Source organism: Camellia sinensis, chromosome 8 (genome assembly GCF_055761805.1).
Source record: "Camellia sinensis isolate YWXY chromosome 8, ASM5576180v1, whole genome shotgun sequence".
Taxonomy (NCBI): domain Eukaryota; kingdom Viridiplantae; phylum Streptophyta; class Magnoliopsida; order Ericales; family Theaceae; genus Camellia; species Camellia sinensis.
This window is the reverse complement of record NC_138968.1, coordinates 19,762,008-19,834,096: the sequence shown is the minus strand read 5'-3', so window position 1 is coordinate 19,834,096 and position 72,089 is coordinate 19,762,008. Positions and strand designations below refer to the sequence as shown.

General features: G+C 37.0%; 2 protein-coding genes across 3 annotated transcripts; one reads left to right on the top strand and one right to left on the bottom strand.

The window, feature by feature from the left end:
• Positions 1 to 31,825: 31,825 nt before the first annotated feature.
• Positions 31,826 to 38,712, bottom strand: LOC145797609 (uncharacterized). The gene is made up of 4 exons (XM_082884987.1): positions 38,323 to 38,712; positions 38,097 to 38,266; positions 34,712 to 38,013; positions 31,826 to 32,211 (listed from the first exon to the last, which is right to left on the bottom strand). The coding sequence occupies exons 1-4, from the start codon at positions 38,710 to 38,712 to the stop codon at positions 31,826 to 31,828; spliced, it is 4,248 nt and encodes a 1,415-aa protein (XP_082741113.1).
• Positions 38,713 to 50,444: 11,732 nt separating this feature from the next.
• LOC114295886 (S-type anion channel SLAH2) lies at positions 50,445 to 57,170 on the top strand. Of its 2 annotated transcripts, XM_028240180.2 has the most exons (6): positions 50,448 to 50,641; positions 50,715 to 50,913; positions 53,778 to 54,263; positions 54,882 to 55,652; positions 56,486 to 56,517; positions 56,604 to 57,170. In XM_028240180.2, the coding sequence occupies exons 1-6, from the start codon at positions 50,601 to 50,603 to the stop codon at positions 56,896 to 56,898; spliced, it is 1,824 nt and encodes a 607-aa protein (XP_028095981.2). In that variant the 5' UTR covers positions 50,448 to 50,600; the 3' UTR covers positions 56,899 to 57,170. The 2 variants fall into 2 exon arrangements, with proteins under 2 accessions (XP_082738325.1, XP_028095981.2); XM_082882199.1 differs by lacking the exons at positions 56,486 to 56,517; positions 56,604 to 57,170 and adding an exon at positions 55,818 to 55,990 and having other exon boundaries at positions 50,445 to 50,641.
• Positions 57,171 to 72,089: the final 14,919 nt, after the last annotated feature.

Here is a 72,089-nt window from a genome sequence, read left to right as displayed (position 1 = left end):
AAATTTTAATCATTTTTTTTTTTACTTTTTTAGATGCACCTTACTTATATATATCTAAAAAGTAAAAAAAATTGTGAAAAAATATTTTAAAAAATTAATAAATACATAAAAATATAAAAAATATACTGAATTTTGGTTTTTTTTTTTATATATTTTTTGGTATTTAGTGAATTTTAAAAGGTTTTTTTTACAATTTTTTTACTTTTTAGATATATTTGTGTTAGGTATGTCTAAAAATTAAAAAAAAATGCTTAAAATATTTAAAAAAAATTTTAAAAAAAAATAAAAAAGTAGAATTTTCTAAAAAGTGTTTTTGAAAAATTTTAACTAAGCAAAATAATACTTTTAAGGAATAATAATTATACTATCAAAAAAAAATTAAATTCTCTGAAAAAAAGATTATTATTTTAAGACGGAATAGCAAATTTAGATCTGACCTAACAAGTACAACTGATTGAGTTGTACATTTTTTGTAAGATGATGATTGAGTTGTACATTAGGCATCCAATCCATGACAACAATTGTGTGGATAGAAAATTATTATTCAGAGTAGTTTTTAAGAAAATCATTACATATTAGTGAAAATTTTTATAATATTAATTATTAATATTTCTAATATATTTTATTTTTTTGTAAATATTATTTACTGACATCATGTGAGTGTAATTTTTCCATATTAATTTGGGACTTAGTTTTTAATGTTTAATTTTAATTTGTGGAATAAAAAAATGTTGGCAAACATTTTTTTGAGAATCATTATGGTTCGTTTGGAAAGTGGATTGATTTTTTGAATTTTTTAGATTATGACTTATTAGGCTAAAAAGTTTATTTATTTATTTTTTTGTGACTATTTTAACCAAAAAATTCCAAACCTCAACTTTTCAAACGAGCTCTATATATCATCTATTTACTTAATATTTTATATCATTGGATAAGATATCATTTATTTTGGTTTATTTTTTTAAAATTATTTATAAACAAGATAACTATTCATAAGTATTCATGCAGGAGGTAAGAAAAAATTGGTGAAATATAGCATTTCTTTAATCTATTTTATTCTTGAAACAATCCACACTAGTTCGCTTCTGTTCACAATACATTTGTTAAAATCATTGACATATAACATGTTTTTAATTTTTTTTATTTCTCAAACAATCCATGCTAGTCTAATGATGAAAAGAATGTGAACAAAAATATAACTTGTGATTAATTCAAAGAAATAGAACCCACAACTTTGAGTAGAATCAAATTCAACAATTTTTTAATTTGGGATTCATCGGTGGTGTTTGTTTGGGCTTTTTTGGGTCAACTTATGGTTTTTGGCTTTTGGAAAGCTATTTTGGACTGTTTAGTTAAACTTATTTCAAACAGTTTCTGATTCTAACAACTTATTTTAAGTCAAAAAAACTGATTCTGTGAAACTGCTCACCCCTTACTTCTGATTATCAGTTTCTGCTGTGGACATATTAATTTACGGTTATACTCTTAAATTTTTTTATTTTTTATTTTTTTAAAAATAGAAAAAGACCCAAATGGACTATAGAATATTATTATTATTTTTTATGAGAAATGTAGACAGGTAGTGAATAATAAAAAATAAAAATTAATTGAAAAAGCTACTTCACAGCTTATTTAACAAACACTACTCAGCAACTTAAATCTATAATCCAACAGTTACACCAAACAAATTAACAGTTTTTTATTAAAGTCATAATCTATAATCGGTTAGTTATAATGTATAATCTGTTTTAACAGATACACCAAACGTGGCTATAGTTTTAGATCAATGAGCAATGAGGGTACAAAACCACTTTCATTAATGAATGTTTACCAAAATGTAGCTATTAGATATGGTGCTATTTGATGGCCTCGTTTAGTTAGTGATGATTTTAGTCAAAAAAAATTAAAAAATTATTAAAAAAATTAAAAAGTCAAAAATTTATACAAAAAGTCAAAGATTATATTTTCTCTTTACTTTTTGCATATCTTTTCGTAAAAAATCAAAAAATCATTCTAAACATACTAATTTTTTTTACATCATATTTTAATTAAAAAATCAAAAAATTACTAAAAAAATCTGTTCCCAAACAAGGCCTTAATATAACTTATTGTAAATTAATAGTTGATAGTAGAAGAGTATATATTTAACCAGTAATTTATCCTATACAATTATTTATCTCAACTCAATTTTCCAAATCAATTGAAAAATCAAACAGCCCCTAGATAATTAGATGGGCTGGGCTTCCCTCCAATTCGTGATTGGATTGGAGGGTATTGTTGGGTCCATGATCGTTGAATATGTAGAACTCGTTGAGTACTATACGTCTATAAAAAATTACATTGATCGGATATCGATAATAACGTGATCAAACCAATTTTGTATAAAAAAAAGACGGTGAAAAAGTGTATTTGGTTTGAGTTTATTGGTTTAAGTTTTTTAAAAACTGAGTTTTTTGATTTTCGTATTTTTTTTGTTTTTGTGAATATTTTTAAAATTTTATGCATTTTTTTTACTTCTTAGATGCACCTTACTTAGATGTATCTAAAAAATAAAAAAATTGTGAAAAAATATTTTTAAAAATTAATAAATACATAAAAATACAAAAAAATGTACCAAATTCTTGTATTTTTTTTATATTTTTGGTATTTAGTGAATTTTTTAAAGATTTTTTTCACAAATTTTTTACTTTTTAGGTATATTTATGTTAGGTATGTCTAAAAATTAAAAAAATTGCTTAAAATATTAAAAAAAAATCAGTAAAAATAAAAAATACGGAAAAAAAAATAAAATTTTATGAAAAGTGTTTTTAGAAAATTATAACGAAACAAAGTGAGGTTGACAGAAATTTAATCCGATGAGATAGCTATTGATATCCGATCAACGTGATTATTCACAGGCATATAGTACTCGACAAATTCTACATATTAAACTGTTTGAGTTATCAAAATATGATCCGTGATGAGTCCTCACGAGTCTAACAGTACTTTCTAATCTGTTGGATCAGAGGGAAGCCAACCCCAATTAGATGGTAGATAATGTACTTTATAGTACCTTAATATTAGTGATTATTGTTTTCATGACTATCATTTTTGAGTGGGTAAAACATGTCCAACTAATTAATTTGCTAATAATGAGTACTCTGACAAAAATTATGAAAATGATTATGGACATTCATGCATAAGAATTTTTTTTAAAAAAAAATTTGTATAATTCAAATTTGTTTTCTTTCTATATATGAATTTTGAATCCTCAACTTTATTAAAAAAACTATTGCTTGGTTGCCAAGGTTATAAGCAAGATCGTAAGCTTTTTTTCACTGTGCAAAACAAAAGGGGTTAGGAGCAAGAAAGGACAAAAGCTTGGCATGCTAGGAAAAGGGGACAAAAAAAAAAGCATCCATTGAGAAGTGGATGAAAGAAAATTTCTAAGCAGTTTTCTGTTTGTTGGAATCCCACAAGAAAGTCCGAGTGTTTTGATTGGATCATTTTGTGTAACACTTTCTTTTTTCAACTTTTTTCTCTTTGTTTGATGGGTGAGTGGGGGTCTATGCACTGCCCACATGTTAGAATTTGGGAGATTTTGTTGGGGCCAACATAAAAAGGCAATACTAACAGTCTAACACTTCAAAAGTTGTGGCTTTTAATAGCCCCTTACTCACATTTCACCCAAAAAGTAAAAAGGAAAGAGTTGATAGTTGAACATTGAGAGCACATATCAAGTTTTTCTTTCTAGGAAAAAGAAAGGCATTATGAAAAGAATCTAACATGGGAAGGGCTCCTAGTTTGGTCTTCTTTTTTTTTTTTTCTTTTTTTTTATATAAATTTATTAGTGATAAGTTTATTATTTATATGAGGATATGACATTAGTTCCAAAGTTTGATCTTTTATAGAGATGAGCATATGATTAATAAAATTGTTTAGTGAAAAAAATAAATTATTATTTTGAATAATTTTTTTTCTTCCTATTTTTACTCTATTGCTACTAGATCATTGTCCGCACCAAAAAAGTAAACCAAAAAAATGATAGAAAAAATTTCCAATGGCAGCGATTGGTAATGGTGGTGATATGGACAGATACAGGTTAGATGGATAGATAGGTGGCAGGTAGACAAAATATCTCATCTAAACTATAACCATTTTATTTTTTCTATTACAAAAGTAAAAAAAAATCAAAAAGTCTATTCGAAACGAGATTTTTTAGTTCCAGACTAAAATAATTAAAAAGTTAAAAAGTCATCCCACATCTCAAACGAACCTTAAGAGTATAACTATATGATTTATGAATAATATTACAATGATTATTTATTTATATTAATTTATTTAATAAATATGATAGGATATAAAAATATATTATAATAATAATAATATTGATGAGTGAAATACCAATGGGGGCATCCACGCATCATCCTCGTCCTTGCGGGCCATTTCCAGCTCAGCATCACATGGTGTGTGTATCAATGATTTGTGGGTTACACGCAATACCCACTCTACTTTCCATTTACCTTTTTATATTTCACAAAAGCCACATTTTACAAGTTTCTTTTTTCCCAATAAAGCTTTTTTTTTTTTTTGGTTAACCAGTGTCTTGGTGGGTGTTTGAAAAGTTGCTCCTTTAATAAGTTATTTTAGTTTTTATCTATTTTAGTAGATTAAAATTTTTGTATTTAAAAAAATGATTGAATTTTTTTATAATTGAATGTAATGTTTGTAAGAGAAAAACTGAAATGATTATGGATTTGATGCGATATTTTATCTTTTTGTGAATTTTAGCCTAAAAGAAGCTAAAATTTTTCTTGCTAATTTGAGCCCACATCTACTAATCTTTAAATCTCGAAAGAATAATGCTTGGGACCCCTTTTGGGGTTCACCCCCTCACCCTCCCTTTGCCACGTGGCGGGTGGTGATTGGAGGAGCAGGAAAAAAAAGAAAAAAAAAAAGAAAATGTGACCAATAAGAGAGGGGGGGTCAAAGAGGGTGGGGAAAAGGGGGATGAATCATTGTTGATCTCGAAATTAATGACCAAACAAATCTTTAATGACTTCTTGAAGCGATTAAAACTCAAAATATTTGAATCTTATTTTTAAGTTCTTACTGTTCAGCCAATCTGTTAAGGTTTTTTTTTCTTCAATAAATTATAATATTAGAAAAAGTAAAATAGTAACATATACCCCAAAAAAAAATATTTATAAAAAAAAAAAAATTATAGCACTAGGATGGTCCTTCTCAAGACAGACATTCTTTCCTTTTATTTTACTATTTAACTTTACACATCGCATCTCAGTTGGCTTTACTTGCCAACTATTCTTTTAGTCCTCATTCCCATTGTTTACATTATCAACACACACACATATATATACTCTTACTATAATTTATTCACAGTTTTTTTGTAATTTTATATGTATTTAAAGAATTTGCGGAGGTTAAGAATATGATTTCCACACTCCCATTTCTTAATATTATTGTTTTCATTTTTCGTTTTTGTCCATGCTTGTTTTCAAACCAAAAACACCATGTATCTTGTGATTTTGACTACCACTGTCTAATTTAATCAACTTGCCTAATTAAATTTATTTAAAATATGTTTAAATTCATTCAGTTGGTCACTTTTGTACACTCATGGAAATTAATCATTGTCAATGACAAATGTTTGATTATTTCCCTCTCCTATTATGAGCTATTCTTTGTGATGATCGTTGGACTTACAGATGGGAAGTTATATTGTCAATGACAAATGTTTGATTATTTCCCTCTCCTATTATGAGCTATTCTTTGTGATGATAGTTGGACTTACAGATGGGAAGTTATATGAATTTGTTACATTTTCATTGTCGTGCCACCCCCCTTCCCTCCAAAAAAAAAAATCTATAAATAGAATTAAACAAGTTGCATCTTGCAATTAAAATTAAGTTTAAATGGCTCGGAGATCATAACCATTTACCACTCTACCTCCACCACCATTACCGTTACCACTAATGTTACTCCATTTCCACCACCATCTCCATTATCTATCGAGAAAAAAAATTCACAGGTTGATCCACCACTGAAACTCATTTATTAAATAAACGAGTTTGAATTGGATTGTTTTAAATGTATAATCTGTTTTGACCTATCCAAACATGTTCATCATTTATACTTTTTAGACCATTTCACCCACAATATATTCATGCATTAAAACTATCCAGCTTCCTATTAATAATCATATTTTACTCTTTTAGAATCAGTCATCCATTAAACGTATGAATTAAAAAAAATAACATATTCATCATTTATTTTATACTAATATATATATATATATATATATATATATATATATATATATATATTTCATGTCTTCATATATCACTAAAATTAGTTTCGTTTGCATTATTCTTATTAAAAACTAGGTTAGTGTAATTACGTTAAATTTATAGGAATTATTATATTTTTCAAAAAGTTTAGGGGTGTAGTGTAATTTATCCTAATTTTAATCTTTACGAATGAACGAACAAGTCCCAACATAAACGTCTCTAAATTAATCATACAGAATTGCAATCATACTTCAGCACTTGCATTTTACACAAGTCTTGTTCTTGTCCTAATTGAGGCTCTATACATGGCATTCAAAGTCTGCCAATCACATTCAGTCCAAAGAGCAAGCAAATAAATTTCTAAAACATAAATAAACAAGTGGATTTAATTATTGCTCTTCACCACTTTCATCTTAGGCATGTTGTGCTTGTCCTTATTGAGCCAATATAATAGAATTCCACATTCAAAAAAATACATATACAATGTTAGGGATACAAATTATATCACAAAATGATTCACTAAAAATATAATAAAAAACTAAATAAAGTGGAATCTATGTTCAAAATAAATCTAAGACTATTATTATATTTTTTATGATAAATTTTATGATCCAATTATATATTTTTAATATTAGTGACATGTAAATTGGCATAAGAAGTTTTTTGACTTCATATTCATAATGATTGTTATGGAACGAAAGATCTAAACCTAATTGAGTCGATGTCAGTGGTTGTTATTGCTCCAATATCTACATCAAGATTTTACAAAGATTAGTGCCATTTAAATAAATAATACTTAATATTCTTTTTATTATAAATTAATGTAGCACTTATCGTGCAAATAAATTGAGTTTCATTTTGCATTTTAAAATATTTTACTATTGAAATATACATCAATTTATAAAAAAATAAATTATCAAAATTTATTTATGTAACTTTTTTTTTTTCCCCTTTTGCAAATAAAATTGATTTATTGTCAGCTGGTGTGACAAATATCACTATTTTAGATTCAGATCTGTTGTGCATGGATTTTTCTATATTGCACCAGTGATAGTTTTGGTGCACTATGCCCTAATCAACCCAATCCAGCTATTAATTGATAATGAGTAAAATCATATTAAAACATGAGATTTTTTTTTTCTTCTGAAAAAGAAGTGGTTTTTGTTGTCTTCCATACTATTTCAAGGAATTGATCCTACTTACCATACAATGTGATTACGGGTCAACATCGGGCAAGCCTACCCAACTTGTGAAATTAGTGCCCAAACCCGTTACAAGCTAAGCCCGACAGACTTTTTTGGGATATACTAGGTCGGGTCAGGCAGCCCAAGGCCAAAAAATCTTTGGCCCAAGCCTTATCCAATGGGGTTGGCCTATAGATGCTAGTGGGTCTGGCATCTGGCTAAGCCCAAATAGGCCAAGATTCGGGTTTACTTTTGAATTTTTTTGAGGGGTACTTACGTATACATCTTAATAAGTGAACTTATTATTTAATAGATCCTATAGAAAAAAATTATCATAAAAAAAGTCACTAATTGTAAGTTTCAGCAACAATTTATAAAAATCATGATAAAAAAAGTCACCAATTATTAATTTTTAACGACGTATGTAAAAATTTGTCACAAAAAAATTATTTTTAGTGACAATTTTACCAAGAATTATTTTCAATAGGACTTGATGAGAATCAAGTCAAACTATTAGCACCTATTGGTAGTTTACTCTTTTTTTTTTTACTTTTTTTATTTATTTATTTTCTGTTGAGCCAAGAAATGAACTGTTTGTGCATTCAACATTATATATTTATAATTATATATCAACTTTTTTGTGATTTGTTTTGTGTTTTGTATTAAGCCTAACTTTACTGATGATCTAACAACTTTTCCAGACAACCAAAAGGAAAGAAGAAAAAGAAAAAAAAAGAAAAAGAAAAAGAAGAAAAAGTTTGGTAAAGCATCTGAATTTGAGTTTTTGACCGATGAATTCATACTTTCCATTTGCAGGGTGAGGATGAACCTTTAGAGGTTTGACATAAACCAAATCCTCTAGCAACAACACCCAATAGAATTAAGTACCCTTTTATTTGTAACTGCTTGTCCCCATCCATGGCTTTCACCCAATTTGAGAAATTTCATAGCCATCAGTTTTCACCAAACTGAATTTCATATATATATATATATATATAGTTTTATAGACAATGAAATCACTTTTTAAAGATGAAATATTTTAGTTAAAAGTGTCATTATTATATTTCTAGCAATAAAATCGAAAATTTAGTGATGAATTTACTATCCTTTTGGAACTAAGTAAACCACTAAATTGTTTTTTCTCTAAAAGTATATTTGTTAGTGATATTTTAAAATTTTGTCGCTAAAGTTTTTTTTTTTTTTTAAAACTTTTTATGATGGTGTTTTAGTGACGATTCGTGACAATCCTAATATATTTTACAACAACTTTTTTTATTTTTACGAACAAAAAAATTTAACTCCTAAAACTCTTCTATATTATAATTTGGCCACAATTTTGATCACCAAAGCATGGTTGACAGTGAGCTCAATGAGACCCACCTCACTTTTTTCTTTAATTAAAAAAAATGTCTAAATATATATTCGTTGCAATATTTGAGAACACATTTTTGTGGTCAATAAAATTTTTCATTATACATATTATATGAGAAAATGTTGTGTTAACATTCATACTATTGTCTTATTGATCCCATTCGAAAGAAATTATTTAAGAGATCTAACCTATCACGTGATGCGATTATTTTAAAGTACAACTGTCTTATTGATCCCATTCGAAAGAAATTATTTAAGAGATCTAACCTATCCCGTGATGCAATTATTTTAAAGTACAACGTAAAGTGATTTTGTATTTTTCTATTATCAAACATATATATAAATCGAACTTATTCGATAAATTTTCTCCTTTCAAAATGACTGGCAGTTTTTTTTTTTTTAAAAAAAAATTTAAATAATTATATATATATATATATATATTTATAAAATTATGTGTAATTTATCCACGGGGATTACCGACGAGCAGTTTTGTTTGTTAGTGGAGCTGTGTTACATGAAAATCATAATAGAAATAATAATAATACTAACAATAAAATTAATTATTTTAAATAAATGAAAAAATGAGGTCCATTCGAGAGTCGGTCAAAAGTGAGGCAACAACAGTGTAAACAACGAAGTCACTTTATAAAAAACAGTGGCTCTATAAAGCCAATTTCACATCAAGTCCTAAATAAAGTTTTAAAAGGCACACATGAAACCCCATAATTCTTAAATAACAATAATAATAATGAATACTCATTCTTCACCACTAAGATATTTCAGAATTCTTAAATCATACACCACCAGAAATTTAACCCAAAAAAAAAAAAAAAAAAAATTTAATATATGAGGTCCTTTTTCACAGGAACTGATAAGGGGTAAGATGCATATTCACCATTTTCATGTTGTGAAAATTCATCAAATATTTGTGTTTTTGGAGGAAAATCAAATTAATGTGTGCGAGCAAAATAGATCTCATATTTAAAAGATATATTAATTCCACCCAAAATGATGGATCCACTATTTTAGATCAAAATATATTTCGCAATTGGTCTAAAATAATAGATCCTATATTTAAAAGATGTATTAATTCCATCAAAAATGATGGATCCATTAGGAGGTGACACGCTTTCAAAGTCAGACTCTCTATTAATAAATTGTTTTCAATTGCAACAGAGCTCACACTTTACAACTCCGTTTTTGGCAAATACATATCGATTTTTTATCTTTCAATACCAATGCACCTTGGTATGCTATGCAAACAGCTACCATTCACTACATTGTCTGCAACCCTCATAGTATTATTTTTGTTTTTTTGATAATCAAGAATCAATCCTAAGCAAGATCTTATAACCTATAGCAAAGATGCATACAATTATCCGGTAACTTCACATATTCTGCAAAGTAAATTTTAAAACTTGAACCTAAGATCTTAAATAAAATTGCATTTATTCTATTAATGACTTTGCAAGTGAATTGTACCAACATCCGACATGTCTCGTTTCGTTTTTACATTTTTTTTTTATTAAACTAATTTGAAGAATTGTTTCCAAAAACTATGTTAAACAAAAATTCCCAAAAAACAAATATAGGAAATACCCAAAAAAAATTATTTTAATTTTTAAAATTAGTTTCGCACAAAAATAAAAATGATATAAAATTATGAGTAGTTTTTTAACTTACATTATTTTAAGAAAATGAAAAACATATTTGAGAAGAGTAGAGGTGATTGGTGAAGGATCTTATCTCTGCCCAATGGGCTGAAAGATTACAACCGACGTCCATGGCCCAATAGACTATCAGGCTTGTGCCAGAATAGTATCTTTGGGCTAGCATGAACCAAGCCCTGTGATAAATGGCCATTGCTGTTATGTTGTGGCTTACATTCCACCACCGATTTCTTCTGCCCTAATTAGGGTATCATAATCTTAACAACAGGCTTGGGAGACTTTATTTGAACTCAAAAAATTATTCAGTATGTTTGATTTTTTAGTACATTCTATTAAATTATTTAGTGCTACGTGGGGGCCAAAAATAAAATGAGCCGTATGTAAGTCGACTCAAACTAGACTTTACCCTCGAGACAAGATTGCCGAGAAGACGAATGAAGACGAGTCGGCCTGTGACTGGATCCATTTGAACAAAGCCGTGGCCGAGTAGAACCTAGCTCAAGGGCCGAATAGGCCACATATCCTATGGGGCGTCTGGGGTCCCAGTTGTGAGGAAGGAGTGTCCACAGTAAGAGAGTGGGCCCCTGGAGAACAATATAAAAGAAGGAGCAAGGAAGTCTGTTAGGATCAGAGAGTATTTCCAAACTCTTTCACCACAATTGGCGGTGTTTGTGGGAATACTCAAACTCGTCCATGACAGACACAACAACAGACGATCCTTCGCTCGTTCTGGGCGATGTTACACCAAGAACCATGTTTAGTCCAGAAAATATCACCGCATGAAGAGCTTTGAACTTTGATTCACTAGCTCCATCCCTGCCTTCGACCTCGGTATAGGAAACCATGCAGACAATAATGGACCAAGTAAAGCGAAATGAGCAACGTCTGGAAGATATGACAGCTGATAACGAACGTCTACATAAGGAACTAGCTGCGAGTTAACAAAATCCCAACAAACCATACCACACTATGACCGGGGTCGGTCGCAAGGAAAGAAGAAAGATAATCAACGACGTCGGCATCGGAAACACGACAGTAGCAGCACTGGCTAGGAGAATGAGATGATGGCTCGGATGAAGAGGATAAACACGATCCTTTCGTACGACGCATTGCAAGGGCTGTATTGCCTAAAAAGTTTAAAGCACCGACGTTTACTCTGTATGATGGCAAATCAGATCCTACGGATCACATTCGTCATTACAAGCAAGCGATGACATTGCATGTTGATGGTGAAGCACTCATGTGCCAAATATTTTTGAGCAGCCTGGGACCATTGGTCGTTAGATGGTATTATAAATTGGAGCCTACCTCAGTGAAAAGTTTCCATTAGCTTCAAAAATCCTTCAGGGCAAGATTTATTACCAATGAAATCCAACCAAAGCAAGTCGACTCGCTCTGGGCAATGCAAATCAAACCTGAGGAGACCCTCCGTGAATACTCGGCACGCTGCTAGGAATGTTTCAACCTGGTGGATAATGCCTGCAATGATTCCATGGGCATCACCGCCTTTAAAATGGGGTTACACCCCGATAGTCCACTCAGAAGCTCGTTGACCAGACGGCCTCCCAAAACAATTTGGGCCCTAATGAAGAAAGTTGAGGAGTATTACAAAGTGGAGGATGTTGCTCTCTGCGTCAAAGCTGGGTAGAAAGTCATGGAGGCAACACCACCTAAAGTATATGGAGTTGTCGAACTAATCAGCTCGGCCAACTCCAGATCTTGCTATCGTCTAGTTGTCGATAAGATTCTGGACCTCATGACGAAGGCGGTAGCAACGATCGGAGCCATGACCACGTTGTATTTGGTGGGGTTATGTCTGACAGGGAGTGGGTCAGGCAGAGGTCAAGGATCAAGGGCTTTGAGGTAACCTCTTTCCATAAGGACTTTTAGTGTGCTGGTTAGGATCATATAGAGGGGGTGGAAGTTCTGCCTTGAGCTCGAGTTGGGCTGGTTGTTTGTGGGTTGGTATTAGTAAAAAGGTCGGCAGTTTTTGGAGTGGCGACGGTGTTGATTTCAGTGGGTGTGGGAATAGTGCTACCGCCAATATTGGTGCTCCCAAAAATCACCCTCCTTGTTAGTTTGCTTGTTCTGGGAATAATCCCTCTGTTGAACGTACTTTCGATCTGAACCCCTAATTCATGAAAATTTTTGAAACTGAACAGTGGAGCCACTATTAACTTTTGCAACATATCAAGCTCAAGGTTCTATACCACTATCCACACTTGGCCCCTCTCAAAAGGTTAATCTGTCATCTGTGATGCCTTCGCTCTCCACCTTGCAACAAATTCGACAAATGACTCTGTAGGATTCTGGTGTGTTACTTTAAGGTCTTGAGTGGTTATTTCGAGTTGGGTATTGTAAGAGTACTACTTGACAAAGGTCTCAGCCAACTCTTCCCAGTTCTGCTTCACTTTATCCTTCAATTTGGCGTACCAAGTGGCTGCTACACCCGACAGGGTTCTTCCATACAGAGAGAGTTTTGAGGCTTAGTCAAACCCATCGGTTTCAGAACGTCCAAGAAAATTCGGATATGTACCATAGGATCTCCAAACTCGTCGAAACGGTCAATATATGGCATTTTGAATCTATTTGGGAGCCTTACAGCAACCTCGGTGTACCCATCCTCAAAGTCAGGAATAGAGTTAAGGGCCTTTGTCTTTTTGAATTGCTTCTCAAGGTTAGCAATTTTTACCAAGGTCGGTTCGAGATCATTAGTATCAAGGGGATAAAACCTCTCATTAGGTTGTACTAGAGGTCTGAAAACTCGAGCTTGAGCCAACCCTTCTCAGGGATTCGGACCTTGCAAATCTTTAGTTGGCGAAGGTAGATCAAACTGTGGCTGGGGTCCCAAGACTATATGTATGGTAGCTGCCCCAGATGGGCGTTGCATTTCAGCATTGGTCTCATCCTGCATGGCGATTCCCTAGTTTAATGTTACTATCATGGCTGTAACTTCTTCTGGACTTTGAACCATCACGGGTCTGTTGAGTTTAAACAAAGGTGATCTAACTGGTGACTATTGAATCAGTTGAACCAATGAGCCCTGTCTGGCCCTTCTTTGCCCTCCCACCGGCGAAGGAAACACTAGTTGCCCTTGAACTAAATCTCCGACCTGACAAAGTCTATCAACACCAATCTAGAGTACCTGGGGGATATCAGAGCCTTCTAAAGCTATAGTTCTAGGACTACCTTGCAAAAGAGAAAACAGACAGCCTCTCCACCCAATTTCACTAGAATAGATATGAGCACAGCTGAATGACTGTACTCTTTGCTGAATTCTGTCCCAAATTCAGATACCAAACTCGCAACTGATATACACATTTCTATACAGTTTTACTGTAAAGCACATACCAGTTAAGTGAGAACCAAAACACCCTTATGATGGGGTAGGATTACCCTGTCCTAAATTTGTTAGGAGCTAGGGATTAACTACACAAAACAAGCGGTTTCATACAATTCCTGCATTCGGGTCAGCAACATGTCCGAGTTTGGAATAGTATCTATAGCTTCCGATATGCAACTAGGTCGATTAAGTGAAATAAGGATCAAACGGTACAGCGGTAGTCCAGATCCAATGGTTGTGTTCCCATCGTGGCAGAACCCGCAATCGGTCAGCCTTTTGGTAAGCTTTTCCAAGCAAGCCTCCAACAAACCACTCAGGAATAGCAGATGACAAACACTGTGACTTAGGTGCACCGATGCAAATGCAAATGCAAATGCAAATGCAAAGAAACACTCAAGTGTAGATAAAATATCATATCATGAGTTCGAGTCAAGTTCTCTAAATCTCTAGTGGCGTTGCAAGAAACTGTGGATTCGTCTTTTTTCTACGCCCTGCCTTTCGGAAAGGTTTGAAAAGAAGGCCTTACAGTTCGGACTCCCGCGGTTCTGAATCTAGTCTCACAAGTGCAACAAGTGCAATGTGAAATTGATAAACACCAAAGAATCCAAATCCGGCAAACCATTTTGAAAAATTGATTTTGAATCAAAAGTGCCAAAATTGGACTGCTTTGCCAGATACAGAGTCGCCACCTAAATATTTTTTTGTTTTAGGAAAATTTAGAAAACCCTGACTCGTGCTGAAGGCCATGTGTCCGTCATCACCAAAGTTGCCTCGGCTCGGGAACTTAGGTACGAGAGGGGAAGGTCCTGAATTGAGCACCCCCGCTCGCCCGATCAAGGATTGGCCTCTACTAATCATGATATGATTTTTATGTACATTATGTGCTCTTGTTCCAATTATTAAACTAACTTTACTATATGATGCGCACAAGCAAGTATACACTAGTTTGTTCAATTTGGAACAATTCAACTCATGTTTGTTTGTAAAAATGATTTGAATTTGCCACCCTTAAGTGAGCTTAAAGATACGGATTTGCCACCAAACATAGTGGGCTTAAAACAGGATTTGCCACTCAACAAAGTGGGCTTAAAACATATATTTGTTGAATCGTTCCAATTCAAACAACAAGCCTTCATCCACAGGCATTCATGTAGTTTAGCAAGTAAGCACATAGCCTCATGGCAAGCATGCTAATCATGGCAACATGGCAATCACACTCATGCAAGTATGTTAAAGCATAAAAAATTACCTAGTACTCCAAGCCAAAACAAAAACTAGTTAGAAAGATGATGATCCTAACTATACAAGATGCCTAATGCAACGCATGCGAAGAATGCAATTAATAGGCTCGGCTACTAATATGGCATATGAATCGATTTGAACAACATGCAATTAAACCCGTATTCAAAGATTTATTAAAATGACAATGCAGTTTGAATGATCCGCTGAGGCTCGGTTCATGCAAGACAAGATGAATGGATGCAAGCATGCGATATGCTAATTGAAACATGTCCTTAATCTAACCATCAAAAGCGATTAAATAAAAGAGAGAAAGACGTGGGATTAGAAGACATACACACACGCACGCACACTTATTATCATGCCCTTGCAAAGGAGAGTCCGAATGAATAAGCTAACCAACTAGCTACGCTAATTAGGCTAACTAATTATTACAAACCGAAAACTATTTAACTTTTCTAGTTAACTAATTATTACAAACCGAAAATGAATAACTAGTTAAACTAACTAATTATTTACAACACTCAATTAGTTACAACTAATTAATTACAACATGCATCTAAGCTAGATATTAATTAAACTAACTAGCTAATCCCGAGAAGCAAGGAATTCATGCATGCTAGATCCTTCACCCGAAGAAGCCACTGTTTTGCTGTTGCAAACCTCTATTTGCACATATTTGATCACTGAAAATTGTACCAACTTCCAGAACACCTCTGCTTCATCTTACCAACACATTGTGCAAAAATCATTGATGGCCGACAATAGGGACAAGGGGCCGGTCGGCTACCAGTGGTGGCTGTCAGCCACTGATGAGGTGAACTTCTTTGCTGCAACAAAGAGCAAAACAGTGTATTCTCACAGGTTGTCTGTAATATTTACCTTTCTTATCATCACACAAGCTCAAAGGAGAGAAACTCTTGGCCCTCAAACTATCAATCAAGCAATTTTCATGCATGATGGCTAAGGGACCAAGTTTGTACAAGTTCAATAAATGCACAAACAAGACCAAAATGACCACCGCCCTATCATGCATGATTAAGGGCAATGGTGATCTAGGAAAATGACACATTTCATCACTTTGAGTATGAAATGTCCCACTTGCCTTGTGTTCAAATTAACGTCCGATTTGAACACATACAATGCAACACAAAAGAATGCTTATTTTGCATGCGAAAGAATTGTCAACCAAGGGGTAGTTTAAGGCATGAGGGAAGCTTTATGCTGTTGGTAATGAACCATCAAAGGAGGATTAAACCATTAAGCATGAGCCTCAACCTCAAGCTTAAACAGCCCTAAGGTTGAAACAACCCTCAAAGCAAATGAAAAAGTGAAGAAATAAGGGAGGTTGTAGAGATTGTTAAGTGCTGGAATGAGTGATAAAAGCACTAAAAACATGCAACCAACTCACACCAATGGTGTTTAAATCCTTAAAACACTAAACTAGTGAATGAATAACACTACAACCATGCCATACAAGGCTCAAATGAATTAACCAGCCAAAAATAGAGGCAAAATAGCCCTAAATATAGTCTAAAACATGCTGGACTTGAGGCACAAAAAGCTAAAACAATAAGCTAATAAATGAGGCTAACTAGGCATGTAAACAAGACACAAGGAGGGGAGGCTAACCTCTCCAATTTTGGACTTCAAAATAAGGTTTTTGCCACTAAAAAACTTCTAAAATTCAGTGGTTAAAAGGCCCAAAAAAGTTGGTTTTAAAATGATGAATAATAGCACAAAAGCTTAACAAGCAAAGGAGCAAAGAGGGTGGACCACCCCTTAATTGAAAATGGCCTCAAAACAACACTTTTATGCCACAAAAATAGAGTTTTTTACAGTTCAAAATCAGCCCAAAAACAGTTTGAAAAGATGGCAAAGCAAGTATGCAAAACAAGCTTAAAGGACAAGTATTATACCTCTTGAAGCAAAGGACAATTCTAGGCACAAATGAGGTACTAAATCAAGCCAAGACCACATTTTAGAGCTCAAAGAGGGTCCCAAGTAACCTTAGCCCAAAGATAAACAACTTTGGTTAAGAGTTGAGAGGTAAATTGGAAGTATATCTCTACTTGTATGCACAAAAGTTCAAGAGAGAGAGGATTGTAGAGAGAGAGGCTCCCAAAATTTTTTCAACCTTGAAAACAATAGAAAAGGTCCCTTATATATAGAAAAATGTGAGTTCAGGTCGAAAATATCTCAAAATGGACAGCTGGAGGAAAATATTTGCACAAAAACTGCCTTTTGACACCAGTGGCCGACAAAATCCACCTTGGACGACACATGGCCGAAAAAATCCATTCATGGCCGACACATGGCCGTCAAAACCCATTCATGGCCAGCAAACTCCACCAGTGGCCGGCCAGAAAAATCTACTCTCCAGGTCCAACTTCAAATGGGCATATCTCCTTCATCTGGACTCCTTTGCAGGTCATTCTTGAGCCTAAATTGAATCCCCGGAAGTCTTCTTTCCAATGGTGTCAGCCTCACATCAAAATTCTAAGTGTGCAAAAAGGTATGCCTATTTTAGTGAAGACTGCTCAGTTTCGGACCTAACTGGATTCATGCCTAACTCCTCCTCAGCTAGTTTTCTTCCCTCTCCTCCTATTTTCTTCAACTCCAAACCTCTAAATAAGGTGTTTTGAATTTTTTTTTTAAAGATTTCACCTTTCTTCCATTCATTTCCATTTTGTCCTTGCTCGGTTTACCGAAAAGCGGAACATTTAACGAAATGCGAGCCTCGGAACATCGTAAAAAAATTTTTTCAAAAATATTTTAAAAGAAAGGGTTTTAAGGTCTAAAATAATTTTGGTCAAAATAGTTTTGGTCCAAAAAGGGGTGTAAGGTTGGGATTTGAAGCTCCTCTTGGCAAAGAAATTGAACATTTGCACAACATAGCCTTTGTCCTCGAGTAATCAACCTAAGGCCCCCAAGTCTTAAGCGCAGTCAAAAATGGGGTGTCTACAGGGACCTCATCCTGAGGAAAGTTGTCGGCAACAAAAAGTATCCTAGGGAGGAAAAGCCTGGCTGAAACTGGGAAGAGCCTTACAGAATTATCTCGGTTGCCGGCAACGGAGCATATCGACTAGCAAACAGTGATGGCAAGGAGTTTCCACGACCCTGGAACACTTACAACCTGAAGTTTTTCTATCATTAGTAAATTTATGTACTGATTTTATTAGCCGAAGTTTTAATAAAACACTAGCTTGATTTTGTTTTTATTACTGTTGATATTTGTGCGATAGGACTGAAGTAATCTTATTGCGATGTTTCCAATTGAAACATGACGAAGAACTTAGACTTGTCATATGGTAGAGTTGAATTATACTTGCCATATGATAGAGTTGAACTAAGTTTACGATGTTTCCGATTGAAACATGATGAATAACTTAGACTTATCATATGGTAGAGTTGAATTATACTTACCATATGATAGAGTTGAACTAAGTTTGCGATGTTTCCGATTGAAACATGACGAATAACTTAGACTTGTCATATGGTAGAGTTGAATTATACTTGCCACATGATAGAGATGAACTAAGTTTACGATGTTTCCGATTAAAACATGACGGGTAACTTAGACTTGCCACTACGGCAGAGTTGAACTAAGTTTGATCTAGTCAGATTAACAGAGACACCGAGGTAGAAAACCTCGGCTAAGATTTGTTTGAATAAGACTTCAGCAAAATTAAAGATGCATGTTTAATGTAAACATAAGTGATACTTAGGTTCACATTAGGGGCAGGAAGCAGTAATAAGGAATAAGCTTGACACTTGTTGAAATTTACAAGTTGGAGTTAACCGAGGTATCCAGATAAGGGGACACTTGAGTTATTAGTTACCTGAGACCACCATCCAGGTCGTCAAACCTGGAAATGTTGGAAGGGTGGAGTCTTGATAAAAGACAACAAGTACAAGTAAGGAAGCAATACTTGTTGAATGTTATTCAAAGAATTTATATAAAGTGCCCATTAGCCGAGATCACAATAAAAAGTGAACTCCGATGTAAGTTGGTTCAAGGTGACCAACTAAGGGTGCTCCCGAGATGAAGTGGATCCGAGGTGGTACATGACAGATGTGTTCTAACCCGAAGTGATTGCATAGTTAAAGTATACTTGGAAAATTGAAAAAATATTCTAAGTGTCGAAACATGCAAGGCATAGAAGGAAAGCATTAAGCATACATGAAAGAAGCATTCAAAGAAAAAGAAATATGCATTCAAAAGTCAAATTTGTTCAGATACAAAAAGCGTATCGGCCTGGCATAAAAGACTACTTGTCCAACTATAAGAGATGACACTTCGGCCAAACAAACAAACTATTATAAAATGAAAGGAAAAAGTACTGAAAAGAGAAAAAATTCTAAGGAAAGAAGGAAAAAAAACTAAGCACTATCATCTTTGGCAATGTCTCAAATTGATCAGTCTCAGCTGTTGGCGTCGTTTCGGCCTCGGCATATAGTTGCTTTGACTTTTCAGCCTCGATCTCAGTGTCAATCTCAAGTAGAGTTTAGTCCAGGCTCCTCTTGGCAGTTGCAGCCTCGGCTTCAGATGTGGCTTTCTTAGTAGAGATATGTTTGGGGACATCATCCTCCTCTTCATCCTGAGTCAAGTCCAGGACTTGCTCATTCAAAGTTGGGGACTTGGCCCCAACTGATGTTTCAACATTGGTTTCGGCCTCAGCTTCTTCCTCTCTCTCTGCCTTATCTTCAGATTGGCTTGGAGGAGAAGGGAACAGTATGACAAGTTGGCTTGTGTCCCGAAGAGGCAAGTCGTCCAGGATGGCCAATTCCTTTAAAGCGGCTATCCGGCCAAGGATGAACCGCTTGTTGAATGTCTGGTTGACACTTCTTCTTATATGCATCACGGACGTCGGTTGCCCCTTCTTTATAGGCCTTTTCATCGGTGGCTTTGATGTTGGCCTCTTTTGTGGCGAGCGCTGTCGGAAGCTCGATTTGGGCTTGTGCCTCCTTCTCTTTTGCTTCTTTTTCTTCGGCCTTGGCGACCTTGGCAATGTTCTTGGCAGCTTCAGCACGATCTTCAGCTTTGCTTTGGGCCAGTTGGGCTGCTTTGGCCTGGTCCAACAAGCTTCGGATGTGAGCCTCGGACTGGTTTAGAGAGGAAAGGAGCTTGGCAGCATCCTTAGTTTTCTTGGTCAACTCCTTCTTAAACTCCTTGGCTTTGACCGTGAAGGAGTGACCCTGCTGAATGGCCTGCGAGAAAGAAAACAAAAAATTTGTTAAGTATAAAACTCATAAGTTGGAGAATTGAATGAGAAGGAACAAAGTATAAAGACTTACCAAAACGTAGTGCTACAACATCAAAGTATAGTTCTCATACTCTGTTAGCTTGGCCATTCGATTGAGGTCAGCTGGTAAGAGAACGACGGTAGAGAGGGCGGCGCCGACTTCTACGTTGTCAAGCGCGCTGTCCCCAGCCAACAAAGGTCGGTCTCCCCCCATGACTGTCAGAGTCCAAGGCTCGTCGGCATGAAAAATGCCTAGGTAAGCTGTGCCTTCTGACCTCAGCTTCTTCGAAGAAGGTTTCTCGGACGATCCAACCTCGGAAGCCCTATTTTCAGCAGTAGATGATTGTTTCTCGATCTCGGCCAACTTTGAGATTGACACGGCGTCCTTAGACTCGACTTCCGTGGTAGTGGCATTTGTTTTAGCCTTTTTTACCCTTTTAACTTTTGGCTTGGGTTGGGTTTGAGAATGAGAAGAGGAGTAGACAGACACCACTCTAGGGATGTTGGCAAGAAGGTCGTTGGGGACTATTTTGGCATGGCCCATTTCATCGGTTGTAGTGGCGACGGTGACTCTAGAGCCAAAATGAATTGCTGGTAAGGCAATTAGAGGGTTAGTTGGGTTAATCACCGAGGTGTCGGAACCCTGGTGCCTTCTGCTACAAGTTTTTTTGGCTAGGGCGTTAGGTGGAACACGACGTCAGCATTGGTGCTAGGATGGTGGAACCAGTTGGAGTGTAGAGGTTGATGGTTGCTTCGCTGGATCGGATGTGGATCCCTAGTCTGGCCTCGTTGATGAGGTGGCTGGCGAGGTTGTTGCAGTTGGAGGAGATTTGTTTTTTCGAGGGACATCGGGCAAAGGGCTCCAATATGTTGGTATGTAATTAAGAAGGAATGGGGCTTTGCAGTCATCAATGGGAAGGCAGAGAAGTCGGATAAGGTCCGCACTGGAATATGAGTCTAGCGGAAGTTCTTTTCAGGTTGAGGGAGAGCTGCAAAGGCAAAGGGAAAACGTTAGAACATAGTAATAAAAAGACTGCTAAATAAAGTAGTAGAGAAGGGACTTTGGGGAAGGGGAGGAAGGGACTAAGTGCTTACCCTTATTATCCCTAAAAACCTCATGGTACAAGGGGAAGAAGTGGAGCTCGTCGTTTGGCGCAAACTCCCAATTGCCCAAGACAATCAAGTAGTCATCTGCCGCGCCCTTATTTGAGTCTAGAATGTCGACTATCAATTTGTACTGGGTAGATCTCGGCTTGAGATAGTACGTGTAGCCAGAGTTGGTTTTAAGGCCATACATTATGTAGCAGTATTGGATGTCGGATAGTGTTATTCTGGTATTTTGACGGGGTGCCAACTCGGCGATGCCATTAATAATCCTAAAAGAGTTTACAGTTAGTTACATAGGGTTCAGTTTATAATAATGGAGGACCTCCCTAAAAAGGATATCTAAGGGGAACTTGACTCCACCTCAACTATGGAGACTATAGGAAAGGGCATGTAGTCCTCCCCAAGCATGATAAAGTCATCATTTCCAGCCAACCGAAGTTGAACGTCGACTGGGATGGAAAACTCTTGCCTAAAGTACTCTATTTTGGAAGGGGTGTTTACTTTCCACCTAAACATGCCTATTATCTTGGCTAAAGTGGGTTCGGCAAACAGAGTTTTGATAAAACGACTTGGCAAAGGGTTAAGGACCTCAGCTAAAACCTAAAGGCACTAGGGCAAGGATTTTGAAGATCTAAGCCGAAATTTGTTTCAATTTTTCCTAAGTGTATGGGTTCTAAAGCAAATCCCAAACCTAGAGCTACAGAAATGAGAATCAAAGGACACAAATCTGAAAACAAGCAAGAAAACAGAAAGGAACATGATTCAGAATCAGAGGCAATCAAGATTCAAGAATTAAACCAAAGCAGAAATATAGAGAAAACGCAGATATGATTTCAGATATACTGTAGAACAACGTCTAAAGCATTAGGGAAAATCACAAATTTATAGATACAATGGTGACAGATACAATGAAAACATATGGCAAGACTCTAAAGCAAGAACATGGCCAAGAATAGTGGAAGACAACAGTTAAAAAGAAAACATTAAGGACTTATCGAGTGAGACCGACCGAATGGACGCCAGAATAAGGCTTGCCGGAAACAGACGATGGAAAGCTAGTCGGAGAAAGTGATTGCAACGGTTGTAGAGAACTCGAAATAACGGCAATAGAGGTTTGGGAATTTCTAGAGAGAGAAACTCTAAGCAGAAAAGAGAATACGATAATGAGAAGTGAAGAGACAGAGAGAGAGAAAGAATTTTGTCAAAAACACGAAAAAGCAACAAAACATGATGAGACACCTTGGACGGCGTGCCTGCCAGACGGAGTGGTCAGAAGAAACGCAATTCGATAGTGTATGTTAGGTACAGGCCAATGGGATAAAGACACGTAGAAGAAGCGGTTGAAACGAACCATGCATGACAGCTTATGCGCAATTAGAACTCTTGAAATTCTTGAAGTAATGAGACAATAACCTCGGCTAGTGGAACGACTTCGACTGGGATATTTAAAGAACTTGATTCTTGGTTTTTGACCCTTGGCAAAGTGGACATTTGAGTCCTAGGTACTTGAAGCCGACGAAATGATCTCGATCGTGTTGAAGAAATGTAAATTTAGCCGACATGCTATATGGACAAAGCGATGTAAGTTCCATTACCTCAGGTTGCCAAGGTAATAGAACCTAGGGAGCAGTTGTGAGGACGTATTTTGTGCATGACGGCACGTGGCTAAGGTGACGCCGAAGTGTCAGCCGAGGTGTCACGTGGCTTAGTCATGCGCTGAGGTGATCTCAGCTAAGCCAAGGTTATCTGACGAGATACCGAAATCCGATATAAGCGGATAAGGGACAAGAGTCTTAGAACAGGGGAGGATCTCAGTCCGCATAAAGATAAGGCTCAATAAGAGTTTATCTCTATCTAGATAAAGGTCCAGGATGAGCATGAAGCCTGACTCCATTGAAGTGAGGCTTTTATGAGGATCAGGTTACTGCTGGTTATAAAAGCAAGGCACCCTCATGAGTCAAAGGGAAGTTCTTTCTTGTGAGTTTAAGCACAATTTGCTATCTTTGAGAGATATTGATTACTGATTTGATCATCGGAGTGCCCCCGGTTGAATGAACCACCATCGGATTCTCATCTTCTTGTGCAAGTTGTAGGGTTTAATCTATTCTGCCGGTGCTCTCTAGCTGAGTTCCCTGTTTGGTTGTATGGTCAAAAATCAACACTCACAATGAAGTACATTGTAATGGTGAAGAAATTATCCAATTAGTTTGGTATTTATATATTTACATGGACTGCCCTTCAAATTATATAACCTTATGTAATTATTATTATTTTTATTTTAAATAAAATGATTATGTATCTCTTTACTTTAAAATGTGCATGCACTCGGTATGTTTAACTTATGAATAATGGACTGACTTTTTTTTTTTTTTTTTTTTTTTATTTTTTACAATAGCAATAAATGACAAGTATTCGGTTATGAAATAAAATAATGAATTTATAAAAAAAAGTAATGTATTTTTTATTTTAAAATTTTTAATTTTTTAAAGTATACATTTTAGCAAAAAATAATTTAAAATGATAAATTATAGCAATAGTCCTTACATTTTACTTATTATGTTATTTTAGTCCATACATTTTCAATTGATTCAATTTTGACTCTTAATTTGAAATTTTGTATTAATTTGATCCAATTAATAATGTGATTAGTGTTTTTGATGAAAAATGATAATTGGATTAGTTGAGAGTAGGGGTGGGCATACGTCGAGTTTGGGCCGGGCCGACACTACATAATAAGGGACTTTATGTTTGTCCAAGCTCGGCCCGGCCCTAACATGGAGCCTCTATATCTGTCCAAGTCCGGTCTAAAAAATAATTACAAATCTCAAACCCTTCCATCGGGCTATATGTTAAAAAAAAGTTTAAAATATTTCATGATTAAATTTAATCACATATTATATTTCTTAAATAAATATATTGATATCATTATAAATTGAAAGATTCCTTAAATAAATTCAAACACATATCACCACAAATGTGAGTTTCAATAAAATTAACAAAAATAAAGTTTGGATCCCAACAAAAAATATAATTATATTTTAATGTATTATAATTAATTAATTAATTAATTTAATAGCAGGCAGGATCAGCCAAGCTGGGTTAAAAATATAAATTTCAAGCCCAACCCATTAATATTTCAGGCTGAAAATGTTGACCCAATCCAGTCTTATGGGTTAAAACAATGTTCCCAAGCCCTAGAAAAATAGGATTGGGCTGGGCCGACTGGGTGGGTCAACGAGCCAATGCCCATCCCTAATTGAGATTAACTCACTGAATTGAATAAATTTATAATTTTATCTTTAAAAATATGACACGTACTATTATGTATTTATTTTTTATATAAAAATGTCAAGAGTTGTAATCAATTGAATTATATTATGGCAAAATCATAAATTCAAGATAAAAATCAAGTCAATTAAAATTATAGGGATTAAAATAACGCAATGACCAAATTAGAGCATCTCCACTAAAATAGTCAAATTTTTAGTTAAATTTTAACTAAAATTCTATTTTTCTATTTTAGCTAACCATCTTTTTAAATACATTCTCCAACAAATTTTTTATTTTTTATTTTATTTGTTGAGTCATCTTTCTCTAATTATATGTAGCTAATGATTTGATATTCAACTAAAATAATTAGTCAATAATTGAGTTTGGTGGAACGTATTTCTATAGTTTTGTGCTATGAAATAGCTAAGAAAAAACTCTAATGAGCTTGATAATATTTGATAATAATGCTCAAGAACTACTATCATAATTTGTCCAATTAAAAAATTTAACGACAGCGGAACAAAGCCTAAGTCCAACTTTCTTGGTGGTGCGAGACTTCCTAATGTTATATGTTGCTATGCACCAATTAGTGTACTAATTAATGATGTGACATAATTTAAGATGTTTTTAATATTTGTAATTTGTATAATAAGTGGGATCAATAATGATGTCATAACTAGTGTTGGTACATTAGTTATTACATTAATTGGTACATGTAGCATTACTCAATTTATAAACGCTAATGTGTATATAAAATCTATTTAATGTGATATTTTGATCTTATTTTTTTTAAAGAATAATACTATATGTACCAATTAGTGAACTAACTAGTGTATCAATTGATGATGTGACATAATTTAAGAAATTTTTGGTATTTATAATGTAATTAATGAGTGATGTCAATAATAATGTCATAATTAGTATTAATACACTAATTAATATACTAATTATTATATATAATACTACCGTTTTTAAATTTTTTTTTACCACACTAGAGCTCAATTAGACTCCAGTCTCAGAGGAGGTATGAATGTTGAAAAAAGAATTATCTCCTGAAATATCGGATCATTCATTGCGGGTACGTATTCGATTCCTGTTCCTCTTTATTCACATTTTAAATTCACAATCTCTTGCCTTCATTTTCTTGTATCAGGATCCTCTGAAGTATTGGCCCTGAAGTGATCCCTGAAGTGTGTTGATCCAATGGCTGAGAATGTAACTAACCAAAACGTAATTTCAAAAAAAAAAAAAAAAAAAATTGAGTTGATTCAAAATTCCCAAATCATCTGTGATACGTGAAGCATCAGAGATGTGAGAGAGAGAGAGAGAGAGAGAGAGAGAGAGAGAAAAGGGCTGAGAGAAGAGCTTCCGATCCACCCCCGATCACCGTTGCCACGCCGCTGCCGTTGCCATGCCGCTGCCTCGCCATACTCCAACAAATTGAAGGAAAAGAGCACAGGTTTGTTCATCCTCCAAAGTTAAAATATTAGGGCTTTGAATCCAAAAATTAGGGAAAATCTGAACTTGGTACACTCTGTCATTGTAAATGTGATCATGATGTTTATACAAGAATCTTTGTGTATGTAGTGTTTTGTTAATTCAAAGTTGAATCTATGGTGACGTTTCAAATCTAATGAATATTTACGAATCTGATTTCTTCATGTTCTTCCATACAATTTTTTATTTTATTTTATTTTATTTTAATCCATACAATTTTTTATTTTATTTTATTTTATTTTAATTTTTGTTCTCTGTTTGCTTTTAGTTTAATTTTACTTGGCCTTTGGAATTTTGTTTTTTGAGATATGGTTAAAAAAAATTTGAATTTCATATAAGATCTGACATTGGGGGAAGGGAAATGTTTCGGTAGGTCAAAATTTTCAATTGTAGTACAAAAACCGTATTGAAAAATTCTTGAATAGAACAATGATTTGTGAGAAATTTAACAAACTTATGTGTGAATTAGAAATTGAAAGCCTTATTTTTGGTGTTTTGGTACCAGAACTGGGTATATTTTATTCTTCAATTTGCAATTGGATCTTTGTGGGTATGATGATGATAGTTGTTACAGGGCTAATCTTTTTATTTACCTCTCATTCTATTGAGGCTTTGGAATTCCGTAGACATATTGGAATTTAGAGTCTGAAAAGATATTTCCTGTTTCACATCATTTGCTACTTTGAGATGACAAAAAGTGTGTACATATTTCGTGTATTTGGATTATGGATTTTAAGGAAAAAATATTTGATAACTTATTGTTCAAGGGGACAACTCAAATTTAAATTTGGATGTTCATTGACTTTGAGAGTTTTGTTGTGACTCATGATAAATTATAATGGATTTGAAATAACAATGCACATATTCTAATTGGGTAAAATCATAGGAAAATACTTATCTTCTAACTCAAATCTTTCTTCCCCATTCGTTTTTTCAGTCTATCAATAATAATCAACTCTCCTACATTTTTAGAAAAGTTTAATCCTGATAATGCCTACTTATTCTAAAGGGTTCATGCACATATTGGAAAAGATTCATGCATACTTATTCTGATAATGCCTTTCATAAATCAAAACAACATATTTACCATATCTAAACCATTTCATACCAATAAGAAATATATATCAAAATCCACTGATCAAAGTTGGTTGTAGACTTTGATTTCCCCCCCCCCCAAAAAAAAACTGATTACTTAATGCTCGATATTAGTTTTGCAGGTTATGGGCAAAACTATTTTATAGATGAGACTTCAACTTATGGATAAATCATTGGATCACAATACCACACAGAGCATGACTGAATATTTATAAATTCCCTACTCCCATTACCCATTTCATGTACTTATTTACCTTTATAGATGGCAGGATTCACTCCCATTACCCATTTCATGTGATTTAGAATTTGAGTCCTACTCATTTTTGTTCCATTTGTTATGTCAGGTAAAAAAATGTCAACATCAAATGCATCTATGATTGATATTAGCGAAATTCAGTTTAGTAATCGGAAATGTCGTTGCGGGGTGAGAGCAGCATTCAGGATTTCAGAGTCAAAGGACAATCCGGGGATGGTATACTTTGCTTGCCCTTCAAACAACACCAATGGATGCGGCTTCTTTCAGTGGTGGATGCCTGTACACAAGCAGCGTCAATGGTTGAAGATGATAAGGGAGGAAAGTGACGACAATTGTAATATCAACCCTTTGGTCAACGAAGTGATTGTATCCAATGATGAGCTGAAAGAGATAGTTACAAAGCTTACGAAAGAATGTAAACAAATGGTTGTAGGGATTAGACAACTTCAGAAAAAGTTGCACTATGCCATTGTAATAATGTTATTTGGATTTGGACTTCTTTTGTTGTTTAAAAATTAAGTGTAATTTAAATTCGGATTTAAACTTCGCCTTTTGTGAACTAAATATTATGTGTAAATGAAGTTGGTTGTTGACTTCTTTTGTTTGTTTGGATTGTTGGTTTGGATTGTTGGTATGGTATGTTACCATTTTTTGTGCTTCTAGTTTATGTTGTTATTGAAGATATGAAGGACAATGGTCCATGTATACATATATAGAATTCCATGGACTGTTGTCATTTGTTTACTTTGATGTAAATCAAGACCCTCCAATGATCTATATCCTCATGTGATGCTCAGATTTGTGTCCCACTCAATTTCAGACCATTGTTATGACCAAACATGTATTTTCAGATTTTAAGAAATTCAAATGGAATAATGTTTTATTCAAATTGAAGGGTTATAATGATTGAGCAACATATCAGCACATATTTGATTGAGCAACATATCAGCACAGATTTGGTTTATTTGGTTTACATATCAGCACATATCAACATATCAGCCCAAATAAACTTATTTTTTGCTGATATCAAACTAGAATGAGATTCTCATGATTTGAACATAACGTAAATTTCAGCAACATATTTCAACAACTTTGAGCACCGTTTCAGTACATATTTCAGCAACATATCAACACAAATTTTAGCAACGTATCAGCACATATTTGAGCACCATTTGAACCAAATTTCAGCAACATATCAGCCCAACTTTGAGCATCATTTCAGCACATATTTCAGCAACATATCAACACAAATTTCAGCAACATATCAGCACAAATTTGAGCACCATTTCAACCAAATTTCAGCAACATATCAGCCCAAATTTAAGCACCATTTCAGCACATATTTCAGCAACATATCAGCACCAATTTCAGCATTATTTCAACCAAATTTCAGCAACATATCAGCCCAAATTTAAGCACCATTTCAGCACATATTTCAACAACATATCAGCACAAATTTCAGAAACATATCAGCACCAATTTTAGCATCATTTCAACCAAATTTCAACAACATATGAGCAGAAATTTGAGCACCATTTCAACCAAATTTCAGCAACATATCAACATAAATTTCAGCACCATTTCAGCACATATTTCAACAACATATCAACATTCACATAAAAAAAGGTTAAGGTCATTTCAACATTCAAATTTCAGTACAATCTGCCAAGTCTTCAATATTACATATCCAACAAAAAGGTTTACAAATTTCTCAAATTTCTACATTAACATAAAAAGTGTTCAATATTACATATCCAACAAAAAAAATTCAACGCTACGATATTGACATGTGATCCACATTCCCATGGCCTGGGCCACGCCCACGACCACGCCCATGCCCATATAGTACCTAAAAAAGAAAACAAATATATATAAGGAACCATAAAATAAAATGGAACTTTAAATGAATGAATGGCAAGATAAAAGAGGATTGGTGAAAAATAAATTACTTCACTATATGCAAGACTATTCGAGGCTTGCGAGTCATAACCACTTGCATTGTTAAGCAAGGCTTGATAGCTTCCATGGACCAAATACATTGATGGCATTGAAAAATGCATATTGTGACGAAGAAAACTTGGCCGCAACAATAACAAACACATATCAATTTAAAATGGTACAAAATATTTACAAATAAGTCATAATAAAACTTCTTACTAAAGTAACTTACATCATAGGCGGGATACATAAATTGAGTAGATGAAGCATTAACTTGAGGAACACACGTCGAGAATGGAGGAAGTTGAGGAGAACTTATTGAAAATAAAGGAGCTGATTGAGGAATACTCGGTGAAAATGAGGGAGATGGTTCAGGAGCACTCGCCAAAAATAAGGGAGGAGGTTGAGGAGCAACAGACATGGGAGTTTGAGAAGCATTGTGTGAACTAGGTTGAGGAGCAACAAACATGGGAGTTTGAGAAGCATTATGTGAACTTGTTTTATTTTCGGCGAGTGCTCCTGAACCATCTCCCTCATTTTCACCGAGTATTCCTCAATCAGCTCCTTTATTTTCAATAAGTGCTCCTCAACTTCCTCCATTCTCAACGTGTGTTCCTCAAGTTAATGCTTCATCTACTCAATTTATGTATCCCGCCTATGATGTAAGTTACTTTAATAAGAAGTTTTATTATGACTTATTTTGTAAATATTTTGTACCATTTTAAATTGATATGTGTTTGTTATTGTTGCAGCCAAGTTTTCTTCGTCACAATATGCATTTTTCAATGCCATCGATGTATTCGGTCCATGGAAGCTATCAAGCCTTGCTTAACAATGCAAGCGGTTATGACTCGCAAGCCTCGAATAGTCCTGCATATAGTGAAGTAATTTATTTTTCACCAATCCTTTTTTATCTTGCCATTCATTCATTTAAAGTTCCATTTTATTTTATGGTTCCTTATATATATTTGTTTTCTTTTTTAGGTACTATATGGGCATGGGCGTGGTCGTGGGCGTGGCCAAGGCCATGGGAATGTGGATCACACTTCAATATCGTAGCGTTGAATTTTTTTGTTGGATATGTAATATTGAACACTTTTCATGTTAATGTAGAAATTTGAGAAATTTGTAAACTTTTTTGTTGGATATGTAATATTGAAGACTTGGCAAATTGTACTGAAATTTGAATGTTGAAATGACCTTAACCTTTTTTTATGTGAATGTTGACATGTTGTTGAAATATGTGCTGAAATGGTGCTAAAATTTGTGTTGATATGTTGCTGAAATTTGGTTGAAATGGTGCTCAAATTTCTGCTCATATGTTGCTGGAATTTGGTTGAAATGATGCTGAAATTGGTGCTGATATGTTTCTGAAATTTGTGCTGATATGTTGTTGAAATATGTGCTGAAATGGTGCTCAAATTTGGGCTGATATGTTGCTGAAATTTGGTTGAAATAATGCTGAAATTGGTGCTGATATGTTGCTGAAATATGTGCTGAAATGGTGCTTAAATTTGGGCTGATATGTTGCTGAAATTTGGTTGAAATGGTGCTCAAATTTGTGCTGATATGTTGCTAAAATGGTGCTCAAAGTTGGGCTGATATGTTGCTGAAATTTGGTTCAAATGGTGCTCAAATATGTGCTGATATGTTGCTGAAATTTGTGTTGATATGTTGCTGAAATATGCACTGAAATGGTGCTCAAAGTTGTTGAAATATGTTGCTGAAATTTACGTTATGTTCAAATCATGGGAATCTCATTCTAGTTTGATATCAGCAAAAAATAAGTTTATTTGGGCTGATATGTTGATATGTGCTGATATGTAAACCAAATAAATCAAATCTGTGCTGATATGTTGCTCAATCAAATATGTGCTGATATGTTGCTCAATTATTATAACCCTTCAATTTGAATAAAACATTATTCCATTTGAATTTCTTAAAATCTGAAAATACATGTTTGGTCATAACAATGGTCTGAAATTGAGTGGGACACAAATCTGAGCATCACATGAGGATATAGATCATTGGAGTGTCCTGATTTACATCAAAGTAAACAAATGGCAACCGTCCATAGAATTCTATATATGTATACATGGACCATTGTCCTTCATATCTTCAATAACAACATAAACTAGAAGCACAAAAAACAGTAACATACCATACCAACAATCCAAACCAATAATCCAAACAAACAAAAGAAGTCAACAACCAACTTCATTTACACATAATATTTAGTTCACAAAAGGCGAAGTTTAAATCCGAATTTAAATTACACTTAATTTTTAAACAACAAAAGAAGTCCAAATCCAAATAACATTATTACAATGCGTAGTGCAACTTTTTCTGAAGTTGTCTAATCCCTACAACCATTTGTTTACTTTCTTTCATAAGCTTTGTAACTATCTCTTTCAGTTCATCATTGGATACAATCACTTCATTGACCAAAGGGTTGATATTACAATTGTCATCACTTTCCTCCCTTATCATCTTCAACCATTGACGCTGCTTATGTACAGGTATCCACCATTGAAAGAAGTCGCATCCATTGGTGTTGTTTGAAGGGCAAACAAAGTATACCATCCCCGGATTGTCCTTTGACTCTGAAATCCTGAATGCTGCTCTCACCCCGCAACGACATTTCCGATTACTAAACTGAATTTCGCTAATATCAGTCATAGATGCATTTGATGTTGACATTTTTTTACCTGACATAACAAATGGAACAAAAATGAGTAGGACTCAAATTCTAAATCACATGAAATGAGTAATGGGAGTGAATCCTGCCATCTATAAAGGTAAATAAGTACATGAAATGGGTAATGGGAGTAAGGAATTTATAAATATTCAGTCATGCTCGTGTGGTATTATGATCCAATGATTTGTCCATAAGTTGAAGTCTCATCTATAAAATAGTTTTGCCCATAACCTACAAAACTAATATCGAGCATTAAGTAATCAGTTTTGGGGGGGGGGGGGGAAATCGAAGTCTACAACCAACTTTGATCAGTGGATTTTGATATATATTTCTTATTGGTATGAAATGTTTAGATATGGTAAATATGTTGTTTTGATTTATGAAAGGCATTATCAGAATAAGTATGCATGAATCCTTTCCAATATGTGCATGAACCCTTTAGAATAAGTAGGCATTATCAGGATTAAACTTTTCTAAAAATGTAGGAGAGTCGATTATTATTGATAGACTGAAAAAACGAATGGGGAAGAAAGATTTGAGTTAGAAGATAAGTATTTTCCTATGATTTTACCCAATTAGAATATGTGCATTGTTATTTCAAATCCATTATAATTTATCATGAGTCACAACAAAACTCTCAAAGTCAATGAACATCCAAATTTAAATTTGAGTTGTCCCCTTGAACAATAAGTTATCAAATATTTTTTCCTTAAAATCCATAATCCAAATACACGAAATATGTACACACTTTTTGTCATCTCAAAGTAGCAAATGATGTGAAACAGGAAATATCTTTTCAGACTCTAAATTCCAATATGTCTACGGAATTCCAAAGCCTCAATAGAATGAGAGGTAAATAAAAAGATTAGCCCTGTAACAACTATCATCATCATACCCACAAAGATCCAATTGCAAATTGAAGAATAATTATACCCAGTTCTGGTACCAAAAACACCAAAAATAAGGCTTTCAATTTCTAATTCACACATAAGTTTGTTAAATTTCTCACAAATCATTGTTCTATTCAAGAATTTTCCAATACGATTTTTGTACTACAATTGAAAATTTTGACCTACCAAAACATTTCCCTTCCCCCAATGTCAGATCTTATATGAAATTCAAATTTTTTTTAACCATATCTCAAAAAACAAAATTCCAAAGGCCAAGTAAAATTAAACTAAAAGCAAACAGAGAACAGAAATTAAAATAAAATAAAATAAAATAAAAAATTGTATGGATTAAAATAAAATAAAATAAAATAAAAAATTGTATGGAAGAACATGAAGAAGTAAGATTCGTAAATATTCATTAGATTTGAAACGTCACCATAGATTCAACTTTGGATTAACAAAACACTACATACACAAAGATTCTTGTATAAACATCATGATCACATTTACAATGACAGAGTGTACCAAGTTCAGATTTTCTCTAATTTTTGGATTCAAAGCCCTAATATTTTAACTTTGGAGGATGAACAAACCTGTGCTCTTTTCCTTCAATCTGTTGGAGTATGGCGAGGCAGCGGCGTGACAGCGGTGATCGGGGGTGGATCGGAAGCTCTTCTCTCAGCCCTATTCTCTCTCTCTCTCTCTCTCTCTCTCTCTCTCTCTCTCTCGTCTCTGATGCTTCACGTATCATAGATGATTTAGGAATTTTGAATCAACTCAATTTTTTAAAAATTTTTTTTTTTGAAATTACGTTTTGGTTAGTTACATTCTCAACCATTGGATCAACACACTTCAGGGATCACTTCAGGGCCAATACTTCAGAGGATCCTGATACACCAAATAACGCCACTGACTTTATTCTACTCTTTGTCAGGACTCTCCCACTCCTACTCACCTACAAGTCTAATTCGATGATTATCGTTTCGCTTTTTTGCAATTTCTCACCAGCCAAACAGTCATAAATGGAAATCTACGGAATATTGTCTAACAATTCATTATGAATTAGGTCAAAATTCGGTGATTTCTCGGTTCCCAAAGCCACAACACCTAGCCAGATTCCCGCCCTAATTGCTTTCGTGGGAAATGATTTCATTTGAATTTTTTTTAATTGATTAGTATTAAAATATATTGCTTTTCAGGGATTGCAATTCAGTCCACAAATTCAATATCCAACTATGAACAGTATGAGAAACCCTTGAGGTGTGTGTGATGAGATTTATTCAATGTTTTCATCAGTTTATATTTGCTTATAAAAGTTTGACTTTTATGGTTCCGTGTTTGTTTGATGCATATCCCTGAATTGGAGGTGCGAAGATGCTTTGATTCCCATAAACTATAGCCATTGATTTTTATAGCTTGTCACGAATTGCTTCCAGAAACTTGGTTTGACAGATAGATGGGTATTTGTTTTTTTTTTTTTTAGAGGGGAAAAACCCAAGGAGAATTACAAAGCTTCAGAAAAAACTAAAGGAAATACATCGAAAGGGACTTTTTCCATCCAGATAGATGGTCCAGAACTCTTAAGTGCCTACTAAGCTAGGCTATGGGCAACACGATTGCCCAGGCGAGGAGTATGAGAAACATTCCATTTTAGAAAGCAATGGCCCTTTGCAATAGCGTCTTGAAGAACATGACCGTAGGAGCATAACAATGGATCTGCAGCTTGAAGAGCTCGAATGATGTTGAGCGAATCCCCTTCTAAGTGAACATCAAGAATGCCCAGGTCCATAGAAAAATGCACCGCTCGTTGAGCTGCAAAAGCCTCAGCACAATTTGCATCACCCCAGCAATCAATCCTCTCTGACAAAGCCGCAATAACCGCATCGGCATGGTCCCGAATAATAACACCAACTCCAACTGCCATGAGGTGATTGAACACAGCACCATCAAAATTAACTTTGTAAAACCCATCAATTGGAGCGACCCAACAAACAGGATCCTCAAAGACTGGTGCACTTATGGGTCGATGATTCGCAAGAGAGAAGTCATGTAATAGTTCACACACCCAAAGCACTATATCCTCCGCTGAGCGAACGACTTCATTGAAGATGGCTTGATTGCGAGCGCTCCACAAACCCCAACAAAGCGAAAAAAATAGGCCAAGCCCATATTCATCAACTCTATTGCCAATCACCGAAACCCATTGAGAAAAATCTGTACAATTCCAAGATTGAACTTCAAATCGCAGCGGGCTTAATTCCCACACCCGTTTCGCAACATGACAATCACGAACACAGTGCAACAAAGTCTCTGGACAGTTGGGACAGAGAACACAATTTCCAGCCACAGAAACATGCCTACGACGCAACAAATCGGAAGTGGGGATGATATTCAAAGAAGCTCTCCATGCAAAGAATTTAATTTTGTTCGGAATTCGAAGATACCAAAGTTTCTTCCAAAAGTGTTGTTGCTCAAATCCTCCATCCGAACAGCCGGGATGATTATTTGAGCACATAAGAGCAACTTGTAAATGATAGGCCGATTTTACCGAAAAAAGACCATTCCGAGTGTAATGCCACACTAACGTGTCAGGAGGTAGAACTGGGCATAAAGGAATTTGTTGAATAACCTCAACGTCAATCGGAAGAAAAAACTCTTTGCAAAGGTCTAAATTCCAGCAACGCTGAACCGGATCAATAATAGAACAGACCATTTGGTGGTCGTCACCTGCTGGAGAAGATATTAACTGAAAAGAGTGTGGCCTAGGAACCCATTTGTCACCCCAAAGATGAACACTTTGCCCGTCCCCTATACGCCATCGAAGACCCGCCCGAAGCAATGGTTTAGCATCAAAAATGCTGCGCCAAGTGAAAGATGGATTAGACCCAATCGAAGACGGCAAGAAGTCTGCATGAGGGAAATACTTAGCACGTAGAAGACTGGCCAATAACGAATTAGGAAACTTCATCAAGCGCCAGCCTTGCTTCGCAAGCATGGCTGTGTTAAAAGCCGCCAACTTCCGAAAACCCAACCCACCAACCCACTTTGGTGTACACAAAGCCTCCCAACTCTTCCAATGTATTTTCCTGGTATTGTCAAAATGTCCCCACCAATAGCAACTCACCATGGAATCCATCTCGGAACATAAAGTTTCCGGGATGCGGAAACACGACATAACATAGGTTGGTATGGCCTGAGCAACTGCCTGGATCAAAACATGACGACCTGCTGCAGATATGAACTTCTCTTTCCATCCGTTGAGCCGCGACCACAAACGATCTTTGATAAACTGAAACACCTCACGCTTGGTGCGCCCAACAAAATACGGAAGACCCACATATTTGCCGTTCACCACCGTAGTGCCAACATGTAAAACCTGACGAAGTTCCTCTCTTAATTCCGCCCCCACATTAGCACTGAAACTAATAGATGTCTTGCTAAAATTAACCTTCTGACCTGAAGCTAATTCATATTTTTTGAGAATGCGCTCAACCATCAACACTTCCTCTACAGTCGCATTACCAAATAAGAGGCTGTCATCCGCAAATAGAAGATGTGAAATCTTCGGGCTGCCACGGCATATGCCTATCCCAGTAAGTCTATTATCAAGCTCCGCCTGCCGAATCAACGAAGAAAGACCTTCCGCACAGAGGACAAATAGATAAGGGGACAAAGGACAACCTTGACGTAGGCCATTGCAAGGGCGAAAAGATCTTGTTGGTTTACCATTCAAAATGATCGAATACGAGACTGTCGAAACACATCGCATAATAGTTTGGACAAACCGGCCATCCATTCCCATCTTTAACATAATCTGACGAAGAAAATCCCATTCGATACGATCATAGGCTTTGTTCATGTCCAATTTTAATGCAAAGTGCCCCGTACGACCATGCTTTTGATTTTTCATGTAATGAAATACTTCAAATGCTGACAAAACATTATCGGTAATAAGACGCCCAGATACAAAGCCACTTTGATTGATGAAGATGACAGAAGGCAACACAAGCTTGAGCCGATTCGCCAGAACCTTACTAATCAGCTTGTAGACAACATTGCACAAACTGATTGGACGAAAGTCAGACACTCTTTTCGGATTCGGAACCTTCAGAATTAACACAATAAAAGTGTCATTAATAATGTTCATAGGCTCGTGTCGGTTAAGAATTCCCAAAACAGCCCCAGTTACTTGTGACCCAATATTCGGCCAAAAACGTTGATAGAACAACGCATGTTTACCATCCGGGCCCGGCGCCTTTGTGGGATGCATTTGAGCTAAAGCCGTGTCCACCTCGGCAGATGTGAATTCACCACCCAACATTCTATTTAAATCGTCGGATACCCACGAGGTAGTAGTGTCAAGAACATCTTGAATACCCTGAGGGGTTTCCGAAGTGAATAGGCTTTCGAAATAGTGCACAGCGATATCCTCCATTCGACGTAAATCAGTACACCATAGTGATTGCTCATTTTCCAAACCTATAATCAATTTCTTTTTATGCCGCTGGTTTGCTTTGGCATGAAAAAAAGAAGTATTGCGATTGCCATCTTTTAACCAATTGGCACGAGAGCGTTGACACCAAAATATTTCTTCTCTATGTAGAAGTTCGTCAACATGTTGACGAAGAGCAAAAAAAGAAACCTGTTCCGATTCGGACATGGAAGTCAGGTCCTCTAGTCTTTGAAGCTCCTTAATCTTATCACTAATGGTATTCTGAAAGGCGCCAAATTTCCGACGGCCCCACGTCGATAAACGGGCTCCAATGACGTCAAGGTTTGATCGAATACCTTCAATTGTAGGTGTCGATTGCCGTAGCCAATTTTGAAGGACAATAGATTCACATTCATCATCCCGCAACCACATTGCTTCAAAACGATAAGGTCGACGTCGTCCACAATGATCCACTGGGATATTTTTGAGCCTACTAAATCAAGCAATAAGGGGTTGTGATCTGAAGTCGTGCATACCAGATTATGTACCGTTGCCAAGGGAAATAATTGCAACCACGCCAAGGTAGCCACACCACGATCCAATCTCTCCCGAATGAGTCCTTGCTGGCGGTTATTGGCCCATGTGAATTTGGGTCCGCGATAGCCAAGATCCGCTAGAGAACACTCTTTGAGAACATGTTGAAAAGCACTCATCTGGACACCACTACGTTCACCCATGCCAACCTTTTCATATGAGAATAAAATTTCATTGAAATCACCAATAACAAGCCATGGCAGACTTGACAAACTCGATAGTCGTCGCAATAATTCCCACGAATCCCGTCGGTGAGATGCCATGGGATGACCATAAAAGCCCTTGTAAACTGCCACGGTGCTGAACCCAAACCAGAGTCTACAACAGCATCAATATGTCCAGTAGAATAGCTTTTAATCGAGACTTGAATATCACTCTGCCAAAGAAGAGCTAAACCACCCGCAAAGCCTACTCGGTCTACCGTAAAAGCACCAGAAAAACCAATCCTACACCGTAAGCTTTCAAGCTTACGCCCAATACTTTTAGTCTCCATGAGGAAAACTAGAGCGGGATCTTCAGATTTCAACATGCGTTGAAGGTCGCAAACTGTCTGTGGGTTCCCAAGCCCACGACAGTTCCAACTTAAGCAATTCATAATGATTGGCGGTGCTGCTCCGCAGCATCCGCCATGACAAATTCTGTGGGGACCAGACGTGGTGCCAGAGAATCATGGCAGAAACGTTTTGCCCTTGGAGAGACACCCTCTTTAAGGTTTGTATGTATCTTCCGTTTGCGCCCATCAGTCAACAAGGTAGGCAGGAGAGAAAGAGGGGCATTGTGCACCCGTGGTTTTCTGCCTTTCTTAAGATTCGGACAGACCAAACCTTTGCTTTTTCCCAGCTGGACGGGATTAGGCAGCCCCAAAGCAGAGGAAGTGGACAAAGAATTAGTTGGCCTTGAAAAAGGCACATCCAATTCTATAACTGTGACATCCACTAAAGGGCCACTAACCAACTCCATTTTCTGAGCCTCAGATGCTATTCCCTTAGCATCAATAACTGACAAAGTCAATTTTGAATTTGAAATTGAGCGGGTAGGAGCCTGCCCATCATTTTCGGCAAGATGATCCCCACCAACGACAACTGCCACCGTATTCGGAGGAAGGGGAGCGTTACAAGGGGTAACCATCTGCGAAGTGGGAGAATGGTTCATTCCTCGGCCAACCGGCGAACCACTAGGGATCAACTCCGACGGTTCGAATTGGCAAGGTCGTAGAGCACTTCCACCTCCAAACACAGAAACCAGTGGAGAGTCAAGGCTAACAGGTTCTTCCTCGACGGGTTCGGAAGGGCGAGAAGACCCCTTGCCCTTGCCCAATGCCATGTCTGCCCGCAGCCAAGGGCCATACTGAAACCGAGTAGTATTATCCACCGCAGAACCCAGCAAATGTGTGGCACAATCACGCGTCCCATGGCCAAGAATACCACAAGCAAAATAGAAATTGGGTAATCCAGCGGCTATCCTACGGGGGTCGTGCCAGTGACAAAGTCGTAATGCCACTACCCCGCCCAGCTATGCCCCTCCTTCTAGACACGGATTTGGCGAGATTGAGTGCCACTCCCTTCTCCCTGGAGATAGAAACAACGCCGCTCCCCGCGGGCTTTCACCAACCCAAGTTTACACTCTACGACGGGAAGACCGACCCATACATGCATGTAAGCCACTTCCGACAGGTCATGGCCGGACATAGGCGGAATGACGCTCTTATGTGCCTAATCTTCCTGTCGAGTTTGGGCGAGCTGGGCTTGAAATGGTTTAAGAGGCTGCCGGAGGGAAGTATCGAAGGGTGGCAGCAGTTGGCGGAAGCCTTTGTAACTCGTTTCAAGACAAACACTAAAACGCCAAAGGAGGTGGACCACCTTCTTAGTGCCAAAATGGAGTCGAGCGACACACTCAAAGCATACAACTCCAGATACTGGGAAACCTTCAATGAGATTTTAGATTGCCTGATCAACCTGGCAATCACTCAATATAAGCGCGGTCTCCCGGTCGGACATAGATTGCGGGACTCGCTTACTATGAGCCAGCCGACATCCATGGGCTAACTAATGCAGCTCATCAATGAGCACATCCAGGTAGAGGATGATGCGGCGGCTTCCACCACGAAGACAACTCCGGTGGCAACAGACAAGAGGTCGGTTGACAAGGTACACGCGGTCGGACAGGAGACTAACCGTCTAAATGATCGTGCCGAGGACTCTGAGCGAGGCTCAGATCGTCGAAACCGAGGAAGGGATTGTCGTAATGACCGAGATGACTACCCCCGCGATGACGTAGCTGATGCCAACAGAAGGTTGAAAGCTCGGACAGGCATCACCACGGTCTTCAAGATTCCTATCTATCTCATGCTTAGTGAAATCCGTGACGAGGATTACGTCCGGTTTCCTGCTAAGTTAGATGACGCACAAAAAGGTTTCAATCCGCGGTACCGCTGCACATATCACCGGGAACGAGGACACCGGACAGAGGACTGTTTGCCTTTGAAGCAACATTTGGAGGAGTTAGTCGTCGCCGGTCACTTGGATCTTTACATTGACGGGGGTGTTAAGGCCGCACATCCCACCCCGGCTGATCAGCATGGACCGGATGACTTGGAGACGCCCCCTCAGAGAGTGGTTAATGTGATCCACGGCATAGTGGAGCCGGCGCGTGTATGTGAGCTCCGAGGAATGATAAAAAAGGCGAAACACATGAGGGAAGTTCTATCAGTCCAGCCCGCGATCAAGAGGGGAAAGACCGAGGAAAAAGACGTGATTAGCTTCTCCACAAGGGACCTAGAGAGTATTCAGACGCCACATAACGATGCCTTAGTGGTCACACTCCGCGTCAAAGCATTTGATGTCAAGCGCATCTTGATCGACCAGGGAAGCTCGGTCGAGATCATGTACTACGATGCGTTTAAACAACTCAAACTCCGCGTTACTGACTTGGCTCCGGCAACGTCTCCACTAGTTGGCTTAAACTCATAACCGGAGTGGCCTTTAGGAAAGATAATTTTACCGGTCAAAGCCGGATCCGTGGTCAAGCAGGTGGTGTTCTGGGTATTGCAGGTGCCGTCTACGTACAATCTGATCCTCGGTAGGGAATGGCTTCATGCTATGCAGGCTGTGGCATCGACCTACCACTAGGTTATGAGATTCCCCTCGGCTATGGGGGAAATTGAGGAAGTTTGGGGCGATCAAGTCATGTCGAAACAATGCTTCGTGACAGTGAGCGGGAGCCGAGCTACCAAAGGTTTCGTCCAAATGATTGAAGGACCGAAAGACCGTGGAGTCCTTGAAGATGTGGGCGCCAAGCTGAGGACAAAGCAGTTGAGGAGTTGGTGGAAGTGCGGATTGACACTGAAAGCCCAAACAAGTTCTTCTTGCTCAGCTCAAGCATTACCGCCCAAGAAAGGACTGAGATGGTAGAATTCTTGATGGTAAATATCGAAGTCTTCGCCTGGTCGCCCTACGACATGCCCGGCATCGACCCGAGCTTTATTTGTCATCACCTCAATGTTTTTCCCGGTGCAAGGCCGGTCATTCAGAGAACCAGGAGATCGGCGCTGCATCACGCCGAGGTAGTTGCAGAGGAGGTAAAGAACTTGCTTGAAGCTCAGGCTATTCAAGAAGTGCACTACCCTTGGTAGATCTCAAACATGGTCGTAGTACCCAAGAAGAATGGGAAGTGGCAAGTTTGCGTCGACTACAAGACCGTTAACCGAGTATGCCCTAAAGATAGCTTTCCCCTGCCTAGAATAGACCTGTTGGTGGATCTAACGGCTGGACATAACAAACTTAGTTTCTTGGATGCCTACCGCGGCTATCACCAGATTGCCATGCATGGCCCCGACCGTGAGATCACCTCTTTCACTACTCTAAGGGGACTCTTCTACTACCGAGTCATGCCTTTTGGTTTGAAGAACGCCGGGGCAACTTTCCAAAGGATGGTGACCAAAATGTTTGCTCCTTTGCTAGGCTGGACGATGAAGGCTTATATCGACGACATGGTGGTTAAAAGCCGGCATCAATCAGACCACTTGTCCGACCTAGCCGAGATGTTCGTCATCCTCAAACAGCGCAAGCTATGCCTGAATGCGTCTAAATGTGCCTTTGGCGTGGGATCCGAAAAAATTTTGGGTTTCCTAGTCACAAATCGAGGCATCGAGACAGACCCCACACAGATCAGGGCTGTGCAGGAGTTGAAGTAGCCCCACTCGGCTAAAGACGTGCAACATCTGGCCGGGATGGCCGCCGCACTTAACCGATTCATAAGCCAGTCATCAGATCGCTTCCGCCCTTTCTTTCGAGCCTTGAAATCCAAGTTTTTGTGGGACGAGGAATGTGACCGGGCTTTGGCTGAACTCAAGGAGTATTTGTCTTCTGCACCACTATTGGTAACGCCCAAGACCGGCGAAGAACTCTACCTTTATCTAGCCGTGTCCCAGCATGCAGTTAGCGCAGTGCTTGTCTGGTCAAAGAGTATCCAGCATTTATCCATCTTCTACGTGAGCAGAACCTTGCTACCGGTAGAGTCAAGATACTTGCCGCTGGAAAAACTTGCCTTAGCATTGATGATGGCCTCCAGGAAATTGGCACACTATTTTCACACTCACACCATCATCGTTTTGACCGAGTTTTCTTTCAGAGCCTTGTTCGAACGGACGGACTTCTCCGGTCGCATTCTAAAGTGGGTAGTCGAGTTGGGACAATTTGACGTTAAGTTTCAACCCCGAACGGCCATAAAAGCTCAAGCATTGGCAGATTTTGTTGTCGAGTTCTTGCCTGGGATTCACCAAGTTTGCTCGGTAGACCTCACCACGGTAACCGAGGAGGCCAACGAAGATTCCACCGAAATTGTCTAACAAGGCGGTGTTGGCGACGCGGAACTTGCGCGCCCCGCTATAGAACCTCCAGCCGGCATGTCGCCGCAGCCCGGCAATGCGACAACTGACTTGGGCATAACAGACCAACCTGTTGGGTCCAGTGCCGCATCGCTGAAGGGGGAGGTAGTAGAACCGATCAGCATTGAACCTGAAGCCAAACAGCTGAGTGACCGTGATCCCATCGACCTTCAAGCCTCCCAGGACCCCTCAGAATGTTGGAAGCTCTTTGTTGGCGAAATGTGAAAACTTTTTGTAGATGGGGCCTCAAATCGTCACGGTGCCGGGCTAGGCATAGTCTTGGTCTCACCAGATGGTCTGACCATTGAGCATTCTATCACTCTCGGATTCCCTACATCAAACAACGAGGCCGAGTACGAGGCGCTATTGGCCGGACTTAAGAGCGCGCTCTGGGTGCGCGCGTCTGAGTTAATGGTCTACAGCGATTCCCAACTGGTTGTCAACCAAGTATCTGGGGTTAACGAAGCTAAGGATGATAGAATGGCAAAGTACCAAGCTCTGGTAAGGGACCACATCAAGCGATTCCAGGCGATCAGGGTCCAACAAATTGGACGGGAAGACAACGGCCGCGCGGATGAGCTAGCCGGTCTGGCTTCCATGGTCGACCGAACTTTTCCCAGTCCTCTCCTGATTGAGTTTCTTCCAAGGCCTAGTATAGAGGAACCGGAGCAGACAGAAGTACTCTGCACCGAGCTTGGCCCTTCTTGGATAGACCCTATCATCTTCTTCCTGAAAAAGCGGACAGCTCCTGCCGATAAAAAGGAAGCGCATAAAGTCCGGGTAAAGTCAGAGCGGTTTTGGCTCTCTCCATCTGGCATTTTATACAAGAAGTCTTTTACCGGTCCTTATCTAAAATGTGTACACCCAAACCGCGTGGAAGCTTTCCTGTACGAAATTCACGAAGGCATATGCAGCAGTCACATAGGGGGCAGATCTTTGGCCTACCGCGCTATCTCGCAGGGATATTGGTGGCTGTGCATGCAAGCAGACGCTCAGAAATATGTTCGCAAATGTGAGAAATGCCAGAAGTTCGCCCACCAAATTCACCAACCGGCCAGAAAACTCCTTCCCCTCACAAGCCCTTGGCCTTTTGCGATGTGTGGACTAGGCATAGTGGGACCGCTCCCAATGGCACCGGGCAACCGAAAATTCTTCATTGTCGCTACGGACTACTTCACCAAGTGGGTTGAAGCTGAGCCCCTAGCAACTATCAAGGAGAAAGACGTCAAACGGTTTGTCTGGCAAAATGTGGTAACGCGGTTTGGCGTCCCCAAGATTCTGATCTCTGATAATGGCACCCAATTCGACGGCCGCTTATTCAGAGGATTTTACGAAGAATTGAAGATTGAATTCTACAACTCCACCCCGGCTTATCCGCAGTCCAATGGCCAAGCCGAAACATCAAATAAGACCATTCTAGATGGGTTGAAGAAAAGACTTGAGAAGGCCAAAGGAAAATGGACCGAGGAACTCCCAAGTGTCCTTTGGGCATACCGGACGACCCCGAGGCGATCTACCGGGGAAACTCCTTTTGCCCTGGCATACGGCATGGAGGCTGTCATCCCATTGGAAATTGGTATGCCCATCATCCACAGTGAAAATTTTGAGCCCAAGCTGAATTCTGAAGCAGTCGCCCTGGAATTAGACCTTGCTGAAGGGTGCCGCGAAAAAGCTTTGATTCACATGGCTGCATACCAATAAGAATTGTCCAGGAAGTACAACAAAACCGCGCACCCTAGACCGTCTAAAGTTGGCGACTGGGTTTTAAGAAAAGTCATGGGCAACACCTTAGTGCCAGGTGAAGGCAAGCTAGGGGCAAACTGGGAAGGACCCTACAGGATAATCGGTCTGGCGGGCAAGGGGGCGTTCCATTTGGAAGATTTGGACGACAAAGACATACCCCGGCCATGGAATGCAGCCAACCTCAAACTGTACTATTTTTAGTCGTCATAGTTTTTATGTTATTCTTTTGAGCAATGACTTGTTTGCCATACATTTCAGAATGTAATACTCTTTTTGTCAATATAATAAAAGTGACTTACCTTTGTTGAAGCAATCTGTTGTTTTCGATGCTTATTTCGTGATTTTAACCGAGATGTTTTATTCCGGTGGATTGAGTTGATGACTTGCTCAACTGGATATTGAAATCGAGATGATTTATTCCGGTTGGTTGAGTTGATGATTTACTCAACTTTTAGATTCTAACCGAGATGATTTACTCCGGTTGGTTGAGTTGATGATTTACTCAAACTTTTAGATTTTAACCGAGATGTTCTAGTCCGGTTGGCTGAGTTGATGATATACTCAACTTTTTTAGATTCCAACCGAGATGTTTTATTCCGGTGAATTGAGTTGATGACTTGCTCAACTTGATATTGAAACCGAGATGTTTTACTCTGGTTGGTTGAGTTGATGATTTACTCAACTTTTAGATTCTAACCGAGATGTTCTAGTCCGGTTGGTCGAGTTGATGATATACTGAACTTTTAGATTCTAACCGAGATGTTCTAGTCCAGTTGGTCGAGTTGATGATATACTCAACTTTTAGATTCTAACCGAGATGTTCTAGTCCGATTGATTGAGTTAATGGCTCACTCAACTTTGATATTGAAACCGAGATGTTTTTACTCCGGTTGAATAAGTTGATGTTCTACTCAACTTCGAGATTTCAACCGAGATGTTTTACTCCGGTTGAAAAAGTTGATGTTTTACAACTTTGTGATTGTAACTTTGTAATTGCAACCGAGATGTTTTATTCCGGTTGAATAAGTTGGTAATTTGGTCAAGGGCGAGTCGATGGTTTATCTAGCCAAGGTCGTTTGCCCGGCTGAAGTTGTTTAGCTTAAACACAGTGCAAACACTTGACGAAAATAGAACTTTTCATTGATGAGGAATAGCATTACAAAAGGTGGGGCACTAGCCCGATTACATTTTCAAACAAAAAAGAAAGAAGACAGACAACTAAACTAAGGGGGAAAGGTCTGTGAATTCATCCCCGGTCGCGGTCGCCTCCAGGTCGACCGTGGTTATGGTCTTCTGGACACCGGTCTGCTTCTGGCCGGCCTGCTTTGGGCGGTTGTCACCCTCGGCATTTCCTCGGCATCTTCTGCTTCTTTTTCCTCGGCCTCAGCCTGCAACGCGCTGCAGATGTCGTTGGCATATGGCACAAGGTACGTCGGCAGGAAGGCAACTGGGGGAGAGGCAAACACGTTGGTCCCAGATCCTTGACCGAGCTGTTCACAAGCAGCCTTCCAGTCCGCCTTGAAGAAGATGTCTTGGGTGGCATGGACTTGCTTTGTGTAGTTCTCCTCAGCCTCCTTGAAATCGGCGTTGTTGGCATCCTCCAGCTCCTCCTTCCTTGACTACTTTAACGCCTCCAGCTCGATCCAGATGGAGTCCTTTTCTTGCTCGGCGACACCAAGCTGGCCGAGCAACCTGGAGTTGTCAGAATTCGCTATCTCCAACGAAGCCTTGGATCGTCCGAGCTCAGCTTGAAGGTGTTCAATCTGGCTGGCAGCGTCGGTTGCCTTCTGCCAGAGTCGGTGGATCCTCTCCAGCACCAAATGTTGTTTCTGGATGGCCTGCAAGAAGAAAACTTTATCAGAGGAAGAAAACCGAGCAAACACTTGGAAACATTTGACCAAAGTACGCAGAGTCCTTACCCGGGTCATGGACTTGACCGAGGACTTTACCAGCCGGGTGTCCGGTACGTGGTCGCTGCCTACCACGTCGCTCGGTAATAGCAAGGCTTTGGTTAGGTCAAAGATGAGTAGATGCTCCTTGTCACCTTTGACCGAGGCAGTCGTCGGGATCTCTTTACCCCGGTGCTTGAGCTATAGCTTCCATGGCGATGTTGGGTTAGTTGTCACCGCTGGTTGCTCGGTGTTCAACTCCGCAACTAGCTCGGTAGAGGGGTCGGTACGTGGCCTTTTTCCAGCCCGGCGGCTTTCTTTGCTTGCCTGCCGGACGGCAGGAGATGCCAGTGCAACTACGGTCCCGCTCGATTGACTGGCAACGGCTGTGCAAGGTGGGATGATCGGTAGCTCGATGGAGGTAGCAGTGAGGAGGTTTTTGATGCGACTTCTTTTGGCCATCTCTTCTGCCTTGGTCAACCGGATAAGTGGCACGTCCGGCAATGTGGGATCAGAAGGGGGAGATGGTGCACGAAGGAAGTCTGTAACCTTACTCCGGCATGGAGCTGAGTACCTGTAAGTTGGCACGTAACCGAGGAGTTCGTGGCAATCTTGGTTGCGGTAGCAAAGCACGGTTCTGATGGATGCTTCGTTGGGATAACGATAGTTAGCTTGCAAAGCTTCGATCGCTGCAAAGAGGAAAGGAACAAAGCACATTAGTACAAAATGGTCAAAGAAAGTAATCTAACCGAGCAGTAAGCGCGGCTTACATGTTTCGCCGAAATTCTTGCTGATAAACCAGCCCGACACGTCAGCTGTCTCGTAATTACTGGATACCCAGAAAAAATCGTCGTCATGTAAGTCCTTGTCTGGGGTACCGGTCACTATTTTCTCCTTGCCCGGTCTGATCTTTAAGTAATAGGCAAGACCATCGCTTGTATGCCCGAGGGTATACTGGCGAAGTATCTCGGCTATTCCTAAGTTGGTTCCTAGCCGGTTGTTCAGCTCGTGGATCCCGTTAATTATGCGGTAGGTGTTGGTTGAGACCTGGGTTGGAGCTAGCCCGGTGAGCCACAATAATTCGCAGATCAACGGGTTAACCGGGAAGTGGAGGCCACCTTCTATGATAGAAAGCACGGTGAAGGGGCACTGGTCTAATCTGCCCCACGGGGTCATGTCCTCGGCACCGAGCTCTAGGTGAACGTCGTTTGGGATACTATATTCTTCCCGGAATGCGGCTAAAGCGACCGGCGTGTCGACCAGGAAGCGGTAGTGCCCCATGTGTGGCCGCCTGGTTTTAGCGCGGCTGAGGTGGTTTGGCACAAACTCTGGTTTGGTGGCTGCTCGGTCTTTGAGAGCCTCGGTGTTGGTGTGTGGTCCCCTTGGACTCTGCAGGAAAAGGAGAGTAAGTGTAAGCGGGAGAGTGGTCGCGCAAAACGAGCTTGACTTTAGCTCGGTCAGGTAGAGTACCAGACCACCTCGGTCACGAAGGTGAACATAGGAGCTCGGCCGCTCAAGCGGACCAGATGTTAGCCCGGTCGAGCGTTCAAGTCCTCTGCCTACCTCGGTTTCTACAGGGGTTTTTGCAAACTTGCAATTTGCTCGGTTTAGGTGTTTTTTGGGATCAAACGAAGACCTGGAGCCCGACCCGCTCCAGATCTTCTTGTGTTCATCACTGGAATTGAAGAACAGCGAAAAAAACAGGGGCAGAAAAGGGTCTTTGGGGGGGTATATCCTAAAACCTATGGACTGTATGCCCTAGAATGTGAAATACCAAATAAAAAAGAGAGTAACAAAGAGGATTCGAAGAACTTACCAGTTTGGAGGCAGAGGCTACCTCTTCAAGCACGAACGAAGAAGAAGAACAAGAATGGAGGTCAAGCACTTTAGCTCAAAGACGTCTGGAATGAAGGAGAGTCAGTAAGAACAAAGTGAAGGGAGGGTTGGCATGTTTATAGGAGTGAAAAGGCCGCCCAAATTTGAATATGAAGGGACAGTTGGGTTGGCTGCTCGAGGGCCAATAAATGATTGACGCGTGTCCCAATCGACGGCGGCGTCAGAATTGAAGAGACAGGAAGGCGAGTCGAGGCGTCAGCCGAGCAAACTGATAAACCGAGATCAGGATTTAGCGTGATTGAGGCTTTGCAAGTTAAGGACCGAGGAAGAATCTACCTCGGTCGGATCATGTAATCCCAGTCACGCTTTTGCGGACAGAATTAAGGGGCAATTGAGAGGGAGATTTATAGTCTGGCTTTGGGCCGTGGAAGAAGCCGGATAGGATGGGGCTGAGCAAGTTTGGGCTTACCCGGGGCTGATCTCGCTCAGTCGTGGCCAGGGCCTGAGGACGGTCTCATGTTTTGGACCGAGCTTCCCCAGATTGGAACTTGCTCGGTCGATGCCCATCCCCGAGGTCCACCTTTGCCGAGACAGGCTTCTGCTACCCAGGTTTTGTGCAAGCACGATTAGCTCGGTTATGCCGGAATGCTACCGAGCTCAGCTGTATGGAGTTCAACGAATGGAGCACTCGGGTACGCTGCGCAGCGCGGTCGTGAAAGGCCGAGGTGGTTCCGCCGGTCTGCCGAGCTTCGCTAGCATAGCCTGACGATTTGGTTAGGTGGTGATTGCAGGATTTGTGCTGATAGATGGGAGAGCAGCACCACGTGTCAAGAGACTAATGGGAGCAGATCTGGGCGCAGAAAGTATATAAGTGAGTCTGCGTCCCCCATGCTAGGGATGGAACATAATTTGGTGAGAACGACCTAAACATTCAACTCTCTCCTCTCTCTCTAGATCCCTGAGTGTGTGCTAACTTGACCGTCGGAGGGGTTTTCCGGCCACACACCGCCGGGTAGCTCACTGCCGTTGTGTTCGCAAGTCGATCGGACAGACAAGGAGCTTGGTGGAAAGGAGTACAGACTCTGCGGAATATTTGCTCCCCGTACACAAACATATGGAAATGATGAGTTTTTTTTTTTTTTTTGAAAATAAACTGTTTTTTGATTTTTTTTTTTATTATATAAATACTAAAACTGGTTTGGCAAAAGAAACACCAAACTAGCTTGAAAACAATATGGAAATGATGAGGTTTTTTTTTTATTTTTTATTTTTAATTTCATTTTATTTCACCAAACTAGTTTTTAGTTTTTTCAAAAAAAATTCACAAAATAGATTTGAGAACTAAACCAATCTTTCACTTAATAAAAAATTACCAATGATTCAAATACATGAAGTGCTATTGAGTAAAAAAAATCAGTGGTTTTGACTTGATAATGAGATGTAGTTTTCTGTTTGGTTTAGTTTTCAAAATGTGTTTTGAAATTTTTTTGAACATAATAAAAATTACTTTGGCAAAAGAAACACTAAACTAGTTTGAAAATGATATGAAATTGTTGAATTTTTTTTTGAAATTTTCATTTTATTTCACCAAATTAGTTTTTAGTTTTTTTTTTAAAATTTTTTCACAAAATAGATTTGGAAACTAAACCAAACTGAGAATTTTCACTTAAGAACAAATTACCAATGATTCAAATACATGAAGTTCTATGGAGTAAAAGATCAGTTGTTTTGATTTGATAATGAGATTTTAGAGCTAGATATCACATTTCAAAATTAGATAAGGCATGGTAACTATATGTGAGGATATATCTATTACCTGTCTCTTTGTATGTGCTATTGCTCTCGTCAATTTGGCATGGTATGCAAATATCTGGTTATGTTTTTTTTTTTTTTTTGGTGTTTTTTTTTTTTGTCTTGTCTCCATATGACAAAAATGAATTATGCTTTGCCATATCTAGGCACACAACTTATTTCATTGGTGCAATGATCTCTGCTTCTTTAAGTTGTCCCAAAACAGTTAAAAAGATCTTATTGATTCATTTCATTCCAGTTGCTTCAACATATCTGCTCTGTTTGTCTGCTTTTTCTAGAAATGTTATTTTTCTACATATGTAATGTCATGTGAATTTGATGATCGAGTTATGCCACTTTTCTAGAGAATTTAACTTCTGGTCTGAAGATTTTTCAATCTTTATCTCATCGCATCTAAGTTGCAAGAGCCCTGTATAATTCAACTATTTACAGCTGTAGGTATAGTTGCTTCATCATGGAAAGCAGTGGAGATATGGCTTTGTCAAAGCAGGATTCTCCTGAAGTACTTCCACCGCTCATCAAATTTATTACTGCAAATGAAGTGGCTGGCTTTGATAGTGTTGAAGAGCTAAAACATGTGGATAATCAGTTCCAAGAAAATGCCTTTCATTCTTTCAGTCCCTCAGCTACAGTAAGTTTTTAAATATTGCGCTGTACGCAGAGGGAATGTACTCATTGTTCAGATTTTGAATTGTCTTGATAGGTCTAGCATACACATAGACAAGCTTTCATAATATGAACTTCATTTGTGTGATGTATTTGTAATGATTTGTGGTCTTTTGAAGGATATATTTGTTGGGTATACCTCCTTATTGGAGTGTGGGACCCAATTAGTTTGTTAAAGAGTTTCAATTTGACTTGATTTAGGTATAATATATTTTTATATATTATATTTGAGGAGACCCAATCCAATTTGATAACAATTAGGGCTTGTTTTTAAAACCCAAGATTCAATATATAGATATATATATATATATTGTTTGTTTTAAAAGGAGGTAGGACGGCTGCCATTCTTGATATTTTTGCCAAAAAGGTAGCATCCAGCAGCATGATCATGGTTCTAAGCATGGTTCTGTGGTTGTGATTCGGTGGTGACGTGGGTTCGGCAGTTTTTGGTGAAGTTGATTTGGATTGTTATTTTGGGTCTTCTTCAACTCTGGTTCAGAAGATTTTTGTTCATCTATTTGGTGAGGTCTTTCCTCTTTGTTTACTTGTGATTATTTGGAATTCACCTAAGGGTGGTTTTGTGAGACCATTAGTGTCTCGTTTGTAATCGTTTGGAACTTATTTGGTTGATAGTGGAATCGGATTTCGATCCCGTGGACGTACCTCACATTGAGGGAACCACGTAAAAATTCTTGTGTTGCTTTTGATTTAATTTTTCCGCATTAGTTTTTATTCCCATTGATTGATTTACTTGTGGGGAATCACGGATTTTTCCTAACAATATTGTGTTGGGTTGAATTGGAACCAAGCTACCTGAGCTTGCTCTGGTGCATTCATGAGTCAAGATGGAGATAGTTCATGACAAGGCCTGGTCCTTCTGTTATGCTCATAACTTACATTTGTTTCAGCACAGTTATGTGCCTTAGCTTGGTTTAGCATTGAAGTGATGGCATAGCATGTCATGATGAACAATTAGACGCAATATGATTAGCTAAATATTTACTTACCACCACTTACCATAAACTTCTAGAACATTTGTTTTATTATAAATGATGTAGAGGGTGAAATTAAATGTCTAATGCTGTCTTCATAGATATAAGTTGTGGTAATACTATCAGCTTTGTGAGTAAGACTTTGGAATCTTGGGCTTCATACTGCATGAACTGAACTAGGAAGCATCAATCTTCAAGATCTTCTGTTACAATTGAAATGAATCTTGTAACGTATTTCTATGATGTGCACCCCTAAAAAATGGCACATTATATGAAAGTTGACAATTTTTTTTTGTGGTGAAAATTACGAATGTTTGTGGTGTGTTATGCCAAAGAACAGCAAATTTATGGTGTGCACTCTAAAGTGAAAATTATTTACAAATGTTTGTGGTGTGTTATGCCAAAGAACGGAAAATTTATGGTGTGCACCCTAAAGTGAAAATTATACTTTTTGTGGTGAGCAAAAATTTATGCCATTTTATGGTTTATGTTATCTTCCCTCTCCTTGCCCCTCCTCCACATAAGAGGCATCGGCTTCTTTAATTTAGAAGAAAAAAAACATAAGAAGGATTTTTAGTGTAGTATTATTCCCAACTAAGGTACAGCATGTACTTATTTATAGGGGTGAGCATGGTCCGGATTGGACCGGATTGTGATAAAACCAGGACCAATCCGTTATCTACGGTTCCTGAAAAATTGGAACCAATCCGATCCGTTTAAATCTTGGAACCAATCCGAACCAATCCATTTCAACACGGATTGGATCGGTTTAGGACCACGGATTCACATAATTAAATAACAAAAAATATATATATATATAATACTTTAATTTTATAAAAATATAAACATAGCGCTATATTAGTTCTACAATAGCAACATGTTTTTTTATAATAGCGACATAATATTCTAGAATTTAAACAATCATAAAAAAACTAGTTTCATCATAAGTCTTTAGACCATTACAAATTAAAACTAAAAACTAAAAAACAAAAGTAATAAAAGAAGATATTATACGAGGTTTAGGTTTGAGTATAGATTTTATATAGAATAAGAGAAGATACTATGGGGGAGGATGTATAATAAAAATAAAGACTATTTGTATACGGTCCGGATCGGTTCCAATCCGGAACCGTGAGGTTCAATCCGGAACCAATCCGTGGACTACGGATTTTTAATTCTTCAATCCGGAACCGAACCACGGATTCGAAAAACCAATCCAAACCTATCGGATTGGACTGGACTGGATCGGATTACGGATTTTACGGATTTCTTACTCAGCCCTACTTATTTACATTTCCAGTTGGGACAGTGGTGGAGGTTGCTGTAATGAGATTCAACCCAGTCAAATCTCAAAAGACGAGGAAAGGGGGTGTTTAAGCAATACTTCAAATGTGAATATTTCTAGAGATAGTGAAGTTTCAAACAAATTAGTTAAATTGGAAAATTTGTACAAGGAAATTCTAATGCAGATTCTAATAGTTATTTGAATTTGCCCTAGCAACATCTCTGTGGTTAATCTAATTCATTTCTTGTGGACAAAAGGATGATAAAAAAAAATAAAAATAAAAATAAATAAATAAACAACAGAAAAAAAAAAAAATGAACTAAAGCATTTCAGGTGATGCATTTAATTTTACAGTCCAATCCTTTTTTTTCGCTGGTGAAAAATCTGTTTGCCAGCATGTATCTGCTCTGGTTGCTTGTTGGCAATATATATAGTTGTGTATTGTGTTTTTGTTATTTGCATAATTGGAAAACCTTTTACTTGTTCTGATACCAACTCTAGAATGTGGATTTTTTTTACTTGTAACAATACTTTCTTGAATTGCTACACTAGGGAACCGAAACAGCTGCTGTCCAAAGCCAGAGTGATAATTCTGTTTGTATCAGCATGCCCTCTTCCCCTATGGAAGTTCACTTACAGAGCACTAAACGAGTTCTATTCAGAGATCATGATGGAATGATTATCAACAATGATATTGAAATTTCTTCTGCTACACCAACTGCTAGCATTAAACAGGAATATTTTCATTCTCAGACAATACCCGCAGGTACTGCATTTGATGAGGATGTTGCAAGTGTAAACTTTCCCAACCGCCCAGAGGTTCCACCCAAGAATCCAAGGATTGATACGCTGAAGGACAAAAGGTTTAATTCTTTCAAAACCTGGTCTGGCAAGCTTGAGAGGGAGTTATCACATTTACGACGAAAGCCACAGGAAACTGGGACAGAGACAAATACTCTGCAGAATGTAGAGGTGGTGACTTTACCTGTGGGCCGATACTTTGATGCTTTGGAAGGACCAGAATTAGATACCCTCAGGGTATGTGTTTCCTGCCCCTACCCCTTTTCTGGAAGTAAGGCCATGTGTCTTGTTTAAATATTTTTCGTTTCAAACTTTTTTAATTCAAAATATCCTGCAATTTTCACAGATATAAAGTTCTAGTCATCTGATGATAAATTGATATTTGATTAAACAATACATTTTAAACATGTCTATCCATCCACATCCAAGTGTTCATTGTATAGCAAAATTCTTTTTATTTGTTTCTCCACCAGACTTTACTTTCTCCAGAGAATATTAGATACCACGTTGTGTATATCATGCATGTACGTGCTTCCATTTTAACATATAATTTTCAGGTTTGCCAATAGATCATGGTAAATGAAGCAAGTTTAACAAAAGTATTCTAATGTGTTGGTGCCTTTGTGATGATTTATCATAGGACCACCAGTCATTGCATGATGATGATGGAAGCTCTTTTATCAAATATAAGTAAAGGAATTAAAATACTAGAAAAATAATGAACATTGTGTTAACTTTTTGAATTCCATTATGTTGTGTCTAATATTGTTGAATTTTGAAATGTTTGTTATTTTCCCTTCTTATCATTAGATATGTTCCTGTTATTTCAAATAAGTATTAATTTTCTTTTAACAGGCTTCGGAGGAAATACTGCTTCCAGAAGACAAGCAATGGCCATTTCTTCTACGCTTTCCTATCTCTTCATTTGCTATTTGCCTCGGGGTTAGCAGCCAAGCCATTCTGTGGAAAACCTTAGCCACTTCGGCTTCCACAAAATTCCTCCATATTAGCCTTGACGTAAACTTCATGCTGTGGTGCATATCTGTTGCTCTTGTAGCCATTGTCTCTTTCATCTACCTCCTCAAAGTCATATTCTACTTTGAAGCGGTTCGTCGTGAGTACTATCACCCAATTCGTATTAACTTCTTCTTTGCCCCATGGCTATCTTTCTTGTTCTTAGCTCTAGGAGTTCCACCATCTATTGCTCAAAAATTACATCCAGCTCTCTGGTATGTTCTCATGACACCAATATTTTGTCTAGAGATTAAAATTTATGGACAGTGGATGTCAGGAGGACAAAGGAGGCTTTCAAAAGTGGCCAATCCTTCAAATCATCTCTCGATTGTTGGGAATTTTGTGGGGGCATTATTGGGTGCATCAATGGGGCTAAAAGAAGGACCGATGTTCTTCTTTGCTGTTGGATTGGCTCACTATACAGTCTTATTTGTAACACTCTATCAGAGACTTCCAACAAATGAGACACTCCCGAAGGAGCTCCATCCGGTTTTCTTTCTGTTCGTTGCTGCGCCTAGTGTTGCTTGTGTGGCATGGGCGACGATTCAAGGCTCCTTTGACTATGGGTCACGGATTGCTTACTTTATTGCCTTGTTCCTTTATTTCTCACTGGTTAGTTTTCCTGCAACTTAGTAGCATGAATGAGCATCTATTGACATTGTCATTCTCAATCTCTGCTAGGCACAATAGGGTCCCTTCTGAGGGATAGCATTATTTGGAGTAGTGATTGAAATGTTGACAGCATAAATGGTTTTGGCTTGACTGATTTTATTACAGTGATGAAGCATTATCTAGCTTGGAGTTGAGACATTCTTTGCAAGGCTCTCTCTCTCTCTCTCTGAAGCTACCATAATCTGTGAAAGAAAGCATGTTAGCTTCACCTTATTTGGTTTCGAATAATCTGTTTTCTGTTTTGTTTTTTTTCCCCAAAAAAACTAAAACTAGTTTGGTCATAATTTTCATATGGTCTTCTCTTTTTTGGGCAAAGATAAACTTTGAAATTTAAAAAAAATAATACTAATAATAATTGTGTTTATTTTTGTCCAACTAGTCTTTATTCCCTCCCCTCCAAAAAAAAAAAAAAAAAAAAAAGCCACGGCAGATTCTGAATATGAATTTAAACAAAGTAGAGTCCGCAACTGGTGTTGCGTCATGCAATGAGAGAATTTGGAGCTTGTTGTCCGAATAAATACATGGGGATGACATTTATTGTTCACTGGGGATGCAAGAAATTGTGCAAAACTAGAACCAATTGACCCGGCCTGACCTTAGGATCGTTTGGTTTGGAAACTTGGAACCCTAGTCAAACATTCAATCAAGAAAGTAGAACCTGTGTTAGTTTCACACAGTGGAGCTATGCCAATGTCATGTCTCTTTTTTGGAAAATTTCATTTTGTAACAGTTATATCACTAATGTGTCTGCTTCATTTCTCTGTGTTCTACAGACCGTTCGACTCAATTTTTTTCGAGGGTTCAGGTATAGTATTACTTGTATCTTTGATCACTTATCATCCATCCCTCATTTGGTTTGATTTTCAAAGGTTCATTTATCGGCATACGTAGGTTCTCCTTGGCTTGGTGGGCCTACACTTTCCCAATGACCGGAGCTGCCATTGCAACCATCAAGTACTCAAATGAGGTTCCAAACAAAGCAACAAAATCTCTATCGGTCGCACTCTGTGCCATTGCCACGGTCACCGTGACATCCCTGCTTGTAACTACCATTCTCCATGCCTTTGTGCTTGTCGACCTTTTCCCAAAAGACATTGCTGTTGCAATTAGTGACAAGAAGCCCAAAACAACCCAAAAGTGGTTTCATAGGAGGAAGGGAAGCTCAGAGAAAGATGTTGAAAATTAGCTTAAATTTGCAGACATGGATAGCAAGGATGTTGAGACTTCTCCCACATGGTAAGAATGTAATTGTCACTCTGAAGTTATATCACTCAGACAAGAATGAGGAACATTCTGATACCTAGGAAAAATAAATAAAAAATAAAAAAAGATGATTGTTGTGGTTTTGTAAAATTGATGTATAGAGAGAAATTAAGGTTTGTGTTGCAAGAAAAGGGTAATGTACCACCAGTTTTTGAGTTGTAAATCACAAGTGTATGTAATTGCTTCTTTTTTTCCCTTTTTTTTTTTCTCCCCTAAAAAATCATATTTCTTTGAAGATATCTATCTCTTTAATTTTTGGGAAAATTGCAACCAAAAAAAAAAAAAAAAAAAACTAGGGTTCGACCTTGTAACAAAATACATTCTAAATTTTTTATTTTTAATCTAAATCATCAACATATTTTCATTAAGTAAAATCAACAAAAATAATAATATTTTTGTCATTAAAACCAATATAGGTATAAAATGTCTAAAATGTTATTTTTTTTATTGAGTTTAATGATTAAAATATTATTTTTTTTGTCTATTTTACCTAATAAAAATAGACAAATGGATTAGATTGAAAAAAAAATTCAAAATTTGAGATTTAAATTGAAAAAATTAAAAACTTAAAATTTATTTTACTATAAGATTCAAACCCTAGAATTTTTATTTTTTTTTGTAATTTCCTCCTCTCTTTTTTTTTTTTTTTGTGTGTGTGTTGAAGATATACAGTGTAATGCATTAACAATAACCTATAATATCTCTATTAGCAACCTACTACTAAAACTTTCATATAGATTCTGGTACTATTATTTCTGATTTTTCACTTTCATTTTTTCCTTTTGTTCACACCCTATAATTGACATCTAACATCTTTGTATTTTTATCAAAATTCCTCCTATTGCCTCTTAATTTTCAATTGTGACAGTCAATCACTTATATTTTAGAGATATTTTCAATTGTGTCAATCAACCACTTATATTTTAGAGATAATTACAATTTATTGGTGTTTCCAAAAATTATTTATAAATACAAGAAAAAGTTTAAAATTTTAATTATTAATGATCATAAAATTTATCATTAATATGTATTTTTTTTTACACTGAATAATAATTTCTCCTATATTTTCAGTAAGTTATAATATCACATTTTCATTAATTCATTAACGTAATAAAGCAAGAGTGTGCTTTTTATTTCCTCCAATTAGGGTTCATTAACAAAATTGTACAGGGTTTGTCTGGACTAGGGCTACAAACGAATCAAGCTGAACCGAACTTTGTTGAGCTCGAGTTCGACTCATTTACTTATCGATCTCGTTTATTGAGTTTGAGTTTAGCTCGATAAGAAACTGGGCTTAAGCTCGGCTCAGCTTGTTTTGTTAACATTAATGAAACTCAAACTCGGTTCGACTCGGCTCGATAATTTTTTTAAAAAATATTATTTATATTATTTAATATATAAATAATGTATTTATACTATTATCTATATATATTTATATAATTTAAATAAAAATAAACGAGCCGAACTTGTTTTTGAATAGTTCGATTCATTTGCAGCCTTAGACTGGACACAAGGGTGGACAAATTTCAAGTTGGGGCTAGGCCTAAGTTAAGAAATACAAAAAAAAAAAAAAAAAAAAAAAAATCGCGTCTAGGACCGGCCTTAAAATGGTAATACAATTCCAAGCCTGTCCGACAAACTCATATATTAAATAAAAATTAATAATTTTGTAGCTTCAGTTTATACAAATTTTAATATTTAACTATTACATCTTAAGTATAAATTTAATTAAGTATGTTTTCTATATTAAGTGAATCTTTTTTTATTTAATGATAAAAAATAAAACCGAGTAAATTATACATATGTAAATACTTGTGGAGGAAAAAAAAATGAGTTCAAGTCCAAACCTAATCACAGTAGCCCAAAATAAAAGTAGTAAATCCAAACTCGTACCTGGTAGCTCACGAAGGGCAGCAGGTAGCAACTTGACATTCAGTTAAGGCGCATGACGAGACAAAAAAAAAAAAATATAAAAGATAATCTTCGAGCAAGGATCCTTTAGAGTTTTTTTTTTCCTAAAGTTTCCTTGAGTAGTACATTGTGTGGTTGAGATTTAATGACAAGTCACATCATTTTTTCTGTAAAACCCAAGTTTTAAACATTATTATTTTATTGGATAGATTAGTAATTAAATTAACTTATATGAGTCATTTATTAATATCAAAGAATTAGTTATGAGATGACATTATATTTCCTATTACTTAGATGGGTAATTTTGTAACTTTGAGAAATTAGGTTAATAAGCCCACCTATTGTGGCTTTAAGTCTTGGAAAACAAACAAAACAGAGGCTATGAATTGCTCCATAGGCGGCTAGGGTTTGAGAAGGTAAAAGAAAAAAGAAAAGAAAAAGAGAAGAGAGGCTTGTGCTGCAGAAAGGGTTTGGAAGAGTTAAAGGTGAAGACAGCAAGCAAGGGTTTGGAAAAGTTTAAAATTAAAGAAAAGAAACCCAAACCAATGAAGAGGGAGGATTCATAAGAGTGGTGGTTTTGCTTTATTCATCACTTAGGTAAGATTTATTTTATTGTATTCCTATCTATGATTTTAGTGTTAATATATCAATAGATGATTTTATGGGTATATATGATTAAATAGATATATTGATGTAGTCTATGTTGGGGGTCTCAATTTTGCTCAATTTTAGAGTGTATTTTGCATCCCATTTGGGTGGTTCATATTTTGAGATTGATATGTGATGGGTTAAGTTTAATGGTGGTGTATTTGTGGGATACACGATTGACTACAAGCAATTACAAATTTTTACGTGTATATAAACAACAATAGAATAATATGGGTTGAGAATTTTCGAAACCGTGATGGCTTTGTTTTGATGCTAAATTGTGGGAGTTCTTAATAAGCAATTGGGTTAATTTATTTTATTGTTGTTACAAAAAGAGATAGATGGGTGCACATAATAATTGTTTATGCGGTGTAATATTTTATTAGGTTTGTGAGATTGAGGTGGATCTTGGTAATTTGAGATTAGCTTGAGAAATATTATTTTAGCTGTTTGAGGTAAGTAACCCTCTATCACTGTTGGTTCATTTTTATTCCTATCGAATCGTTTAAAATCATAAATATTTATTTATAGCCTTTATGTTCTCTTAAAATAAAATATGGGTCAAGTATAAAACAACATCGAATATTATTATGAAAATTATTTGAATATTTGGTGAAACTATTCTGAAAATTGTACTAAACGTTTATTCTGAAAATATCGAATGTTTTATTTAAAAGTTGTGTATTGTTTGAATTTTGAACATCACTCTAGTCTGACTATGATTTGGACCCTAGCCAATGGGGGTTATTTATTGGCACAGAAACTAGTTTCTTTTGGGACTTTACCACCGGCCTATGTGTGGTTCTGGGCCTTGTCACGGGCTAAGTGACCGTAGTCATTAAGACATGGGTTTTGTGAATCAAATCATTGAACCATCTGAATATCGAACCATCGATTTGAACAACGAATTACTTTGAATTATCTTGTTGGCTTTTTATTTAAAATGCATTGTACATTGTTTATTTTTAGCTATGAAACCACCTTACAAATAATTGTTCATTTATTGAACTGTAGAAAAAAAAATTATATTTATTGGTTATCGATTTATTTACTTATTTTTATATACTTGATCCAGCTAGCAGTGATGGTTGGTTATTTACTAGGCTATCTAGCTTACCCTTATTTTTTTTTCAGATTCTGAAGAGTAGAGCTGCGCGGATTTTTTTTTTACATGTGGGAGTGCCGAGAGTGGGACCATGATTTAAGTACTTGGATTATTGTTTTGTTAGTGGATTAAATTAGTGGACTTAGTGGACATTTTCATATAAGAACTATTTATTTTTATGGATTTTGGCATTATGACAATTAAGGATTTAATTTGAGTATTTTACATGGTGGGTTATGTGATTGGATTCTTAGCCTTGCATGCTCACTTATATGAGTGTGCGGCGTTGTCACGGAGCTTGGGGCGTGACATTTTCAGCATTAAATCTCAACCACACAATACACCACTTTAGGAAACTTTAGGAAAAAAATACTCTAGAGGATCTTTGGTGATAATCTTCTAGAAGGTAGATCTGTAAAATAAAGGAGGGAAGTCAGATTAGAAATCATTCAACGATAACAAGTATAAAACATATAAGACAGAGGCATAGGGTGTGCCTAGTAGGGGCAAAACTGTCCGATCAAATTGATCCTACAGACGTAATTCTGGGCGAGCTGGCCACTAACATCTGATATCATCCAAGCAGTCCATGCAATAGAGATCCAACAATCAAAGATAAGGGCAACTTGACAAACCCAACCAAAGTCAGGTATAGGCAGAACCCGTCGATCAAAACAAGATCCGATAGATGAAATTTGAACCCGATTAGCTATAAATGGATATGCAAGTAAAGCATAAGAGGACAAGTAAGTGAATCTAGTTCAATCCAATTATATTCAATTTTAATTAGCTTCTACATTAGAAATATTTCTTTTTTTATATTTATGTACTATGACTGATCAGTATACTGATTTGATCGTCAAAGGGTCTGTTGGAATGGTTATAAAATTCTGGATAAAACCAGAATTTTTTCCTAAGTTCGGTCTATTTTTTAGGTGGGCCCCGAGTGTCGATTTACTCGGGTCAAAGTGGTAACGCGTTCTATGCCGCGTTGTGATTCACGTGGTATATTTGGTTGCTCAAAACCATTACCGAGTGAATGGGAAATTGAAGCCAAAGTGTGCTCCATGGAAATGGAGTTTTGGTGGAAATTCCTTAAGGTTGTAAATTGGCTTGTCCCACATTGATTTGGTGGGAGGTTTTGAAAGGGTTTATAAGGCTTAGGGTGAGATACTTGGGGTGTGCCCCAAGGGGTACCCAAGTGTTTTAGAGGGAGAGGTTATGGGCAAAATGGGCTAGACCCATTGAACCCAAAAATCACCACACACGCGCGCGCGCGCGCCGCCGCCGCCGTCCGTGTGGTTGGGTTGGGCTTCTAATCTTTTTGGGCCAAAAACATTTGAATTTAATTTTATTTTTATTAAAATAAAATCCAGAAACAGGGCCCTTCCCGGTTTCAAACAGAAATAAACTGTTTTGGAATTAATGCACACCCAAACAGGGCCCTTCCCGTTTTACTATCTGTTTGAATTAATTCAAATCTGTTTGAATTCAAAACCCAACAGGTATGATACCTGTTCAATTCAAAACCAAGAGCTACATACCTGTTTATTTCAAATCCAAGAGCCACCTTCACATCTATAAATAGGACCACCCTCATTTGATATTTTGCATTCAGAAATTTCGTATTTCACTTCTGTTTTCTATTCTTCATCTTGCTGCATTTTATTTTCAAAAGAAAGAGTGTAAACACTTAGTGTGTTCGTAAGGCAAACAATTAGTAGTGCTGCTATTGTTTGTGGAAGATCATTTCATCCTGGGAGATAGACGTCCAAATTCTGAAAGCACCGTGGAGAGCACGAATCTGTCTTAAGGACACAGTGTCAAACACTGGACTTGATCAGAAAAATAATTCGAAGAAATTAAATCAAGTAAGTTATTTAATTACTATCAGTGTTGTTTTTATTTATTTATTTATTCAGATTTTAATTTTGTTTTTGTAACAAAATAAAATCTGTTTTTTTTATTTATTTATTTTTATTTCGAGTTTGATTTTTGTAATCAAATAGATTCTCTCCTTTTCTTTATTTCTTTATATTCTGGTTGTTGTTTTGTACACAACAGAATTAAATCTTTTTAAATACAGTGAAGATTGTCCTACAATCTTAAGACAAATTCGTTTTTGGGTATCTTCATTGTATTTAATTTTCTGTGTTTTCAAATTAATATTCTGGTTGGAAAAACAAATAGTGATTTATGCTATTTGACAGATAGTAGTAATATACTGTCTCTTTTCTTTGACAACTACTAGTAGTACGATACTGGTGTCATTAACAATTCAGAATATTATTTGGTATTACAGAAAATTCTTGTGATATTTTATTTTTCAAGTTTTAGTAACAAGGAAAATAAAATTATTTTGTTGTTATAATTATTTTCTGGTTTTAGTAACTAGAAAATTAATTTGTGTTTTAATATTTTCTGATTTTTGTAATCAGAGATTATGGCTACTACAACTGAAACTGCATCTGGCAGTGGTACTCCTATTGTTACACCTACATCGGTCCCTATCCAGAACCATGTTCATCATGGAGAAAAACCGGAAAAATTTAATGGTACCGAGTTTAAGAGATGGCAGCAGAAGATGCTGTTCTACCTTACAACTCTTAATTTGGCCCGGTTTCTCCATGAAGAGGCTCCAGCACTTAAAGAGGGTGAAAGTGATCGGCAAGTTGTTGCCGCTGTAGATGCTTGGAAACATTCAGATTTCCTGTGCAGAAACTACATCCTAAATGGCCTTGACAATATGCTGTATAATGTATACAGTCCTCTAAAAACAGCAAAAGAATTGTGGGATTCTTTGGAGAAGAAATACAAGACAGAAGATGCCGGCACGAAGAAATTTGTCGTCGGTAAATTTCTGGACTTTGTTATGGTAGACTCCCAAACGGTAATATCTCAAGTTCAAAGTTTTCAAATAATTTTGCATGATATTCATTCAGAAGGTATGTCTCTTAGCGAGTCATTCCAAGTCGCAGCTTTAGTGGAAAAGTTACCACCGGCTTGGAAAGATTTCAAAAATTATTTAAAACATAAACGCAAAGAGATGACTATGGATGAATTGATTGTAAGATTAAGAATTGAAGAAGATAACCGAAAGGCTGAAAAGAGGAATGGGAAAAATCCCATTGAGTCCAAGGCAAATGTGGTTGAACAAGTTCATAAACCACATAACAAAAAGAGAAAGTTTACTGGAGATGGTCCTAAACAAGGCGATAGTAGCAAGAAGTTCAAAGGAAAATGCTATAACTGTGGCAAAACTGGACATCGAGCTTCTAACTGCCGCCGCCCTAAAAAGAATCATGGAAGTACAAGTAAGAAGACCACCAATCAGGCCAATGTAACAGAATTGGATTACATCTGTGACGGAGTGAATGACATCAACCTTTCTGCTGTGGTGTCTGAGGCTAACTTGGTTGGAAATCCCAAAGAGTGGTGGGTTGACACTGGAGCAACTCGTCACATATGTGCGGACAAGAAGATGTTCACTACCTACAATGAGGCTGCAAATGGTGAACAACTTTTCATGGAAATTCTTCTACTTCTGCTGTGGCTGGACAAGGGAAAGTAATCTTGAAGATGATATCAGGGAAAGAACTGACCCTCAACAACGTACTACATGTACCTGACATCCGGAAGAATTTAGTTTCTGGGTCTTTGTTAAGTAAAAATGGTTTTAGGCTTGTATTTGAGTCTGATAAGTTTGTATTAACAAAGAGTGGTATGTATGTTGGTAAGGGATACATGAGTGATGGTCTCTTTAAGTTAAATGTAATGACAGTTGTACCGAAAGTTGCTATGAATAAGAATAACACATCGTTTGTTTATATTCTTGAGTCAAATTTATGGCATGGTAGATTAGGACATGTGAATTTTGATGCTTTGCGTAGATTAATTGGTTTAGATTATATACCAAAGTTTGAAATTAATCCTAATCATAAATGTGAAATTTGTGTAGAAGCGAAACTAACTAAGGCTCCATTTAAATCGGTTGAAAGAAAAACCGAACCTCTAGAATTAATTCACACTGATGTATGTGATTTAAAGTTTATTCAAACTAGAGGTGGCAAAAAGTATTTCATAACATTTATCGATGATTGCACAAGATATTGTTATGTTTATTTACTTAGAAGTAAAGATGAAGCCTTAGAAATGTTTAAACTCTACAAAACAGAAGTTGAAAATCAACTTGGTAAAACCATTAAAATGGTTAGAAGTGATAGGGGTGGTGAATATGATGCACCATTAAATGAATTTTGTGCACAACATGGCATTATTCACCAAACTACAGCCCCTTATTCTCCACAGCAAAATGGCATTGCTGAAAGGAAGAATAGAACCCTAAAAGAAATGATGAATGCCATGTTACTAAGTTCAGGCTTACCACAGAACTTGTGGGGGGAAGCAATATTGTCTGCTAATTATGTTCTTAATAGAATACCCCACAAGAAAACCAAAAGCATTCCTTATGAATTGTGGAAAGGTCGACCACCTTCCTACAAATACTTAAAAGTGTGGGGGTGTTTGGCAAAAGTTGAAGTACCTGTTCCTAAAAAGACTAAAATTGGACCAAAAACAGTAGATTGTGTGTTTATTGGTTATGCTCAGAATAGTAGTGCATATCGGTTTCTGACTTATAAATCAGATATACCTGATATAAATGTGAACACTATTATAGAGTCAAAGAATGCTGTGTTTTTTGAACATGTCTTTCCTTACAAGAAAGGACAGGAATTAAGTTCACAGAAAAGAACTTATGATTGTACACAAAGTCAAGAGACTACTGACAATCAAACACAAGAGACTAGTAATAGTCTCGACCAACAGGATTTAACTAATGATGAACCAAGACGAAGTAAAAGAGCGAGAACATCAAAATCCTTTGGTCCAGATTTTCTGACATACTTGTTAGAAAATGAACCTCAAAACTTTAAGGCAGCAATGACAGGTCCTGAAGCACCTTTGTGGAAAGAGGCTGTTAATAATGAAATTGAATCCATTATGCAAAATCATACTTGGGAATTGGTGGATCTTCCACCAGGTTCTAAACCTCTTGAATATAAATGGATATTCAAGAGAAAAATGAAAGCAGATGGTTCAATTGACAAGTATAAAGCAAGACTTGTTGTTAAAGGTTACAGACAAAAGGAAGGTCTGGACTATTTTGACACATATTCCCCTGTGACAAGAATAACATCCATTCGCATGCTTATTGCTATAGCAGCGTTGTTTAATTTAGAAATACATCAAATGGATGTTAAGACAGCTTTCTTAAACGGTGATCTAAATGAAGAGATCTATATGGAACAACCCGAAGGGTTTGTAGTATCAGGGCAAGAAAAGAAAGTTTGTCGACTTGTAAAATCCCTTTATGGATTAAAACAAGCACCTAAGCAATGGCATGAAAAATTTGATCATGCAATGCTTACTAATGGGTTTAAGATAAACGAATGTGACAAATGCGTCTATGTTAAGAACACTGACCAAGGGTATGTCATAGTTTGTCTTTATGTGGATGACATGCTTATCATTGGAAGCAGTCAAAACATGATCAAATCAACTAAGCAGATGCTTAACAAAAGATTTGATATGAAAGATATGGGGGTCGCAGATGTTATATTAGGAATGAAAATTACTAAAACATCTGACGGATATGCATTATCTCAATCTCATTATATTGAGAAAATTCTTGATAAATTTATCAAGGATGATTTGAATTTAGCTAGAACACCTGTAGACATCAGTCTTTATTTATCAAAAAATAAAGGTGATGCAGTGTCTCAGTTAAAATACTCCCAAATCATTGGAAGCCTAATGTACCTAATGAATTGTACTCGTCCTGATATAGCTTATGCTATAAGTAAATTGAGTAGGTACACTAGTAACCCTGGAGAAGACCATTGGAAAGCGATCATTCGAGTTCTTAGATATCTAAGATTTACTCGTGATCATGGTTTGAACTTTACTCGATATCCAGCAGTACTCGAAGGTTATTGTGATGCCAATTGGATATCGGATACTAAAGATTCAAAATCCACTAGTGGATATGTTTTTACTCTAGGAGGCGCTGCTGTTTCTTGGAAGTCCACGAAACAAACGTGCATCGCACGATCCACAATGGAATCCGAGTTCATTGCTTTAGACAAAGCAGGTGAAGAAGCAGAATGGCTTCGTCACTTCTTAGAAGACATTCCAATGTGGCCAACACCTGTGCCAGCTATTTGCATTCATTGTGATAGTCAATCTGCAATAGGCAGGGCACAAAATCATATGTATAATGGTAAGTCACGACATATTCGTCATCGACATAATACCGTAAGGCAATTGTTGTCAAACGGAATAATCTCAATAGATTATATAAAATTTAAAGAGAATATTGCGGATCCGTTAACAAAAGGTTTGACAAAAGAGCTAGTGTATAGTTCATCAAAGGGGATGGGATTAAAGCCTATTACATAAGAGTCGTCATAATGGTAACCCTACTTATATGACTGGAGATCCCAAGAACTAAGTTCAAAGGGACAACTAAGTTATGTATGGCTCGCCAGAAATCACCAAGGGATTAAAATTCCTACCCATTCCTATGGTGAGAGTGATATCTGCAACATATGTTGTCTGCAGGGGTATAAGGATAAGCTTTGCTTTTAATGATTACTTATATCTTGATTAAGACATAAAATCAAGACGAGTATAAGGAGATACTCACAATAAGAATCACCTATATGAGTGTTGAACTGGGGCCGGTTCTATGAGAATGCAAAGGCTAAATTCTCTAGAAACACTTATGAAAACCAGGCGCGTTCAAGGCCAAAATGAACACAACAGTGAGAACCACGATGTGTTAGAAGATATTTTGTGTGAAATCTATTGTCTTGGCTTACACAAACGGCTGAACAATTCAAGGCATCGCGTCCATTGGTTAGCCAGTAAGTCCGATAGGTTATCACTAGGGAAGGTTCAAAGCCGAAAACTACCTATCCTGATGCAAGATATTTTCGACTTATACTCTTTCGTTAAAGTCTGCATTTTGTTGCATTTCCGTTGTCATCAAATTCCATTCATGTGGGGGATTGTTGGAATGGTTATAAAATTCTGGATAAAACCAGAATTTTTTCCTAAGTTCGGTCTATTTTTTAGGTGGGCCCCGAGTGTCGATTTACTCGGGTCAAAGTGGTAACGCGTTCTATGCCGCGTTGTGATTCACGTGGTATATTTGGTTGCTCAAAACCATTACCGAGTGAATGGGAAATTGAAGCCAAAGTGTGCTCCATGGAAATGGAGTTTTGGTGGAAATTCCTTAAGGTTGTAAATTGGCTTGTCCCACATTGATTTGGTGGGAGGTTTTGAAAGGGTTTATAAGGCTTAGGGTGAGATACTTGGGGTGTGCCCCAAGGGGTACCCAAGTGTTTTAGAGGGAGAGGTTATGGGCAAAATGGGCTAGACCCATTGGACCCAAAAATCACCACACACGCGCGCGCACCGCCGTCCGTCCGGCCGGTCGGGCGGGCTGGGCTGGGCCTGGGCTTGGGTGCGTGGTGTGTGGTTGGGTTGGGCTTCTAATCTTTATTTTATTTTTATTAAAATAAAATCCAGAATTCAAATTAAATTAGTTTAGATTTTTTGTTCATCCAAACAGGGCCCTTCCCGGTTTCAAACAGAAATAAACTGTTTTGGAATTAATGCACACCCAAACAGGGCCCTTCCCGTTTTACTATCTGTTTGAATTAATTCAAATCTGTTTGAATTCAAAACCCAACAGGTATGATACCTGTTCAATTCAAAACCAAGAGCTACATACCTGTTTATTTCAAATCCAAGAGCCACCTTCACATAAATAGGACCACCCTCATTTGATATTTTGCATTCAGAAATTTCGTATTTCACTTCTGTTTTCTATTCTTCATCTTGCTGCATTTTATTTTCAAAAGAAAGAGTGTAAACACTTAGTGTGTTCGTAAGGCAAACAATTAGTAGTGCTGCTATTGTTTGTGGAAGATCATTTCATCCTGGGAGATAGACGTCCAAATTCTGAAAGCACCGTGGAGAGGACGAATCTGTCTTAAGGACACAGTGTCAAACACTGGACTTGATCAGAAAAATAATTCGAAGAAATTAAATCAAGTAAGTTATTTAATTACTATCAGTGTTGTTTTTATTTATTTATTTATTCAGATTTTAATTTTGTTTTTGTAACAAAATAAAATCTGTTTTTTTTATTTATTTATTTTTATTTCGAGTTTGATTTTTGTAATCAAATAGATTCTCTCCTTTTCTTTATTTCTTTATATTCTGGTTGTTGTTTTGTACACAACAGAATTAAATCTTTTTAAATACAGTGAAGATTGTCCTACAGGGTCTTCTAACCTACGTACCTTGGTCGGAAGTAATTACTGACGTTTGGCTTCTCCTTACAAAATATAAAGAATTGTGCACATCATCTAGCTTTCTTTAGGAAAATAATTTCATCTTCTACCGTACTAATATATATTAACAATGGAGTCAGGCTGCTACTGACATTTCAAAATCCGACCCATTTAATAAATAGACCTAAAATGTCATCTCAGCCTAGTTGTATCTACTTAAATTCTAAATTTTGAAAAAAGTGAGTTGAAATAGGCGAGTTAATTTGGACGGACTAGCTGGCTGATGCACATCCTTGGCCACAAGTAGGCCAGCATTTTGGAACTGGTTAAAGTAGTACTTGATTTATTCTTTGAATATGTTAAAACCAAACAGGTCATTTGATGTGGACCCTGTCCAGCAACAATGAATGAATGAATGTTCATCACAAACTGCAAAGCAAATAACACAACAAGAGACGAGAGGTTTGGAAGAAAAAGTGGTTTGATTTGGTTTGCACTACTAATTCATTGTATTAAAAACGTGAATGCCTCCGACATAACGCAATATCCAACAAAGGTTTCGGTCTGCCTGTTCTTTTGTTTCACCTATTGCCTCCCTCTACTCTACATCTCTTTCATTAATTAATAACTAAAAGCCTTGCATTAATTTATTTTGCATTCTATAATTAATTAATGAAATATAATATTTTTTGAAACGGTGATGTTACATACACCAATTACTATATTAATTAGTGTATCAACATATATTATAGTATTACAAATTTTAAAATTATGGACTATACCTATTATATAAAGGACAAAGATTTTTCCCCCGAAATCCCCCCCGAACAGCCCGAAAAATGAAGAGGGGGAAGGCAAGAGAGAGAGAGGGAGAAAGAGAGAGGAGAGGAGAGAGGGAAACAGAGAGAGAGAGAGAGAGAGGGAGAGAAGAGAGAAGATCGGCCGATCGCAGCTCTCCGTCGCAGGCCGATCGTCGCAGTAGCTCGACCTCCGCCGCGCCTCCGCCTCTGGTTGATGGCCCCTCCCTTCTCTTCTTCTTCTTCTTCTTCCTTCTTCTTCCTTCTCCCGTGGTTGATGGCCCCTCCAGTTCTTCTTCCTTCTCTTCTTCTTCTTCTTCTTTTTCTTCTTCTTCTTCGTTTCTGATTGAAAAAAAAAAAAATACAAAAACGACGTCGTTTTTCAAATTCGGGCTATTCGGGGGGCTGGGTTTCGAGCTACCAATCACGGTTATTATATAAATTATGAAGACTCAAAACTAATAAAATTATGCTATATCATTTGTTGATATACTAATTGATATCTTAATTGATCAATATAGCTTTAGTCTTTTTAAAATAGGGATTGGTAGTTAGTTGAGCTCGTGTTTGATTTTCGTATATGATTTTCATGGAATATGTGGATTGGTAATATTATGGGATTGTGGATGGATTTGTCATACACATGTTTGGTTTCAATGTCCTGACTATGAATATTTAATACCGAGGGAGTCTTTTATCCCTCTCGCATATGATATACTACTGATAATTCGTACTATACGAGACTTTATAAATTAAAAAAAAATTATTATAAATATATTGAAATAATTTGATATACTGTCTTGTGATATACATGAAATTTATAAGTTAATTTTTTATATTTATAACTTTTTAAATTATTAGTTAAAAAAATTAAAACAATTTATATAAATTTATTTAGTGTAATTTTGATAATTTCTAATAAATAAAAAAAAGTTAAACCTAATTAAATGAGGTTACATGAGTTATGATATACCTCTTGTTGTTATGAAAATAGACAAATTTAAAAATTATAATTAAGACAAATATACAATTTTATTATTAAATGTGAAGTGAATTGATATTTAATAATAATTTATATGATGATTTTGTTATTAATCCAATAATTTAAATTACATTTCTGTTGGTTTTAATTTCATAACTAAAAATACAATATAAATATAATACGTACACGAATTTCTAGTCTTTAAGAATAAAAAGTTTTAGAATATTTCCAACCTTTCATCACTTTCTTCTTTTTTTTTTATCTAATTTAATTTTAAAATTTGAATAAAAAATTTGATTTGATATGAATTATTTTAACTTTTTCATTAAATTTTTATCAATTTAAAAAAAAAACTTTCATTCTTATCTCAATTTTTTTTTTATCAGTTTTGATGAAAAAAATAATAATTTCCAACGTTTCATCTTTTTAAATTTTTATCAAATTATAATTCGATAAAAAAATATTAAGGGTTGAAGATTATCTTAATTGAAATTATAGTGAAATAACATCTTGAAATAGTTAAAGTTTGAGTATGTGATTGGTTGAATGTATAATTTGATTAATTCTCTTTCCATATTTGTATAAAAATTAACACTTATGACCACATTATTATAAGTTGGATTATGGAAAGTTTTTTGAGGTGTCAAACATTTTTCATTTATAAATATCCTACCTATTAAAAAAAATAAAAAATAAAAGAAAAAAAAAATTTGTAGCTTTTGGATATGTGTTTATCAATTTTTTTTGTAGACATAAATAACAGATGTTTCAATTTAAAAAATTAAAAAGTCTAAAAAAAAAAGATTGGGTTTTTTTTGGGATGAAAGAAGCCATCTAACTCGTCTATATACTATTTTAAGATGGACTATTTTAATAACATAAAAAAATAGAAATTATATTTGCAGATTATTCTTATATATTATGCTATTACATACAAATATAGTGGTAACAAATTAATTAATATATATGAAAAGTTATGCTAAGCTTTCATTTTCAATTAATTGAATTATTATTAACAAACTAACAAATAGTAGTAATGGTATAATAGGATAGAAAGATGATAAAAATAAAAAAAAACACAATGATATTTAAAAGTTTTAAATTTACCTAGTTATATAAAAATCTAATGTTATAGTACAATCTTGAATTCCCAATAAATTTTCATGTGCTCTATAAAATAACAATAACAATAAAAAATAAAAATTCAATACCCATTTTTTTACTTCAATTTTACGATTTTCATTGAAAAAAAAAATCCAATCAAAATCCTTGGCACAGAATGAGCATGGATACTTTTTGATAGTGTCA

Coding starts and splice junctions, on each gene's coding strand:
- LOC145797609 (XM_082884987.1), bottom strand. CDS start 38,712: ATGAATTGCTTAAGTTGGAACTGTCGTGGGCTTGGGAACCCACAGACA. Junction 38,267..38,322: donor ACGACTATCGAGTTTGTCAA/GTCTGCCATGGC, acceptor TCATATGAAAAG/GTTGGCATGGGTGAACGTAG. Junction 38,014..38,096: donor GGTGTGGCTACCTTGGCGTG/GTTGCAATTATT, acceptor TTGATTTAGTAG/GCTCAAAAATATCCCAGTGG.
- LOC114295886 (XM_028240180.2), top strand. CDS start 50,601: ATGATCGAGTTATGCCACTTTTCTAGAGAATTTAACTTCTG. Junction 55,653..56,485: donor TGTTCCTTTATTTCTCACTG/GTTAGTTTTCCT, acceptor TGTGTTCTACAG/ACCGTTCGACTCAATTTTTT. Junction 56,518..56,603: donor AATTTTTTTCGAGGGTTCAG/GTATAGTATTAC, acceptor CGGCATACGTAG/GTTCTCCTTGGCTTGGTGGG.